At 37.5% G+C, this 72089-nt stretch overlaps 6 protein-coding genes and 3 long non-coding RNA genes across 12 annotated transcripts; 7 read left to right on the forward strand and 2 right to left on the reverse strand.

Moving 5' to 3' along the window:
* The first annotated feature begins 4955 nt into the window (after positions 1 to 4955).
* Positions 4956 to 5666, forward strand: LOC112177424. Its single transcript, XM_024315712.1, has one exon. The coding sequence runs from the start codon at positions 4956 to 4958 to the stop codon at positions 5664 to 5666; it is 711 nt and encodes a 236-aa protein (XP_024171480.1).
* Positions 5667 to 9446: 3780 nt separating this feature from the next.
* On the forward strand, positions 9447 to 10257 carry LOC112180258. The gene has a single exon (XM_024318786.2). The coding sequence runs from the start codon at positions 9462 to 9464 to the stop codon at positions 9876 to 9878; it is 417 nt and encodes a 138-aa protein (XP_024174554.1). The 5' UTR covers positions 9447 to 9461; the 3' UTR covers positions 9879 to 10257.
* A 20654-nt stretch (positions 10258 to 30911) lies between these two features.
* Positions 30912 to 31247, reverse strand: LOC112177425. The gene has a single exon (XM_024315714.1). The coding sequence runs from the start codon at positions 31245 to 31247 to the stop codon at positions 30912 to 30914; it is 336 nt and encodes a 111-aa protein (XP_024171482.1).
* A 3166-nt stretch (positions 31248 to 34413) lies between these two features.
* On the reverse strand, positions 34414 to 38940 carry LOC112180305 (putative E3 ubiquitin-protein ligase UBR7). 2 transcript variants are annotated; one of them, XM_024318836.2, is made up of 6 exons: positions 38799 to 38940; positions 38530 to 38653; positions 37250 to 37408; positions 36083 to 36343; positions 34870 to 35514; positions 34414 to 34745 (listed from the first exon to the last, which is right to left on the reverse strand). In XM_024318836.2, the coding sequence occupies exons 2-6, from the start codon at positions 38614 to 38616 to the stop codon at positions 34659 to 34661; spliced, it is 1239 nt and encodes a 412-aa protein (XP_024174604.1). In that variant the 5' UTR covers positions 38617 to 38653; positions 38799 to 38940; the 3' UTR covers positions 34414 to 34658. The 2 variants fall into 2 exon arrangements, with proteins under 2 accessions (XP_024174604.1, XP_040367684.1); XM_040511750.1 differs by lacking the exon at positions 36083 to 36343.
* Positions 38941 to 50217: 11277 nt separating this feature from the next.
* Positions 50218 to 52976, forward strand: LOC112175323 (RING-H2 finger protein ATL20). The gene is given in 3 exon segments (XM_024312997.2): positions 50218 to 50731; positions 50734 to 51046; positions 52417 to 52976. Coding segments are annotated over 3 exon segments (1212 nt in total). The 5' UTR covers positions 50218 to 50305; the 3' UTR covers positions 52890 to 52976.
* A 908-nt stretch (positions 52977 to 53884) lies between these two features.
* On the forward strand, positions 53885 to 55239 carry LOC112175079 (putative RING-H2 finger protein ATL21A). Its single transcript, XM_024312744.2, has 2 exons — positions 53885 to 54626; positions 54815 to 55239. Exons 1-2 carry the CDS (start codon positions 53885 to 53887, stop codon positions 55237 to 55239), a joined length of 1167 nt encoding a protein of 388 aa, XP_024168512.1.
* Positions 55240 to 60520: 5281 nt separating this feature from the next.
* On the forward strand, positions 60521 to 62594 carry LOC112180523. 2 transcript variants are annotated; one of them, XR_002928345.2, is made up of 6 exons: positions 60521 to 60898; positions 60992 to 61063; positions 61478 to 61559; positions 61674 to 61831; positions 61951 to 61989; positions 62508 to 62594. It is a non-coding gene; the product is annotated as an uncharacterized LOC112180523 (long non-coding RNA). The 2 variants fall into 2 exon arrangements; XR_002928344.2 differs by having other exon boundaries at positions 62511 to 62591.
* A 678-nt stretch (positions 62595 to 63272) lies between these two features.
* LOC112175682 lies at positions 63273 to 63832 on the forward strand. The gene is made up of 3 exons (XR_002926583.2): positions 63273 to 63319; positions 63417 to 63501; positions 63799 to 63832. It is a non-coding gene; the product is annotated as an uncharacterized LOC112175682 (long non-coding RNA).
* A 134-nt stretch (positions 63833 to 63966) lies between these two features.
* LOC112175089 lies at positions 63967 to 65258 on the forward strand. 2 transcript variants are annotated; one of them, XR_002926300.2, is made up of 3 exons: positions 63967 to 64096; positions 64444 to 64507; positions 64924 to 65258. It is a non-coding gene; the product is annotated as an uncharacterized LOC112175089 (long non-coding RNA). The 2 variants fall into 2 exon arrangements; XR_005802665.1 differs by lacking the exon at positions 63967 to 64096 and adding an exon at positions 64252 to 64282.
* Positions 65259 to 72089: the final 6831 nt, after the last annotated feature.

The raw sequence follows: 72089 nt of genomic DNA on the forward strand, positions 1-72089 counted from the left end.
CTTGAATTAAAAATAATTAGTTCATTTGATTATCAAAAATTGAGGCTACACTAATCTATAACAAGATTCGCAAAATCAAGATACATATGCATAAATAAAGACACCAGACCAGAAATTAGCAAATGCAAATCACTGAAGCCTGAGATGATTGTATTCTGGTGTGGGAAAAGTCATCCCAACTCATCTGCGCCAGAGATCCCCTCAAAGAACTTTCTATTTGAGCCTTCAAGTGACCATTTCCTTGCTTCAATCTGAGAATATTGGAAGAAAGCCAAAATATGAACTTAAAAACAATCAATGTAAAAGTGCAGCAATGACAACCACAGATTGATGTAAAGTAGAGAACCAAGTTTATTTCAAACCCCACATGTGAGATAATTATAGACAATTATTATGGTTCATTCAAGTCATGAAGTTGTGGTCCAAGTTAGACAAATTCCATCTTAAGTAAGCAATTAACTGACCATGTTGAGCTTTGGCATTGTCCACGTAAGCTATGATACGAACCCAAAATCATCTACGTAGAAGCAACTCACTTGAGTAGAGACGATGGTTCTAACTTCTAACCATCATTCTCAACCATTATTTTCCATAGTTTTCCAGTATGTCTTGTGACATTCTCCAAGGATGGGAACTACATAAGAAATATAAACAGATCTGGTTATCTTCTTACCAAATATATACAACCAACCTATGTAACAGATGTTCAATAGCTCAATATACTACATGACCCTGAACTACTGAGCACAAAAGAAAATGTAGTTTAACTGAAGCCAGAGGTTGCAGAATATTTAAGTTCCTATGTTCAAATTTTGGTCTGTTTCAGAAAGATCTTGATCAGATCCATGACCTCTAGGAAAATAGGATCAAGCCTGTTCCACCCCGCGGAAGTAAACATCTTATTATTGATCCCATTAGTCTTTCGTAGTTTCAACTGATGAATATACAAGCTAGAATTCAAAATCTAATTAAAGACCGAGTTACTAATGAAAGCAAGTATTTTCACTGTTTGTTAATATATAGCCACATTATTATACCTGCATAGCTGTTGTTGAAGCCAGCAATGCTTCACATTCGTCAAGCATGGCTTTCTCTTACACTGCTACAACAAGTTCTCGAAACCAAACCATTCAGCCCATCCACCTGCTCATATAAATATAAAGTTTCAAACCATTAGGTACAGTCTTTTGTGAAACTTAAAGCTCACACAAACTTTACCCTGCACACAATGAATTAGTCGCTTGTAGATAGGGAAGCAGGGGTCATTACCCACAGAAGATTGAATAACAACTAAACTAATAAACACAAAACAAATTAACTACAACGACCAGAAACCAAAACGAAAATAAAAACCTAACCTAAACTACTCAGATATCAATGAAATTTTATAGACACTAAGCTAACATACTAAACTGGATACTGGTAAATTTTTAGGGATTTTGGAGATCATTTTCTATGCTAATTAATTAAAAGAAAACAGAGGACAGAAACCTGCGAAAAAAGAAACTAAAGAAATAAACAACAAAACGATTTTAGGGTTTTGGTTTGAGAAAACAATCAAAATAAACAAGTTAGAGACAACCTTTCCACTCCAAAACGATCAAGCAACAAAGTTTTACAAGTTGGTGAACTTACAGTCCTATAGAAAGTTTGAGGCAGAGACAGCAGAGTGCAGAGGTACAGAGCAGTAGAGTAGATATGAGTAGTAGTAGAACACTGTCATCAGAAAGAAGAACAAAGAAATCATAAAATTAAAAAATATCAGATTCATACATCATAGAGATCACAGATTTATAAAGAAAAGCACCAAAGAAGAACTCCAATTGCAAGATAACACTGGACCCTATCATATTCTACTGAAGCGGGCTAGGGGCTATAATTCTTTTAATTAAATTTGGTTTTGAGCAACATTAACTAACTTCTAAGAGATCTAAATCTAAGAGTGTACGTTACTATGCCTCTAGAAAATACATGGTACTTCCAATCGACACTGCTTGAACAACTCTACCTGCAATGCATATATCTCAAGCATATAGTTCAATCAATTACAACAGTGCATTGCATAGGAGTGTTTATATAAGAAGTCAGGCTTATCCCAACAATAACTTTAACACAAAGTTTCTGTGACCCAAAAAAATAAATACATAAATAAGTAAAAAATTAAAAGTGATGACAACAATAATCAATGAGTAGATAACACGTAACATCATCTTACCATATACATTATATATTATTCCGAAATGCAAGCTTATATGAAAAGTTTATCTAACGCTACTGTAAACAGCTCCAAATAAACCAAAGGATACCTAAACAATTAAAAAGAAATAACAAAAATAGTATCTTTAGATGTAAAGCCTTTTCTATTTGCTTTTATTGTACTTTTCTTTTCTCAAATTATCAGCCGAATACAATAACATCAAACAAACAAAAAAAACTCACCCCTAGAATACAACTGATCTGAGAGATAAATCACTTGAAAGACCAACAATAACAATATGCAAAACCTGCAACCAAAATCAATGACAACCCAATTAGATGCACATATTAGCAGCCTTGTAATTCAAGCATTTCAGTAGAATTAAATCAATCACTTCATAGAATTTCATAGAAAGACTGAAGTAATTCCAAGTTTCTATCTTTATTCTCTATTGTTAATCAATAGATCACAGATAGTGACCAAGTACAAATTCTCTAAGTCCCTCTTTTTTTTTTTTTTTTTTCCGTCTCCTCTCCTTTTCTCTTCGTCCGTAGAACCCAAATGGTTTTGCCCTATGAAAACCCAAAAGTTACTATTATGCAAACTATAATAGGAAATCAATTATACACAATCGCTCACTGAATCAAATATGCTTAAACTTGTTGTGCCAGATAACCCAATTGTATAAAATTAGCAGAAATCAAAGAGTAAAAGTACCTAATTGAAATCAAGACTGAAGCTTTAGCGTAGAATCCAATCCAAATTACAAACCCATAAACTAAATGAGAAGAATCAACGAAATCTACTTACAGGAGACTTGTCCTTTGGACCTCAACAGTGATTGCAAGCCTGAAAACTCTTCTCTGCAAATGCCTTAACCTTAATCAGTTTTCCCTTGTAGTTAATTGAAATGAGAAAGGGATCAATTGGGTAATTGGGTTAAGCAGTGATGGATGAAAATCAAAGACGATTGAAGATCGAAGACCTGTTCGCGCTCTCTCTCTCACTCTTTGATCCCTGTCGCTCCCACTCTCCCTTTCTTTGGAGCAAACACATATAGAGACATGATAGCAAACCCAGAAGATTGAAGCTTTTATAATCAATAAGAACAATTTCAAACAGATGTTATCAGAATGAAACACCAGCTTGGCACCCAAAAGATTGTAGCTTTTATAATGAAGCTTGAGAGGCTGAGAAAGCGAGGGTAGTGTGGTACTGCATTAAAGAAAAATCAAAATCTTGAAATTCAAATGCAATCTGACCCTAAGCAATTCCATTCACAACAAAACAAAATTAAACCAAATGATACCCAGAATTCAACTAAAGTCAAACCTAAACCATTAATTAAAGGCCATTGAAATTAAACCCATGGGAGATAGAGAGAAAGAGAGATACATTCAAATTTCATCGGCGCGAGACAATAGAGATCGGTGGAGATGACGACGCCTGTTGGGGTTTCTCGCTAAAGTTTGAGGGAGTGGTGGCAAGGCATCGATTTAAGGCTAGAGCTACTGCCAATCATAAATACAAATCTGTACTCAGAACCTGAGAAGATAGAAGGCATAGCTAGCTAGATCTGGGTGTTTGGTATTATAGGGTTTGGTTCTTCATCTCGGGGGGAACTGAGTTTTTTTTTTCATTTTTTTTTTCTCATCCAGTTAGAAGTGTGATAGATGCGGTGGAAAGAAACCCGAGATTCCAAGAAAGCGATCAGGCAAGGAGTTAACTGAAGTCCTTGCATTTTTAATTGAGGTCCCTACAGAGCTGACAATATAATGCAAGGATTCTAAGGGAATATGCAAGGAGTTTGCCCATTTTTACATCTCATACAACTAAATACAAGGACGTGTCATATTCCTTGCAATGTCTAAGGGTCAAATGCAAGGATATACAAAATTCTTTGCACAACCTCATCAAATGCAAGGATTTTTAAGTCCTTGTATATAAACCCGTTGCAAAAAGGGAAATTTTTTGTAGTGTTCGAAGAGTAGTCCAAGTTCTAATATGTATTATATTGGGACAATATCCTTGAGTTTCATATTTGAAATATAGACATTTATTAATGTGATATATATTGGTGGCTCATTTTTTAGTTTTGGGGGCTCATTTTTAAGTTTTGGAGTCTTGTAATAATATTAGGGCAACTCCAACAAGGAGGTTCTATTTGGGGGTGCTATTCTCATTTTAGCACCCCCTTATTGTACTATTCATATAAGACTCATTCTCATCTCCAACAATGAGGTGTTATATGGGGGTGCTATTTTCACTATACTTGATTAAAATAGTATATGATTATAATGTTTATGAATATTATATTAAAAATATGTTAATTTAATTAAATAAGGGAAAAATCTTAATTTTAATTTTTATCATATAATGTAATAATTATTATTATCATTTAATTGTTAATTTTTTTAAATTCATAATAAATATTTTTGTCGTTTTGTGTCGGCATGTATGACAAAGGAGCGAACTATTTAGAAGATATTTTGATGTGTTGTGTCGGCATATATGACAAACAACCGAATTTGGATGTGATTTCATGAGCCACGTGTCAAGCTCTAATTGGCCGTCCAAGTTCGGTCGAGTCTTTGAACGCCACGTGTCATATTTTATGAAAATAGTTATCATTTCAAACCGTCCATAAATATGAGGTCATTGTCATCCTCATCTCTCACAAATTCACAAACCTCCTCATATCCGAAGCCTACAAATCTCCATATTCTTTTCGTTTTGATTTTGTCAAACCATTTCTGCAATGAATCGTTTGTCGAAATGGTTGCAGAAAGATCAAGAAGAGGCCGTCACGAGAAATCGTCGAAGAGCCATGATGATGTCTGCCGCTGCCTTGCAAATCCAAGAGCTGGAAGATGAGGATTCACAATGGGGTGGTTCCTCAGAAGGTCGTACTTATAAGGCCAGGGATCGAGAGATTATGGATCTTCGACTCAAAGCTCAATACTTCACGGATCCGTGCAGGTATGAACCAAACATATTTCGTAGGCGATATAGAATGCAACCTTGGGTCTTTGACAGGATGATGCGCGATGTGACCAACTACGACCCATATTTTGTTCAGACAAGAGATGCTACTGGGAGAGTCAGCTTGTCCACTGAACAAAAGCTTACATGCGCCATGAGGATGCTCGCGTATGGAATCACAGCTGACTTCTGCGATGATTACCTAGATATTGCGAAGTCCACTGCTATTGAGATTTTTGAGCACTTCATGAAAGCAATCTGGAATGTTTACCATGAGACTTACCTCCGCCAACCAACACCGGCAGATTTGCGACGGCTACTCGACAAAGCTGCAGAAAGGGGATTCCTGGGGATGATCGGGAGCCTTGATTGTATGCATTGGCAGTGGAAAAATTGCCCCAGCGGATGGGCAGGGCAGTATACTGGCTACAAGGGGAAGCCGACAATCATCTTGGAAGCTGTGACCTCCTACGATACTTGGATTTAGCACGCCTTCTTCGGACTTCCAGGTTCCCTGAATGATATTAACGTCCTTGGATGTTCACCGTTGTTCAATGAGGCCTGCCTTGGTGAGACCCCTGAAGTGAGGTACCAGGTAAGTAATAGGCACTATGGCCAAACTTATTACCTAGTTGATGACATATATCCTAAATGGGGGTCATTCGTACAAGCAATTAGAAACCCAAGGAGTCCGCAGACACAACATTTCACAAGGATGCAGGAAGCATACAGAAAAGATGTGGAGAGAGCATTTGGTATTCTCCAAGCTCGTTGGGCAATCATAAGAGGACCGCATCCTGTTGGGAGCCTTTTTTGTTAGCTAGCTTCTGAGCTTTCTGTCCTTTAGGACGTGCCTTCCTTGATGAAGTGGCACCCTCCTCATTTGTCGGTGTTCCACTGTCGTCCAAGTCGATAGGAGTACGAACATTGTGGTTGGTATTTTCCATTATTGGCATATGACCAAATTTTTCTGTATTTTTCAAGTAAACCCAACAATGCTCAAACATGAAATCTTTACCTTCCATGTCGTAGTATGTCGACTTAACATTCATGAGCTACATACAATATTAAGTAAATAAAATATTAGAACAAAAAAGATAGATTAATATAAATCGAGTAATAAACTATATAACAATATTTATTTTTAACAACTACATGACAAATAAATAAATTACCTTGTCCTCCATATTTTCACCGCTTCGTCGTTGAAAAGTCTCGACCTTGATAAGAGCTTGCCGCCACTTCATACATGCTGGATTGATTTTTTGCCAACGAGCCTTACAACTAGAAGGTGTTCTAGTTACACAATCCGTCGGTTTGCATTGTACTCCTCCGCAATACGATTCCATAATAAATCCGACGTTTGATCGGTTCCGACAGCACTATCACCACCAACGGTGATCCAAGCTTGGCAAAGAATAACTTCTTCATTGTGCCTCCAAGAATCCTTTCTAGGAGCCATTTTTTTCCAAGAGAAACAAAATTTAAGAACAACAATATGGCAAAATAAATGAATAATTTTGAAGGAAATGGAGGATGTTTGGTGTGAGGAATTAGGAAAGAATGAATTGGTATTTATAGAATTTCCTAATATTTACTATTCCAACGGGTATATTTTTTTTCACTATTTTCTGATAATTTTTTATTTTATTTTTCGGTTAAAAATTGAATTAATCATCCTCAATTTAACAAGAACCATTGATCATTTTTTCTCCTCCAATCTGAGCCCTTGGATTAAATATATAGCCGTTATAGTAAAAAAAAAAAAATTATTGGGACGACATCAGAGCGGTCCATATTCAAAATGGACAGATCTGAGCCGTCGTTTTCTTTACCGTTGCACAGTAAAAAACTGTCGGCAGGGGACAGCTTCGTCAGGCGGGGCCCACAGCAGCAGCTGCTTTGCAGCCTTCTTCTTCCTCCAGCGCACCACGCGCGCGTTCAGCCTTTCTCTTCCCTCCAGCCCAGCGCGTCACCATCTTCTTCTTCTCTGGCGCGTTTCGTTCGGCATTGGGCTGCCACAACCCAACTTGTGGTCCCAACTTACTGTACACGGGTCTTGGTTCTGAAAAAGTCTCATATATGAGACTTGGTTTAGGGCCAAGTTCTATAATTCCAGAACCAGATCCCCCTAAATTGACCCGTTGGAGATGAGAAGTCTCATTTTTAGCCCAGTTCTGGTATGGCACCCAATGATTGGAGTTGCCCTTAGAGCTTCGGTTGTTGAAGGTTCTAGGTTTCAAACCTCTAATCCCTACATGCCTTGTTCGTGGTTTAGTAAGGTGCACGGTGATACTATATATGTTGGTTTTGTTCTGATACTGCTGTATGGTAGCTTTCCTTTATGTTAACTCGGATCTGTAAACCTCCCATGTTTTCCAAGAGAATATTTGGCTGAAGGTGGGAGGAAGCGGATTTTGGGTGAAGACAGTACTGCAATAGGGCCGGGCCTTGTGGCCTACAGAAATATCAATCACATGACAACGAATATCATGCACTTGATTACGATACCAACCTTTATATATAAACTTATCATTATGCTAGTTATATATAGTTGTATCAAAGTGCATGTAATTAGGGTATTGTACGTTGGACTGAAACTCACATTGGAATGAGGGGTTTAGGAAAATTTTCAAATAAAAGTGATAAGTAAACTATATGCTTATGATTGCTAAAATAAATTATAAATATACATCAATTAGATGAAGAATATATAATAATGAATTAATATGTTTGGGACAAAAGCCCCATGTATCATCGATCTGGCGAGGTGGTTCAACACGTTACAATTCAATTAATTGTTGTTTATGTTTCTTTTGTAAATTAATTACATTAGCAGTCACATTTATTGCATTCGAATTACTACCAAAAAAAAAACAAAACACATGTTACATAATTAGTAATATAACAGTCAAAACAACAATGTTTCCCATTTGGTAAAACAAAAATGTGTACAACAGTTCATAATGTAAAGATAGAGTGAGTTTCCTGTTATTGGTATTTAGGCACTTGACTAGGTCATATGGAATCATTGTTAATCAAATACGTGTATTCAGGGTAAAGGTGCTCCAATCCATTTAATTATGATTGGAAGTTTCCAAAATCACTTATCACAAGTTACAGTCTTCCTCTTATCTACTAGTCTTGCCGTAAAACCTACATCAACTCAAATATCACTAATATGTTATCACTAACTATGCTATTATATCTGTTGTCTGACTAGACTCTAATGATTTAATAATTGACATGAGCTTATGAGATTTCAAAACCTCAATTGTACGTAAGAAGTTTTGGTGCCAAAATACATTGACACAGTCAATACATCTAAGTCACCTTCAAATGCAAGACTAAACCAATGCGCGTGTAGAAAAACTGAAAAACTAACAAAAGAGTCAAGATCGGTTTTGAATTAAGATGTTTAAAAAATTACAGTGACTCATCTACCAATTTAAGTTGTCTAAGTTGTTTCCTAGCATTTAGTATCTAATTCTATGACCTAAAACTCCATCAGTTTATAAAAGTTAGAGGGAGACGGCTTAAACAACTTTTTTTTATCACTGCACATACACGGCAGCAACACTTCACATTAAGGCCTCGTTTGGTTCGCAGAAAGTAAGCATCAGGAAAGAAAAGTTGTTCATTTCCTGTGTTTGGGATGCAAAAGGAAAGGAAATACTTTCCTGAAGCAAAGGAAAATAGGGGGGAAATGGTTCCTTCCATACTCCAAAGGAATCACTTTCCCCCCTTCTTTCCTTGCATTTATTACTCACAACATATTATTTTATTCCATTAATTAAATACTTTTTAACAACTTTCCGGATAATTTTCCTTACATTACCAAACATCGGAATTGAAAGTTCTTCGGAAAGTTCATTTCCCTTCCCATGGGAAACACAAATGAACTACTTTCCTTTCCGTGAACCTCGAGTGGAACATTCTTCTAAGTTACACCAGTGTTTTTTTAAGATGAAAGACCTAAACCAAAATTTAGTCAGGTGGTGAAGTTGATGACAGCATCGGTGCAACTCGGGACCGAAAACAAACCCTTCTTAAAACCCAGATTTACAAACTGAAAAAGGCATTGACGTCAAGACGGAATTGGTACGCGGTTTCTGTGTTCTACTCAAGACAATTGTTTTCACATCAATCACTTTAGCTCTTGGACTTCTACACATGAAGAAACAGTCCATGCTATGGCTCTATCACTATCTACTTCTCTATATATATGCACCCTCAACTTTGATATGGAATTCATATATCTATCTCTCACTCTTTTACAACAATGTTGAACTCTTTACTCTCTTTCTTCAATAGCAAGTCATTAGACGACACAATGGAACTCAGGAAGCCTGGCGTCAAAAATGCTATATATAGAGATGAGTTGAGTAAGAAGCCAATTTCAAATTACAGGCAAAAGATTAACTGCAGTTACTTGGAAAGTTCGGAACCACTGCTCAGCAAGAGGGAAGAAAAAGAAGATCGAAAAGGAGTAGTGGTGATGAGAGTAAAAGTTAAGATGACAAAGCAAGAAGCAGCTCGAATGCTTTCCAGGTGCAAAAATGGAGGGGTTCTTGAATTCAAGGATGTGGCAAATGAGCTCACAAAGATTCCAATCAATCGTGTTACCCTTGATCAGTCCCCTGCTTGTACTAGCAGTGCTGCAGGTCCCGTTTTGAAGAGCATCCCTGAAGAATATTGAGATCGGAGTTCCGTTGCAGCTTCCGTTATTAGGAAGAATACTATTAGCTAGCACTAATTCTTTTCCCTCCATCATAAAGTAGCAAATATATTAGCAGGGGAGTTTACTTGAGATGTTTTGTAATAGACATTTTCTTAAAATTTGAATTCGGATATTCATTGTTGGTTGACATTTAAATTAATCTCATACTGATTAAAGGAGCATTGACCAACCCCAATTCTAAACTTTGCTTGTTTGGGAGGTCCCCTGGGAGTCTTGGCTTGGACATCAATTAGTACTGTAGCAAGCAAAGACTTCAACTAGGTAGACATATGGTAAAGCTGGTTTTGAATTTGGTGAAGACTCCAATATGAAGTACATGACCCAGAGAAATATGAAGTCTTCTACGTACGCGCTCACAACATTGCCCAAATGGCACTGCATTCTCTCACTATTCACATATGAGTAAAATCGTAAAACACCTATTTTTCATATTTCTTTAACAAATTTTTTATTACACTAAATTAAAATAAATTAGACTAGGTTAAAAGAAAGACCTAGAATTGAATTTAGTGAATATCTAGACTTACCTACCAACCTATTAATTGTTCGAGACAAAAGTTATCTCTAAATTAGTATATATTAAATTTTCATAAAATAAAAAAAATTAAACAAAAATAAAAGTACTTAAATTAATTGACCCAGGTGTCTCGATAACAGTGAGAATAAATTGGGTATTATTTATCTTTTTTTTATATGTCAAAATATTTTTTAATTATAGATATTCAATATATTAAATTTTATAATTCTAATTATGAATTAATAGACTATTTTACCCTTACTATTTTACTCACATGACCGCTACATAGGCATTTTTAAAGGAATAATGGACGGAGGTACTATAAGGGCTAACGGAAGGATAGTACAGGTACCACTGGACTCCCTGAAAATTTATAGGTACCAAAAAGTACATTTCGTGATAGTTCCGGTACTATATGAGGATTTTACCTAAAGAATATTGAGAGGAGTCTAATCGCAACTTCCATTATTAGGAAGACTGGAAGAGTACTAGTACGTAGATTTATTTTTGTCGCAGCCAAAATACATAACTAGAAAATTAATTAGCAGTGGAAGTTCGATTACGTAAAAATTGTATGTGTAATATATATAGATAATAGCTTCGGTAGCTTGAATCTTGATATACATTTGTTGTCTTCTGCCCCACCACCTTAAGCTTTATCACTCTAGTGATAGTTTAACATGTATCAAATGCGGGTAGAAGTACCGACTAATCCAAATTCCAAATTCTGCTTGTTGGGTGCCCCTAGGACACTAGGAGTCTTGTTCTTGGACATCAGTCGGTACTTTAGGTAAGCGAGACATGTGGCAAGCTGATTTTGAATCTGGAATTCTGGATGACATGTGAAGGATAAATTGTTGTGATGATGGGAGCAATGTTTGGGTGAAGATCGAGTACATCCTGCAGCACTTGACCCAGACAAATATCAATTACATGAGAAGGATTATCATGCAATTTATAGCAATATCAAATATATAATTATATATAACTAACTTTCAGTAGCTAGGCCAATTTAATCTTCTTTAAAATACCAGTAACAATACTAAGCAATGACGTAATCATTGCCATTTTTTTTTCTTGAGCACTCATAACCAGTAACAATAGTAACAGTGCCAGAGTAGTATCTTGGGCCGTTTCAAACTTCCAAGTGCGTGCATGTATTGAGTAAAGACTGTAAATCTTTACTATGTTGGAATGAGGGGTTTAGCCGTTTAGGAAATTATTTAAACAAAATTGGGGAGAATATTCCGTTCTTAGAACATAAAAACTAACATAATAAACAGCTGCTAATGTTTTCTTAGCAACATGATAGACGATATATTGGGACATTGGCATTTACAAGATTTTTTGTTGAACGTTTTTCTAAACAAGTTGTTTTCAAATATGAGGAGTTCAGCACAACATTGTGTGTGCAAACAAGAAACGACCAACTTTGATATTGATTATACTTGTAATTTAGTTTTTTTGTCATATGTATCTATGTCTCATTTCGTCGTTACTCCGCTTTGTAAGAGTGTAAGAGAAAATATGAATTAATAAAAGATCTACTGTAACACCTAATTATGACCACGAGTAAGTGATTTTTCATTCATCTCTTAATCTAACATATAGAGAAGTGATGCAAGGGTCATGAAACTCATGACTATTCAATCATATTAGACTAAGTTGGTGCTTAGTCTAATATTGTATTGATATCGGAATATTTTTGTCGACCAATTTAATGAATCTAAACAATGACAAGCGTGGCCTATAGCCCGCTATTGTATAGATATCAGAATATTTCTGATGACTAATTTAATAAACTCAAATTGAGTCTATAACAATTAGAGATGGACCCACTTTTTATCACTTTTTTAATGTGAGATCAACAAGGATAAATAATAAAATTTTAAGGAATAAAATCCACAAGATTAATAACAAATGTATCATATATATTTATATTGTTCAATAGGATTGAAGTTGAACTTTTACCAATTAAAAAGTCTCTCTCACCTAGAGAAACCCTAAAGTCGGCGTTCTCAGTTTGCTGCAAATTGTTCTTGTCCGGCGGCGCCCCAACATCTGGGTGGCCTCTGGCCTCCTCACTGTCATGGGGTGGCTGCCAGACGGGTGATCGATATCTACCACCTATAGGGCTTTGTCGGAAAGGTTGTGTTCCCGGTTTTGACAGTTTCGGTTCGGCTGGGCTCGTGGCGGAGGATGAGTTTGTGTTGTTATGAGTTGGTTATCGGTCCCTGCGATGGGTCTCTTAGAGCGTTGATGCCGCCTGGAGTTTCGATCGACGGTGATATGGGGCTATGAGAACCCAGATCGAGGATGGTGATCCAGATTGACGTGACTTGGGACAACACGAGACGTGGCTCTAGAGGCATGGATCGCGTCTACGGCGAGCGGCGGACTGGATCGGATGGAACTCTGCCGGAAAGTGACGTAAGATGAGGGACTGGGAGAAGATGGTGGACTGGGCCCGAATCAGGCTGTTAGGCCTGGAGTGCTCCCCCTGGTGACTATCCTATTGGGCTGAGATCTTATTCTTGTCCATTAACTTCTATATGGGCTAGGGTTTAGGCTCTTGGCCCAAACCTATGTTTTTAGACTTTTTGTCTAATTACAATAAGTTCCTTGTATTAGGAACCTAGAACTTTAGCGCTTCCGGCGTAGTACTAAAGGAGGATATCCGCTATCTCTACGATCTGAAATTTGTAATGAGTGGGTCTACTTCTACGTACCACTTTGGGTACTACCACTGCCTTCTTGTCTATCTATGTCCTTAAATGATACTGAAAGGATATGTAATGGCCTATTCTGGCTTGTGATGAATATACTATTTCGCCCCGAGGTTTGATTAAAAAAAAAAATGTATAATAGCATCAAAAGAAGTCTGTCTATGGATTAGATCGTCTTATAGAAAAAATAAAAATAAAAAACCAAAATTCCCACTTCTACAAAAAAATTCTAAGCGCCACCAAACCCTAGTGCCGCACCCAACCGGCCGATGTCCACTGTATTCGGCCATGCTAACACACGACAACATCCTTGTATGGAACTGTCGTGGGATTGTGTGTAATGAAACCCAAAGGGCTCTTATTGATCTTGTCCTGTTGAAGAAACCTAGTTTGATTTTCCTAGCAGAAACCCTAGCCAAGCCAGATCACGTTGATGCCATCACTAAAAGACTTGGCTTTGCAGGAAACTTTTGCTATTCTCATGAAGATGAATCATAGGGGCTCGCTATGATTTGGAATGCTAGTTTGAGCATCGACTTGCGCTCCTCATCTCCACATCATATTGATGTCAATATTGGGGAACAGGGAAACCCTGGGCAATATCGCTTCATGGGGATTTATGGTTTTGCAGCGAGGTCTGATCGAGATAAAACATGGAATTTGATGCGGGATTTGGATGCAGAACATTGTGTCTTACCTTGGATTATTGCTGGCGACTTCAATGAAATTCTGTGTCAGACAGATAAGTCTGGCGGGCCTCCTTGTGCTGCAGCGCCAATGGCAAGGTTCAGGCAAACACTCATAGACTGTGGTCGTATGGACATGGGATTCTTTGTTAGCTGTTTGACATGGTCGAATAAATTCACAAAGGAGCGTCTTGATAGAGGCCTTCAATCACAAGGGTGACGCACTTTGTACCCATGCAGTAGATTTCTCACACTACCTTCTAGTGTGTCGGACCATTGTCTCATTCTAATTGAAGTGAGAGCTACAAGAACTTCTAAACGCGAGCAAAGTAGGTGTTTTAGATTTGAGGAAATGTGGCATGGTGATGAGAGATGCACTGCTCTCATTCAAAGACATTGGTCCCAACCTACTACTGGGAATGTTTTGCATCAAATAGGACAAAAAATTGCTATCACAGGTCAGTAACTTATGGCATGGCATGTTACTGAGTTTCAACAACAAACTAATGAGCTACATAGTCTCGAGGCTAAAATGAATGATCTCATGAAGAGGCCATTCTTACCTGAACAGTATGAGGAGAAACGCCTTCTGCATGTGCTACATAGTCAAATCCTTGCGCAACAAGAGAAATATTGGAGGCAGAGATCAAGAGCTATTTGGTTAAAAGAAGGGGACATGAACTCTGCCTTCTTCCATCGTAAAGCCTCCAATAGAAGCAACATAAATACAATCAAGGGTTTGCAAAATGAGCGTGGGGAATGCACAATTGACCCTAATGAAATCAGTCAAATTCTGGTTGATTATTACAAGAATATTTTTCCCATTGATGGTTGTGATGATGCAGCTATTTCAGAGATTTTTAGAGCCACCCCAATGAGAGTCACACCACTCATGAACTCGGCACTGTTACAACCCTATACTGATGAGGAAATCAAAACAGCTTTGTTTCAAATGCACCTATCCAAAAGTCCCCGACCTGATGGCATGTCTCCCTTCTTCAGAAATATTGGAGCACTGTAGGTATGGATGTCTGTGTAGCTATTCAAAACTTCCTTGATCATGGTGATATTTGGACTGAGTCCAACTTTACTCACTTGTGGCTTATCCCAAAGATCCCAAACCATACTGATGCTTCTCACTTTCTCCCTATAGCTTTCTGTAATGTTGTTTACAGAATCAGTTCCAAAGTTGTTGCAAACAGATTGAAGAAATGGCTTCCGAAAATTATTTCTCCATTGCAGAGTGCATATGTTCTAGGCCATTTAATTTCAGACAACACTCTGATAGCTACAGAAGCTGCCCACTTCATGCATAAATTGAAACATCAGGAAGAAGGTTTTTTCTCTCTTAAACTGGATATTAGTAAAGCATATGATCGCCTTGAATGGCGCTTTGTGCATGCTATGTTGACTAAACTTGGTTTTGATTCCAAATGGATTGCCATTGTTATGAGTTGTGTCCAATCTGTCTCTTATGCTATTCTTGTCAATGGGGAACAGACCAAGGAGATTACTCCAACTCATGGTATCAGGCAGGGTGATCTATTATCACCGTTTCTATTTATTCTATGTCTAGAGAATCTGTCAGCACTGTTATCTCAGGCGGTAGAGTCTGGTTTTATCACAGGTTTGAAGATGCTCAAGCCTCTATTCTACATCATTTATTTTTTGCTGATGACAGCTTCTTATTTGGTGAGGCAACTGTGCAAGAATGCCTTCATGTGCGGGCAATCCTTGATATTAATGCAAAAGCTTCTGGATAAAGGGTCAACTTTCAAAAAAGTAGTGTGGTATTTAGTAGAAATGTCCCTATAGATTTGCAGAATGATTTGGCTACTATTCTTGAGGTGCAGTGTGTAGAGGAGCATGATCGCTATTGGGGTTTACCCTTGACAGTAGGTAAATCAAAAACAGCTAAATTCTTGTACATTAAGGAGAAGCTGACCAAAAGGCTGGTGAATTGGAAGGCTAAAATTCTAAGCAGTGCGGGTAAAGTGATCCTCATAAAAGCCGTGGCTCAGACCATGCTGTTGTATGCTATGAATTTCTACTTGCTACCATAAGGGTTGTGTGATGATATTCATCAACTCTGTGCGTCTTTCTTTTGGGGAGACACTTATGCTAAAAAGAAGATACATTGGCGTAGCTGGGAAAAATTGTGTCTCACCAAGCAAGAAGGAGGTATACGCTTTAAAAATATTTATGCATATAATCTGGACATGCTAGTTAAGCAGGGATGGAGATTTTTATCGAACCCAGACTCTTTAGTTGCTCGATTGTTTAAAGCTCGATATTTCCCTAACTACACTTTTTGGTAGCCTCAACTATGAGATGCTCCATCCTTCTCTTGGAGAAGTATCCTTGAGGGTAGACCTATCTTGAAGGCAGGGATTAAATGGAGAATTGGAGATGGATCAAATTAATGTGCATATTTGGAATGATCAATGGATTCCAAACTGTTCCAGTTTTCTACTTCAACAATCAAGACATTCTTCTTCCTTCAATATTGTCTCTGATCTTATTAATCCACATGATCGTACATAGATCCATGCTACTATTAATACCATCTTCCCAGCTGTTACTGCAGAGCAGATCTTGACTATTCCCTTGAGTAGGAGAACAGTGGCAGATAAAATTATGTGGGCACCGGAAAATAGGGGTTTCTTTACTGTCAAATCAGCTTATTCGCTAGCACGTCAACATGTTTGGGACATGTTCTCCCTACTTCTTCTAGCGGTGATCCTTTTAGAGAATTATGGCGTAGACTATGGAAAGCAAGGGTGCCTGGCAAGGTACATATTTGTGTATGGCGAGCATGTCAGAATCTTTTGCCTACTAGAGACCGTCTACTACCTAAGGGTTACGATGGTGATACAAGATGCTTATTGTGCTCCGCCACAGTGGAGGACACAACACATATTTTATGTAAGTGTCCGCTGGCCAATGAGCTTCTCTTTGCCTCTCCATTTTATCTAGCTTCTTCTTTGATTCCTAACATGCCTTTTAAGGAATGGATGTTGGAAGTTGCCCTCAAGCTTAAACACAAGGTGTTTGAGCAATTATTGATGATCATTTGGTTGTTATGGAAGAACCGAAATGCTGTGCTATGGGAGAATAGTTTAAAGCCTGCTTCTGTGCTCATGTGTAGTGTCATGACATGGTTAGAGGATTTTCACAAAGTTAGAGCACCTGCAGTCAGTTCCACAAGGCCCAACAAACAATGTTGGAAGCCTCTAAAGGTAATCACATTAAAATTAATGTTGATGGAGCTTACTTATCACCACTAATGCATGGGGGGGATAGGTGGTGTGGCTCGTGATTCAAGTGGCCACTTCATTGCAGCTTTTGTACATTCCATTTCACATGTGGGCTCTGTGAAGCAAGTGCAATTGGTAGCTCTTAGAGAAGGCCTTGATCTTGCAAGGCAACTACAGCTATCCTAAGTGATTCTTGAAACAGACTACCTTGTTGCAATGCAGGACATTGCTCAAAATGCTAGCTATGATTTGCCTAGTATTGTTGATGACATTCTGGAGGTTCAGATCACTTTTGTGCCTAGAACGTGCAACCGGCTTGCACATAGGTTGGCTAGTATAGGTTTTGAATCTAGTCTTAAGGAGGCTTGGTTTACACAAGCTCCAGATTGTATCACGGATCTGATACTTTCAGACTTAACTGATCTAAGCTGAACTCTCTCTTAATAAAACTTCGTATTATTTCAAAAATAAAAAACCAAAGTGAAATTCTTAATTACTGGCAAAAAAAAATTTGGGATCTTGACCATTTACCCAATTTTGGCTCAACAAATGCCTACTTACTCTACTAAAAAATTTGTGTGCCCACTTATCCAATTGAAATGTAAAAAGACAAGTTTGTCCTTCAAATAATTAAAAAGTTATTGAAGACTTTGCCAAACTCCAGTCACCTGTCAGAGGTTGCCAGAGGTTCCCAAAGAGGTCGTCAGAGATTTTTACTACCCCCAATAAATTTTTATTGGGGGATAATAAAATATTTATTGAGTATTATTGGGGGTCATAAAAATTTTATTGGATATTATTGTGAGGCAATAAAAATTTTATTAGGTATCATTGGTGGGCAATAAAACCGGACTCTGGATTCCCACGACCAGTCACTAGATTGGGCAACAAAGTCTCTCTCTCTAAGTGACAAAGGAAGATAGGGCAAAATGGTCCCACAAATAAATAAATAAATAACGTAATTGGGTTTTAGTGGAAAAAATATGTAATTTTTTGAGTAAGTTGGCAATCTTATAAGATGTTTGGATAAATGGGATGTAGTTTAAATTTGGATAAATAGATATTTTCTCAAAAAATTAAGAACAATTAATGTCTTTTAGTTCAAAATCCAAGTTACTAGACATAAATTGGTTAACCAATCTCACTCTTAGATTCTTTATTTCCTTCTATTTCCTTTTAGATTAAGGTTAAAGCCTGTCCATCTCTAATATCAAGGGAAGCAGCAATATTGCCACACAAATTTGTCTAATTGAGTGCTCTGAATTCCAAATGGAGCCAGAGTTTCCTGATGTATCAATCAATATACAACGGGGTGCAATTGGGTTTTGCTTTTGGGCCTCTTTTTTTTTTTTTTTTTTTTCAATCTACCACCCGATCTTTGCTTACTCGGGCGACCCAAAATCCCCTTCTATTATAAACCCACTCTCTCAGCACTTTCCTCTTTTCTAACCCTTCACCATTTAGAAAAAGCAACGAAATCCTCAGACCAGTCAGATATGAGTGGGAAACTGGATCAAGCCTCTGCCTAGGGGTCATCATTGGCCAAATTTTAGGGCTTAGGGTCGGGCAGGGCCGAGCCTAGTCAAAGTAAACAAAATTTAGGGCTGGGTAGGGTAGGACCAATGCTTAAATATGCTAACCTTTACCCGCCCGAAAAGCCCGATCCGCTAGGGCCGAAAGGGCCTGGTCAGGCCAGCCTTCCAAATAAGGCCAACTAGGGCCGAAATGGGCCTTATTTTGTTTAACAAAAAAAAATACATTATTTTTTCTTCTTCTCAATGATATATATAGGTAATAAAACAATCATTGTTTTTTATTGATCATATTTAGCTATATATATATATATATATATATATATATATATATATACATACATACATATCCTATCCAGAGCGAGACCTCGCTTTGAAATTTCAGAGCGAGGTTAGGGTTTAGGATCACTTTTTGGTCGCATATCCACATCTTAGCCGTTCAGTTTTTAGGTACTAATGTATAGATCACCTCTGCAAAATCTTAGCCAAATTGATGGTCGTTAAGGCATTGATAACTGTCATAAAGCTAGTACGATTCAGGTTTGACAGATTCAGTTCGTTCATTGGTTTAAGCGAATTAGATACCTTAAAGATCATCAATTTGACTGAAATTTTACAGAGATGATCTATACATTAGTACCTAAAAACTGAACGGTTGAGATATGGATATGAGACCGAAAGGTGACCCTAAACCCTAACCTTGCTCTGGATAGGATCTTTTTACACACACACACACACACATATAGGAATTAACTTATAACATTTATTAATATTAGTTAAGGGGGTTATATTCAATTAACTATCTATATAAATCTCCCAATATTAATTGTTGTGTAACAAAGAAAATAGAAATTAAAGAAAACAAAACTTATGAAATCAATTACAAAGAAAGAGATAAATTGCATATTATAGAAAAAAGAGAAACATAATTAAAAAATAGAAAAAATAAAAAATTATTAGGGCTTATTCGGGCGAGCTTAAAGGGTTGGGCCGGGTTTGGCCTTAATGGGCTCAAACGGGCCGGGCTTCATTTTCATGGCCCATACCCTACCCTATTTTAGAAAGGGTCGGGCCGGTCCACCCTAATACAAGGGCCGGGTTGGCTTCGGCCCTACGGGCGGGGCGAGTTTAGGGCGGGCTTAAGGCCAAAGGGCCAAATGATGACCCCTACTGCTCTGCCTCTGTGTCCCTTAATGCTTGTCAGTGGTCTAGATTGATGAACACACACATTAGGGGAAGGCACAGAAAAAAAAAATTTAAATAAAATAAAATAATAATAATAATAATAAGATGAAGTATAATACATACCATTCCATAAGGTATTTGTGATTTCTTTCCAATTCCTCCCATCCCTCTAATCTGAATCAAGCCCAAATTCACAGATATTTGCGCCGATGAATCTGAATCTAAATCGAATTTGCATGAATCTGAGCATTGGGAAAATCAATGTGCGAAAGGATGCGGGGGTTGAAGAATTCCGGAGCTATTATCTCTGCTCGGTCAGACATTCTGTAGATCTAGGGGAGAGTCGTAAATTTAGGGTCCGTTTGGATAGCAAGAAATTGTGATATGGAATGTGAATTAATTTCATTTTTTATGTAGATGTGCCGTTTGGTTGTAATTAGAGATTGGAAAGAAAATAAAAAATGAGATTTGACTGGAAATTGACTCCCTCATAAGCCTGAATTGAAAGACCTAGTAAGGGGTGATATTTTAATTCTATTTCCCACCATCAAAGACAAAACTACCTAAATTATTCCCTAAAAAATTTATATTCTCTCGCAAACATTCATTTTAAGTTAATGTCATCTTTGTACTTTAATTAGTAAAAGCGTGTTATTGAAAATTATAATTTTATATTTCATTCTTATGACTTACAAAACACTACAATAAGAGGCTTTTACTTATAAGAGGCGGATATTACAAGAGCAACCAGAATGAGAGCAGAGGCGCTCTCCCTTAACCCTAGGCTGGGCTATCTATTTTCGGCCATCTCTAGCCGACCTCTAAGCCAGTCTTGGATCTGGCCATCACACAATCTAGTAAACAAAAGATGGAGGGCGGGGCGAGTTCCGACTCACCACCAAGCTTTATTTGATCTGGAAATCTCTGCTTTCTCCAGCGAAGAATGGAAGGAAATCGATCGGACACTCCTTGTCAATCTAATCTCATTCATAAATTCCTTGTGGTTTGATCTGTTCGGACCGAAAACCTGTGTGGCAGTTGGGGGCGCACCATTCCACTCCTAGGACGATGAGATGCTGATGATTTCGGCGACGATGGTTGCTGGTGCAGAATCAGTGGGGCAGGCGTTGTACAGCTTTTGGGCTCCTTTTCGCACCCAGCTCTCGGTGGAGTTGATGGCGGAGACATCTGCGACTCTGGTGGCGGAGGAAGCATGCTGGTGGATCCTTGGGCCACTAGGTGCGACTACAGCACTGAAATCTAGTTTTGGGCCTGTCTCTTGGGTCCAGAATGAGCAGTGGGTCTTTGGACCTTTTTTTTTAATTAGTTTGGTTATAACTAGCCTATTACTATGCGATTAGTTCATATTTGTAGGCTCACTTTTAAATAAGTGAGCGATAAGTTCAAATATAGTTGGTCTATCCTATGTACCATTGTGGCTCCTCCACGAAGTCTTGTCTGACCATTGTTATGTGTCAGCGGATGGGTATGTAATGGCCTTCTTGGCATGCGCTATTATCAATGAAATTTCATTAATTCAAAAAAAAAAAACGCTACAATAAGAATTGAAAATAAATTCCATAATTTAATTTTTAGTAATGTTCCAAACACCCACATGGAAATACCGAAACCTATTCCATTTCATATTGGTATGGAAAGGAAAATAAATCATTTTCTTATTTTGACATTCCTGCCGACAAAACGGGGCCTTAGGGTTAAACATTTGGCTTTTGATTTGGGTATGGAGAGTCTAAGCTTGAAAATAAAGGTTAAGAACTTAAGTATAAAGAGTGAGAAATGAGATTTTTTTTTGTCAACTAGTGAGAAATTAGCTGTAAATACTTGTTTGTTTAGGTTTAGGTTGGGCTTAGCAAATTAGTACCACTCACGTAAAAAGAGTGATGAATGTCTCCCACCCTCTTTCTTCCTTCTTCAACACAGACACAATTGCCTTGAATTAGTGTGACTGGTGTTATTTGATCAGGCCCAACTAGAAGCCCATTAACGTAGAACAGTAAAAACTCAAATTCTTGTTATTTTCTAATAATATTTATTACCTTGATGGCTTGATGTGAACATGTTTCGACAATATTCTTGTTAGATAGGATTACATTTTCAGATTCAAGTACACTTTAAGTCTTTAACTAAATTGACCCAAACAAAAAAACTAACTACTTCTCTTGGCTTTGAGCATTTGAGCACTAGAGAAGCAAGGAGTTACTTATCCAATGTTCTAATAGTAGCTACCAATCTAGAAATCTACCATATGCCACTTCCCATTTACAAATATTCAAGTGTTTCCATCATTTCTCAAGCTATATCATTCATCCAAAAAAAAAATTCAATTACAACTTACAACTTTCCTTGGTAATAAATCAAGGGGGTGAAATTTGCACTCCCCATTTTGTAAACCACACTCCCATTATCTCTTTTGTTCATTAAATTTTCTAAATTACCCTTACCATCTTTCTATATTTTCCTTGCCCCTCATTGCCTTCTGCAGCTCCTCTCTCTATAATCTTCTCTCTCTTACTCCCATATCAACTCATAGACCAAAAAGATCGTCTAACCACCAGTGCCCATCACATTTGGCTCGCCTGTTCGTGTGAAGCGACCCTGAGCTGCTATACTCCGAGAGCGAGAAGCTTGAACCAATTTGCTCCATGAGGGCCTTTGAGGCTATTGCATCCATGCAGCAGGTAACTACTGTGAGCTCATCATTTAGAGGAAGTAGAGTCTCAATACGTTTGTTATAATCACACTTTGCACCCTCTAAGTAGCTTGGCAGATCCATGAACGCTGGTTTCGATTCGATCAAAACCGGGGTTGATTGAAGTAGGGCTGGGATCGGCTCGGTACGGTTCGGTAAATAAGGTATACTGAAACCGAGACCGATTATTTGACTCGGTTCGGTACGGCTCGGTACTCATCAAAATGCCTATCAAAACCGAACCGACCCGAAACCGATCGGTTCGTAACTAGTTCGACACCATTCGGTACACCAGTTCTACTTTCAAAAATCCTGTGAAGTTTCAACTTACAACTTTCAAAGCAATGCAGTCCTTCATCATGATAGAAACTAGAAAGTAAAGACAGTAAGCAACTAAGCATTGGAGGCATGACTAAGTAAGACAGTAAGCAATCAAGTGAATCAACGCATTAGGCATGACAAACTGATCCAGTGATCCCTTAAGACTGTAGGACAGTAAGCAATGAACTCATAAACAAACTGGTAAACTGAAAGCAATCAACTGATCAAGGCATGACTAAGTAATTCAGTAAGCAACTAAGCATTACAGTAAAGGCTTACTAATACTATTACAAGTTTACAACCCAAATAAACTCATAGAAGTATTGCACAAAGGCTGAAACCATAAAAAATTAAAAAGTTTAAAACTGAAACTGAGATTGAGAAATGAGGATAGTTCATGAAATTATAGAAATGACTCAATGAGGACAGTCAACTTGTTTCTGAGTCTTCAGAACCAGAATTCTCAGATTCATCTTCAATCACCTCCACAACTTCATCACTTGCATCCTTTCCCTTTGGTTTTGAAGGAGGACATGAGTTAACACTTGAAGATGCTGAGTTTATATGATCTACACCAAACACAATGATTTGCACAATATCAGAAATTGAAAAACATAAAAATGTAATGATAAAAAAAACTGAGTAGTTGAGTAGAAATCAGAAAACTTTACCTTTCTCACATTTCTCATAGAATTCTGTTTCCTTGATGCCTGGAGCATCCTCTATGCAGCTAATATCATTCCCTCTCAACCAACTTTGCAAACATATCAAAGCTTCCACAGATTTAGGAGTTAATGAACTTCTAAAGTTGTCGATTACTCTCCCTCCAGTGCTAAAAGCAGCCTCAGATGCAACTGTGGACACTTGAACAACCATTACATCTTTGGCTATTGCTGCAAGAACAGGGTACTTAGCTCCATTCAGCTTCCACCATAACAAAATAGGGAAATCTGATTCTCCTAAATTTGTGTACTCAAGAGGGTCCAACAGATACTTGTCCACTTCATGTGCAACCACTTGCTCATCAAGTTCTGAATCAACTTTTCTCCAATCACTCAAGATTGATGCTCTTCCTCTGTTGTCACTGCTTGTTACTGTACTTTGTGAACTTGAGGTTAAAACCTCATTTTTCTTTACAGGGGCATCCTTTGGTGCATAAGCTTCACGATGACATCAACACATCCCTTAACTCCTTGGCTTTTGCTTCCACAATGTCATTATCATACCCTTCTTTTTTCAACAAATGGGTGATATTAAGTAGCTTGAATCTGGGATCAAGAACAAGCCCCATAAACACCAAAGGATTTAGATCCTTGAAGCAGCCATAATACTTGAGAAATTTAGAACTCATGTGTCCTGCCATATCAATCAACACTTTCTCAGTTTCACTCCCTGTTTGCAATTCACGAGCAATAAACAGCTTGTTGATCTCAGTTTCCATGGACAACACATCATGGAAAGTAGTATGAATTGTAGAATGATTACTTGCACTGACCCTCAAAGTAACTTCATAAAAAAACCCGCAGAAACTGAACAAACACCTCTGCCTTATCCCATTCTTCATCTGTCGGTGGCCCAACTCTATTTCTATTGCCTTTGACTGGAACCACATTCCCTTCCTCATTATACTTTTCCTCAGGCTCCTTGAAAGATGCAGCAAAGCCACTGTTAGCATTCTCTAGCACCCTTCCAAAGGCTTTTTTGAACTTCAAGGCAGCTTCCAACATTAAGAATGTTGAATTCCACCTTGTGGGAACATCCATAACCACCAAGCCTTTGCAAGGGACTTGTTCCTTTGCTACACATGCCTTAAAACTATCCAGCCTAGATGCCGAAGACCTAACAAACTTTACAGCATTTCTAATGGCTAGCACTGCCCTATTCAACCTTTTTAACCCACTTCCAACAATCAAGTTACAAATATGAGCAGTACACCTAACATGCATGAACTTTCCCCCTAAGATTGATTCCGAGTTTTCCCTTTTGTTAAGTTTGGACGTAACAAACTCAAGAGCACACTTATTAGCAGCCGCATTATCTACTGTAATGGTTAACACCTTGGTTATTCCCCACTGAATCAAACAAGACTCAATCAACATCCCTATCGAATTTCCACTATGGTTATGGATAGTGTAGAAATTGATAATCCTCTTATGCATAACCCACTCATCATCTATAAAGTGTGCTGTTAGCACCATGTAATTGAAATTCTGAACACTTGTCCAAGTGTCAGTAGTTAGGCAAACTCTATAATGTGTCAAATCAGATTTCAATTTCTTCTTTGTCCTATCATACAACTTCAGAAAGTCTTTCACCAAAGTTTTCCTACAGGGGACCCTAAACAAAGGCTGCATAACATAACAAAACTTCCTAAACCCTTGCTTCTCAACAAAGCTAAAAGGAAGCTCATCAACTACAACCATTTCAACACAAGCTTGCATCACTTCGTCAGGATTATAAGCTACAGCCTTCAATGAATTACCCTTACTTTTGTCACCAACAAGCAGTTTCTGATTCTTATTGACAACCCTCCTTCCTGGATAATACTTGCATGAGTTTTTTATGTGCCTAATCATACCCTGAGTCCCATTTTTGTAAGAATCACAAGCATAGTCTCCTACAGCACCCTTAGGACAATATATACACTTAGCCCTCCTAAACTCTTGCATAATATCTTCTTTACCCTTAACTTTAATCACTTTCGTATCAGTGTATTCCTCAAAGTGATCCCAAACCCAACTACGTTTCCTATCAACTCGAGGATTGTCATGTACCTTTTCACACAAATCTGGAGTTGCTGCCCCTGCTGCTGATGAGTGGCATCTTCGATTGAGGGAGAGGTCCCACTGCTCGAAACAGCCAAGCTGGACTGAGGGAGGGGTAACACTGCTCGGTCTACTCCTTCTTTGCCTACTTCACCTCTCTTCTTACTTCTTCTAAACTGGAATAAAAATAATTAAAGATAATTAGTGAGTAGTGAGCACATAAGTCATAAATTGATAAACTGATAAACAAGTAAAAGTGTAAAACAACAATTCAGTACATCATACATTACATCTTATACATTATAATCTGATAAGCTGACAATCATAGATTATAATCTGAAAAACAAGTAAAGTAGTAAACTAATATCATAAAGTCATAAACTGATAAACAAGTAAACTGTAAACTAATCCCAAATTGATTATAATCTGACAATCATAGATTCATAATTAAACTAATTCCTCCCGGCATGTCCTCTAAAACTCCAGGTCTCCAGCTATTAGAGATTTAGAGTATTAGGCTGTTAGCCTTTAAAAAAATTTCAATGTTCAAAAGCCTCTTCAACTTTTTAACGATACCAACAGATCTCAAACAAGCTTAAGTTTGCAAGTAAGCCATTAGCCATGCATGATAAATTCATTAAAGGTACATGATAAATGGCATTTAGTTAATCTGTGGATGCTTCTCAACGACTCAACGAGTCAACCATCATCCATGATAATCACATACTAACAAGCATCTCATAATCTGATAATCATTTGAAATTCAAAAGAATCAAACCCAATACTTAGACTTACTCCTAGCTTTCCCATATATTGATAATCAAATGATTCAAATCAGAGCCTTCTTCAGTTCGTGAAAGCTGCAGAAGTATTGCCGGTATTGGAATCGGAGCTTTAACTTCTTGAGTTCTTGTCTTCAATTTGTATGAAATCAAATCAATCAATGGAATCGTGGTGCTGAATCGAACAAAGGAGGTTTGGCTGTTTGACTATTTGAGAGTGAAGGACTGAAAGTGAATGCGGCTTCTTTAGGACTTTAGCATTTTAGGTCACCTACCCGAGCTGCATCCCTACATCGATTTGGACCAAGTTAATGGGCCGGGTTGGTAACATCCCGGTATTAAAAAGGCCCAATCTGATCCCGACCCGAGCCCAATGCACTCGGTACGGTTTCGGTTCGGTACTACAGAAACCATAAACGAAACCGAGCCGATCGGTATCGGTACAATTCGGTCGGTATCGGTATCGGTTTCTCGGTCTCCGATTCCCAGCCCTAGATTGAAGTTCATCGAGTTGGAGATGAGGTGATTTCCAGCTTAAATTTAGGCTCATTAGTGATCTAACCATAAATTAGAAATTTCAATTGTTAAGCAATGGCAGCAAAGCCTTCATGATTGAAAAGTACGAGAAGAAAATGTTTTCCCATAGAACTCGATCAGAATGTGAGAACTCAAAGAAATGAAAAGAAGAAAAAAGAAAAGAAGAGAAGCGATGAAGAAAAAATGTTCACCTGGTCAGTTATTGATCAAGAAAATAATGCTCAACCACCCTTAGATGTAAATCCAATGGCAGAGAGAATTATTATTAAGTTTAGGTGTTTTGTTTTCCACCCTTGGATGTAAATCTAAGGGTTATTGAGTATAAATTCTTTGGTCAGCAACTGACCAGGTGAACACTGCGATGAAGAACTAGGGATATTTTTGAAATAAACAATAAAGGGAGTGTGGTTTACAAAAAATAGAGTGCAAATTTCACTCCTCTAAATGAAATTTTTATTAAAATTGTGAGGTACAACGTATATCTAATCCAAAAGCATTTTTACTTGCTCGATGTCTACGCCTGAAATAAGAGATGTCCTGTATGTAATTTCTCACGAGCTCCTCCCACTCCTAAGGGTTAAAGAAGGAGAGAAGAATAGGGTGAGTCTCTCAGTATTATAACAGGAGGGAGTGAGGGAAGCGGCATATATGTAAACGCGTTGAGGGTTAAGGCGAGCCTCGCCTCGCTCTCAGAGTGTGTGTGTATTAATTTAAATTCTTGGGGCTCATAAAAATACAATTACACAATTACCCCATGCTTCAAAAGAGAAAATAGAATTTTTTTTTTCTATGAATATGATACTTATTACTTTGTCACAATCGTATTGTGGACATCACAACATTATTTTTCTCACCTCGTTATATGTCTTAAGTATTGTATAAACTTTGTAGGAGCTGACGATCTTTGTGATTGTAGAGTCATATAAACTTGACTGATTATCGGCAGTCCCACAGGCTTGTATGGAACTTCCAACTCTTCGTCTTTATTGCGTAGTGTTTGTTATTGGGTGATCATTGTGTTTATGACCTTACAACATTGAAGGATCACTGTGGTTTGTGTAACATGGACCGTCTTTTGAGCTTGCAGTGAGAATATGAGGTTTGTTGCGACGGCTTTCGTGGCGGTTCTGTTTGGCTTCTTTCTAGGAGTAAAATTTCCAACGATCCGTTAACTAAGGTGCAAGGCTTTTGTTTGTTTGAATAAGTTTCTAGAATACAACCAACCAAAATCTCTCAATTTATGAAGACCACTTCCCATACGAAATTGAACCTATAATTACTAATGCCAATATGCTTGAATTCACTATCATTCATACATATTCGAATTTGCTATCCATATTCGTATTGTGGACATCACAACATTATTTTTCTCACCTCGTTATATGTCTTAAGTATTGTATAAACTTTGTAGGAGCTGACGATCTTTGTGATTGTAGAGTCATATAAACTTGACTGATTATCGGCAGTCCCACAGGCTTGTATGGAACTTCCAACTCTTCGTCTTTATTGCGTAGTGTTTGTTATTGGGTGATCATTGTGTTTATGACCTTACAACATTGAAGGATCACTGTGGTTTGTGTAACATGGACCGTCTTTTGAGCTTGCAGTGAGAATATGAGGTTTGTTGCGACGGCTTTCGTGGCGGTTCTGTTTGGCTTCTTTCTAGGAGTAAAATTTCCAACGATCCGTTAACTAAGGTGCAAGGCTTTTGTTTGTTTGAATAAGTTTCTAGAATACAACCAACCAAAATCTCTCAATTTATGAAGACCACTTCCCATACGAAATTGAACCTATAATTACTAATGCCAATATGCTTGAATTCACTATCATTCATACATATTCGAATTTGCTATCCATGTTTAGCCTGAAGTTCACTTCACCTTCACCTTCAAACGCACCTGTCCTTGTGGTTATAACCTTCCCAGTGCATGGAGAAGTCTCCGGTGCCACAACGGATACATTCTAGTTTCCATGCCACCACAATGCTAGCAATTCCAAGAGAATATGTGCTGCCAACAGTCATGGAGTACAAGGTAAGTTTCGATGACTTAATTTCATTTAACAAAACTGTTGTTATTACAGGCACTAAGGTCATCGAAACTGTAACGTTATTACCAAAATGAAATTGGGCTGCTAAGATGGTTAAATGTTGTGTCAATCCAAAATGTGTCGTTCTCAGCATTGATGTCCAGAATTCAGATATATTAGTGGTAATCTTTCACGGCTTCAGCATGCTAAATGGTTGTGACGGTAGGAGGGAGCAAACTTTTGGTGAAGACTCCAACAGTACGTACTTGAACCAGAAAAGTACTAATAATATGATAAGGAAGATCATGCAATTCTTAAATCGATGAACCTAAAATTTGAAACCTTATTTACCAGTGAAAACAGTACTGAGAAATATTAGAGATCTTGTGGCAAATCAGAGCAATTTTCTAGTTTTTACAACAAAATATTCAGTTATTACTGCTGGTCGCAAAATGCCACCCTGTAGATTGCCTAGCTAACTCATCATTAACTACACAAATAAATGAAATAATAACCTAACTTGAGAAATAATGAGTAAGAAAATTAAATTGAAGATCATGTGCCAAGATTAGTGTGATCTTTATAATTGCAGAGAGTTATTGCTCTGCTAATCTTGGTTGTGCAAGTGTAATCTATAGGGTTTTAAGTCATTGCTATGAACCACTTAATCGTTGGTATGAGAGGTTTAGGGAATTACTCAAATGAAAAGTTAAAATAAACCTATATTATACCCAATAACTTTATGATTTTTGATTATGCAGAACGGAAGTCAAAATGTTTTTGAAGATTCCTGCTGGTAATAACTTTCTGTTGTTATCAGATTCAAGATTCAAGACTGTGTCAGTGAGCCGTGATCTGTTGGTTAACCAACCTAACTAACACTGTAGAGGTCACAGATTCAAATCTCACTGACATCAGGAATGTGGTGGGGTGAGGAGTTACATCGTCGTTCAGAGTAAAAAAAAAATTAAAAAATTTAAAACTGTACAACCATTATTAGTTCATAATGGCAAGACCTATAATTCTATAATTTTGTATGTAAATATAATATAACAGATGGTTGGTTCTGCATTAATTCATAATGAAATGCATATTGTGAATCGGTAAATCCACTCGTGAACCATTCCACACATCACATGCATCAGTAGTCCAAGTCCGGTTAGAGTAATAACAAATAGATTCAACAACCACATGGGTTTTTGATGCTTGCTTCAACATTGGGGCCCAAATGTATTAAAATTGATTAGATTAATTACTAAATTAGATCGAGTATCTAAATGTCTTTAATTTGTATAATTGTTTAAGCTTTCACTTTGTTACTGATCATTCTCCAAGTATGTTATAAATTTGAGAAAATTTCACAAATTGTCACTCAACTATAACTCACACTTTGGTCACTGAAGTTTTAAATATATCATTTTGGTCACTCAACTGTTACACTGTCAATCACTTAAGTCACCCAAATAGTATTTTTTATAATTTTTTTTAATGAAAAAAATTAACAAAGTGACTTAAGTGATTGACAGTGTAATAGTTGAGTGACCAAAATGATATATTTGAAACTTCAGTGACCAAAGTGTCGAATGAGTCATAGTTGAGTGACCATTTGTGAAATTCTCTCTATAAACTTATAACATAAAGTTTTTGAGTTGAGTCCTTGTGATAGCTGATTATAGAGATGGAAGTGCTGAATTAGTACAGAGATTATGTGAAGCAGTTTCATTAACCATAATGAACATGAAAAGTTTAGGTGCTGAAATTGCTTGAAAACATCATATATATAGTTCATGTTCCATCTCAACCACTTGAGGGCTCCCCACTCATTGAAATTTTAATTAACTAATTACAGAACCGGGTCATCACCCACATCAGAACTCTCACAAAACAGAGTTAAAGAATGAACAGAATAAAGAAAGAAGAGGGTCTGGATTTAAAGAGTACTGATCTATCTATCCATATCTTCAAATAGTTCAGGGCATTCCATGATACTGTCCAAAGAAGGCTTCCAAGCTTCTTCAACTAGTACTAACTTACCTCTGCCTTTCTGGATCTCCTCCAGAACTTCTTCTAAGCTCTTCTTCCCTCCTTTGTCTTGCAGCTGAAGCATCAACATCTGTAGCTCTTCTTTTGTCAGCACAATCTTTACCCTCAATTTTCCATCTTCCCCCGAATTGATGCCTTCCTTCCCAAACCTAATCTCATCTCCTTTCTGCTTCTGCATCTGCTGCATTTGATCCTCTTCTTGCTGATTCTGTGCGCATGTCTCCATGCAGTTTCCCATGATCTTGGGGTTCCTGTATGCTCAAAAATTGCTTTCAAATCCGCGAACCAAACGAACCCTAAACAACTGTGTTGGGGTTTTGTTGTGAAGAAAAACACCTAGTTGTAGAAGTAGTTTTAGCTTAGACAGAGCTATTGTCTATGTAAGGTTGGGATGAGAGAAGGGAGAGCATGTACTTATAGGGGAGCAAGTCCAATTATTTGGTTACAATAAAAACAAAGACAAAAAGATTACGTAGATATGTATGATTTGTAATTTGTAGGATTTAAATTCTTTACTTCAAGAGTGAAAACCTTCTTTACTCACCGTTTATGTCATATTCTGACATTTTATGAAGGGATTGGTGGACTATGACATACAGCTAACTCATTGTTTGTCCCATTTAAAAACAAAATTCAAAATGATTTTTGTCACGATATTGTTAAATAGAATAGAAAACCATTTCTATATTGCTTGGTTAGAAAGCCATGAGAGAACAGACCATTATTTGTCGGTACCAATTTTCTGGCTGATATCAATGTATAGAAATTAGTACTGTTTTTTGTACAAACTGTGGAATCACAAACCAAACAAAAATCAGTTCTTATCTATAATACATACTGTGGAATCACAAACCAAACAAAAATGAGTTCTTATCTATAACACAAATTGTGGAATCACAGACCAAAGAATCATTTTAGCCAAATTTTGGAAGTATTTTGATAGAAAAGTATTTGAAAATTTAAGATGCTCAAACACGAGAGAAAACAAAACCCCCTTTGTCACTTGTTTCCAATTTGCTTTTATTTTATACTAATGCCAATAAGTTTTGCAGCCTTTATCTATGCGCTAATGACCAATAGTTGTCGGAAGGATCATAAAAGATAATAAACACCTCATCAATAGTGCTTCGTTTTAATTACTACAAGTTATAAAAGTGAAACATATGTGGTTAGGGTTGAAGATTCATTCATGATTAGAATAAATATTTGATGACACTGTTCAACACCGTAACCAAAAATTTCACGGTACATGATCATCCACAGCAGCTATATTTAAAGATAATCTTCTACTAATGCAACCATAACTTTTTTGTTCTTTTTCGAGCCAAATAGAGAGAGAGAGTTGGCAATCTGGACATTTCTTGGAATCTAGAGACCAAATCAATGGAAGTTTCACGATCATAATAGATCGACCGCAGTTCCCGGATATGTCACGGGCATACAGGAAACCAAACCTCATATGCCCAGTTGCCCACCATGACATGATCATATAATAGAGAAATTTATAGCCCAAGCGTTTTTGTTTAATGATAAAAAGAAATGAACTTATAAAAGCCTGTGGAAAATTAGTCACCGTCAACCATTCAAACCATTCTATAATTTTGCTTAACGCAGAAATATTTTCTCTTCATTGAATCAAAATATAAAAGCAATAAATCAACTTTTTCTTAATGTGCATGTGAATGTGGCATAATTTACGTAAGAAAAGTCGATCGATTTCACCTACTTTAGATTTTATTAGAAGTGAAATACTACTTGGATAGTGATATGCAACTTTGCGAAAATAACAACACTGCCTTTCTCATTTCACGACCAAAAGTGAGGAAAAACAAGCAAATTTCTCATTCCTTTTCATCAATGAGTCAACTTTAAAAGCAGAACAGACTATGACCCATAGTGACCTACAAACTAGCTCAGAGTGACCTAAGTCAGTTTTTAGTGACCCAGTGACCTAACAGATAAAAACAAAAATACAAAAGCATTGGATAGAGTCTGACCCCGTGACCTACCAACGGGTGAACTTGCTCTAATGCATGAATCCAATCAGATGCCAAGATTTTGGGGTGGAATCAGTATGTGAAAGACAACTTGAACGGTGCAAGGCAACCATCCCGAAAGACAAATGACCCGAAATTCTCTAAAGGCCTAAAGGGAGATTAGGGTGTCACAGGCGAAGAGTCTGTCACATTATCTGGTAGTGACATCATTCTGTTTTGCTTCATACATCAGCTTAAGAGTGACTAAAGTTCATACTTCTACATTGTATGTTCCTTAAAGCGGTGTGAACACTAATATGTCTTAATCCATCTTCATTGTAAAGCAACCACTAGGGGCCATTTATAATAAGTAGGCTTATGACAGAAACTTCAAATGAAATTTAACAGTAATGCAAGTGTGATTGGACCTTTATTAAAGCCGAACCACTGTCATCTTTGCAGGGTTAAGGTTTTCTTCCCTTACAATGGCAATCCAACATGTGATATTCCATTCAAAGTAGGGACATTCCTGTCGAAACCCCAACTACCAAAACTAATTTAGCTCAATCTCGACGTAATCATGACAATAAATGACATTTTACATAAATAAAGCATAATCGGAGAAAATCAAGCGATTTTTCTAACATGCGACAGATGAGAAACGTAATAGAGACTCGGCTTGGACTACATGAATTATAGTTTATTTCTACGAGGATAAATAGAAAATATTTCAAACTTCAAAACACTTATTTTCAAAATAGGAAATTTTCTCCTTGTCTAAAGCAGATCAAGATCAGTTCACCTTCGTCGACCAGGTACACTAGTACAGTAATCCTTATTACTCGACAGTCTCCAGAGTTTAGGTAGACGAATGACGAACTTTTAAAATTTGAAAGACTCAATCAACTGTAAAACAGATGAATACAACTATTCCCCTTTCCCAAGGGAGCAAAAACAAACCTACTTTTGTCCCCTCTTTTAAAGTGTGTTGACAAAACTAGCAAATTGATAATGACGGGAATAGTTAACAGTTAAGTGTCAATCACAAAATCAGGGGCCCTAGATTTACTAAACCAACCACATTATTTAATTGCCAAGCTTTAGACCAGAAGAACGATGCAACAAATCAACGTCCGGTCGCACATGAAGTTTTGAGCTTATTAAACAGATAATTTCACTAACAGACAATGCAGAATGAAACCTATCAGAATATAGATGATGTAGAACCGGCAGATGATGCATAAACTCTCTCTTGCCATAGTTCCTACTATTTTGCACAATAGGTTGAATTAATTTCCTTGTCAGCTCACAACTAGAAATGTCTTCTTTAGCATTTTAGTTTCACATGTTCTACAGCAACACATGTTCTTCCTAAACAGTAATGGTCTTAACCAAAGTAACCCTGAAAAATATACACAATCATAGCGATTTAGAGAATTCACCTGATTTCATGTCAAAGTTATTTAGAGGAAGTTCAAATTAAAATCATAAGGTGCTTGATAAGTCAGCAAAGAAATAACCATGGATACTAGTAAGAGCATTCTAACTTTAAAAAGCCTAAGATAAGCAAAGGCCTTTTATAATGTTACTGAAACCTGGATCAACTCCAAATGCAGAAACAGAAGATTAATATTATTACATGCATGTAACTGCAGCAAAGATCCAGGAATAACTCACTCTACACGCCTGCGTTTCTTTAGATTCTCAAAAATCTGGTGGACATCAGCAGATGTGATTGCTTTCGATGGATCAAATGATCCCTGCAAAAATAAAAAAATTGATAATTTAGAAAATCTCACGTTCTGAACCAGCTTCTTTGCATGATTTTAATATATAAAAGCAATGCATGGAACAAAACTATATTTTTAATCATGGATAACATACCAGGAAAGAACAAAGCTCATCTTTGATATCTGCAATACCATTCAGAATCTCAATTTTCTCTACATGGCCAAGGTTATCCAGCATACTTAACTCTGCCCCCTCACGTTGCTGCAACTTTTCTTCTCTCTTCTGCTTTGCCATTTTCTCATACTCAATGATTGAGTCCTCCTTGTCAATTAGAAAATTAATATGCTTCTGTTTATAAAATTCACTGCACTTTTCACACCTGCAAAGAGCATTCCGCCAGTTTTTTGAAAGAAACATTGGCTTACTCTCTGAAACAGGGGAAGCAACTGCCAGATCAACTCCAATAGCGCAAGTAGGACGTGTATCAGCATCTGTAGCACATTGCTCTGAACATATATTCTTCCCAGAATTTTCTCCAAGTGAAACTTCCCCTCCAGATACAGATTCAGAGTTGGTAGTAGAACTCTGAGGAATATTTTCTAGCTTTCCAGATCCACAAGCTAAAGGTACTTCATCTGCTATAACTTCTTTATCTTTTCCAGTCTTAACAGAAGAATTGTTTTGGCTCCTTGCTTCCAAGATGATTCGAGTATATAGTCTTAGAAAGGAGCAAACTTTTGAGCATGCTGCGCATATAAAATCCTCATATAGAGGTTCACCTTCTCCATCTCTTGGAATCTGTAATAAAGGACGAGTACAATGTTACCATGATAGTTGGACAGAATATCAACCATTGGATAATTAAACACTTTTGGATGTAAACATGTCAATTGAGCATGATTTTTTTTTTTTTTTTACAAGTAGACTCCAACCCAACGAAATTTGTAAGATAAGCATTTATGAAATTTTAAATTTCATGAATGTAGAAATACAAAGTAAACATCAGGAAGACCTCAAGTTTTCAAGCGCCAAAAGTATTCCAGAGTAGGACTTGGTACTGTAATGATACAACTATACTAGATTTTATCAATGTGGCCAACGCTGATGATGAGGCAAATACGAACTGATCAAGAGCAGTTTCAGAGTAAAACAGATGAACTGAGATCATTTCTAAAGTACATGCAGCCATCCCAACATGAGTTTAGGTTTATGTCATGTCTACAACTTGGCTGCTGAGCTTGACAGCAAGACACAGTAACCCAGTAATATTTTACTAATTTCATCACTGCTGAAACATGCAGTTAACACAATGCCCAAGAATATGATACCACAAGTGAAAAACATATCAGTAGCCCATGCTACTAACCTCATCAGAGGAATCAAGACCAATATGTTCCTCATGGAACCAGTCCTCACAGAAGCAGCACTGTATCATCTCTACTTGTTCTTCCACGTCTGGATCAGGATAGGGGCGGCCACAGGTACAGTAGGAACCTTTGAAGTTATGATTGTAGGAGTTCTCAACATTTTCGATATCTTTACTTGGGAAAATCTTGCAGTAGAACTCACCAAATTTTGAATTTCCACAATCACATCTGAAGTTTCTCTTGGTCCATAGTTCCACAATCTTGTCCAAGTAACAATAATTACCACCATTAGTAATAGGATACATCAAGATATATCCATTTAAGTAGTTTAGAAACACTAAATCAGTACGTATAAATATAATGAACCAGAAATAGCAGTTCCCAAAAGGAAACAGATACCAGTATTCTCCTTCCCGCAACAGAGCTAGAAAAAGGAAATCAGGTTCTAAAAAGGGTGAAGCAAAAGCAAGCACTGCTAGTTATGGTTTGAAACTTTGAAAGAATATAAGGTGGTTCAAACTTCATAACATATCTCTTCAGACTCAGCTTGATTTCCACCCTAATCCTAGAAATTGAAATCAAATCCATATTGAAATCAAATCCATATTTCACCCATATAATCTTTTTGTTATTTCTTACCTCAAAATCAAATCATATTATTTTGGTTAGGCGCTAAACAATCATTTTTCTAAAGTGAGAAATCTTTCAAGCTATGATTGGGACACGAAAGACACAAAATTTAAAGTCACTTCTTAGGTCAACAATGTCAATATGACTCTCTCGAGTGAATAGATTGGAATGGTGCAACTAGCTTAGATATGCATACAAAAGAAAAGACCCACTAATCAAGTAACTAAAACCAAATCATTTCCAAAATTGGCCAAAATTTCAGCAACTTTCAGGATATTTCTACTGTTCTGATAGAATCTAAAAAGTTCAGTCCAAAATTTCAGCAATATTTTTGGGAAGGGAGAAATTTGGGCTGTTTAGCTCCTAAAAACAACACTTCGCTGCAAATTTTAACTTCTAAGACATTGGTCAACATAATAATACTTGTCATCACAAAATCATGGCTTTTGATAGCTGTCTCTGTATATTTCCTTCTTTGGGCCATAGGCTCCTTTCCTTTATTCAGTTCAGATAAGAATATCAACTAATCAAAGTACCTCATGGCCATCATGACAAGACAAGCTGCAAGCTGTGCAAACTCCAGCATTACCATCTGGTGTGCAAGTCAAGCATGAGAAAATTGCTTGCCTCTTCATGTACCCATTATTATAGGTACACTCCTTGCCTTCATCGCCACCCAAAACCAAATCAGCTTCCTACATATAATCAAACACCAAACGGTTACAAAATGTATAGTCAACATTATAAACTTTTTTCAATGTTGACTAATACACTTTTTAGATTAAGACTATGAAGGGAAAACAAGGCAGTCCCACAAGATTTTTGCTCTAGCTCCTTGAAACATTTGTCTTGGTCAATTGATTAAACAAATATACCAAACTGCACATCAATATGAAGATGAAAGGGTGGTTTCATCCACCAAAACAATCTGACAAGTAGAAGAGCTACGGATTGTGGAATTAAGAACAGAGTTCAAAAGAACATGTTACTCATTATGTTCATTCTCCTAATTCTTTTCCATTTGTTCAAATACTTCCTCAGTTTGCTGACCAAATATTAGTATAGCTACCAATACAAAATATTTGTCACCAACCCTTCTCCAGTTGTGTATGTTACCCTTTTGAATGAGTTGAGCTCAATATTCTCCACTCTAGAGTATGAAACCTAACTTCGTTCATTTACTCGACACTCAGAACTTGTGGGTCAAACCAAGCTGTTGCATGATCAAATTAAGCTCTAGACAAGCACTGGCACTATACCTTTACCAGATGTGCTTCAAAGAGTTAGTTTTGTTGGTTAAAAACTTAAAACACAAACGTAGCACATCTACTTATCCCCAGTCACAAAATGTATTTTCTTTTCATCATCACACTTTCAACATGTACTAATTTTCCTTCACAACAAAAATCAACTTACGCATCTTTGAACAATCACACAGTACCTCAATCAATTCATACACAACACACTCTAAAATTAAGGAGAGGACTGAGGACTCAAATAAAGATTAAAAAGCCACACAACTTTGGTGCAGATCAGCCTAGGACGGTTAGGTTTCGTTTTTCCATTTGAAACATGCTTAGCAACAGATCAACGAGAAGTATTGTTCAAGACTAATATAATTTGAATGCCAAAAAACTAATAAAGCCTAAAACTTTTCAGAGTCCCCAAACAATTATCAGTTAGAAAAAAGAGCGCCAGCACCATAAGCACACAAATGCAGCATTTGTAACCAATTCAATTTTCCAAATCTCTTATATCGAAAACCCGAATAAACTCGAAAAACCAGTAACCAGTATAGCGATAGAAAGAGCCTAACCAGTTCCTGGTCCTCAACATCCTTCAGATACTCTTCGATTGTCACGGTCTCACCGTCGTGGCCCTCATCCGCGAACGCAGGGTCCATCTTCACCAACACAATCAACAGCTTCGGCGCAAAACCCCTGTCACCAAAAAACCCAATCAAAATTAAATGGTTAGTCACGAAATTAATCGAGAAATTACAATGAAGAAATGGGCAATCGGCCCCGGAACAGAAAACCCTAGATTTTGAGGGAAAGGGAAAGTGGGTGTTTTGGAGAAAAGTACCGATCTTTGAGGGTGAGGCGTCTCTAGGGCGCTGGAATTGGAGAGAATGCGGAAAGCAGGTGTGGGATTGAAGCAGAAGAGAGGGGTTTGGAAGAGAGAGAGAGAGAGAGAGAGAGAGAGAAGCAGAGAGTGGGGTGATGTGGGGTGAGAAGGATAGAGATTTATATTTGTGGTGAAGGACTATAAGGACATTTTCCCGCCATCTGTGATCAAATAAATGACGAATCCCGTTCCCTCCAAATGTGAATATCTGTTGGATTTCTTTGCTCATGTAACTTTTTTGTTTTCTTGTAATGTCTAGTTCATGTTTTTTCTATTTTCCTTCGTCTGCCAATAAAACCCTTTTTCTTTGCTTTACCAAAAAAAAAAAAAAAAACCCTTTTTCTTTTTTAAATTAGATGGAAAAAATATTATGAGATAGGAGGATGGTAGATGAGAAGTGTGAAGACAAAATGAAAAATAGGTGAAGTTAAGTTCAATCCGTTCCCATTGTTTTTTTTTTGTAAAAGAAATAGAAGTATATGATTAACACACCTCACACACTTGCCCAGCTTCTTGTGAAAATAGAAAATCTTCGATTTAGAATGACAAAGAGTTAGAGGATGCAATAAAACTGTTTAGTCTCAATGAACTGACCAATATGTATATATTATTTGCACCTGTTTTAAAAGAAAATGGTGATAACTAGCAAAGTACCTAGTCTTATATTGTTATTACAATCCATTCCGATTCCCACTTCTAGGCAATCGGAATTGAAAATGGTGATCTTTTTTTCTTTTTTCAATTTTTCTCAAAAGAAAACATATCATTGATGGGCACAACATAGGCAAGAAAGATCTTATTACTAGTTGGGCCTAAACAGGTAGCTGGGAAAGTGGGCCTGGGAGGAACAACTAGAAAGTAAAGCATGCACCCTAGCTAAAGGCTTCCAAACAAGGCAACAAGAGTCGAGAGCTACTGATGATGATCATATCTGCCAAGACAGGCACTGCAGCGGGATTCCGATGTTACTATTAGATTTCCTTTCCTCCTAAATAATGATATTGAGGATTCAAGGTGTGGCTATCCCAAGTTTGATCTCTCCTGTGATTCCAATCAATTAAAGCTTGATTCTATCTCTCCCAAATTCTCCAGGAGAGTCTGTCTTCATCAAGCACATCAATTACCATAAACAAACCCTAACGGTAGTCGACAGTTGCATGCCAGAACGGTTCTTGCACTACTTCAGCCACTCGTCTTTCTCGAAAACACATTTTCAAGCCGAATCATATCAAGATATATATCAGCTTCTTTAGTTGTATATATCAATACCCATACTGGGACAGGCAGCAGATAATTCACTGCCTTAGTACTCAAAACTACACTATCATGACTATGCCGGCAGTGGATCATTCAACGCCGAAGTCGTGTCAGATGATCTCCACGGTTAGACGTTAGTGTTCCAGGCCCTTGATACATCTTTTTTGCAGGATGATATTCAGTTGAAATGGGTTAACCCGAGTTGTGGACTGTGTGAAGAGAGTGGTGGGCGTTGTGGTTTTGAAAATGATACGGGGATGCCGGATGCAAACTGGATGTTTCTTTCATTCATATGATCAAATGAATAGTTATGGTAATTAAATTTGGTTTTATTCGAACGAAATTGTCATATAGGGTTGTCCTTCTTAGATATTATGTTGCAAGCTAGCTAGTACTTGGTTAATAACAACAGAAATTGATCAAATTTGAACTTTCAGGTACCCTGAGGCGATCAGGCGAGTAATAATATTTATCGGTATTTATCGGTATGCTCGTTGCGTTTGCAAGCAGTTCTGTAGTAGTCGTACGTACTTTGGGGTCTTATATATTTTCTGCGTCGTAGAAACTCACATAATGACGCCTTATAATATGTTTTGTAGCTTCCTTATGTACGCGCTGTTGCTATTTGCTAATCATGCAGTACCACACCACCACCACCATCATACCAGATTACCAGTTATTATTAACCAATTTTATCAGCATGCATGTATGCAGTATTGGTTCGAATATAGCAGAGTATTAATAGATCAAAAATACCTGTTTGAACTTTGATGTAACAAATTCTTTTTTGTAAACGGAGGATTAAGAGAGATGATATTTGCTAGTAATTAGTAGTTCCTATAATAAACAAATAGGTAAGAAAACTAGGTGTTGTTTGTGTATGGCCAATGAGTATATTGGTCCTTGAATTTTTTAGGGGTAACGGGACTGGCGATTTTGATTTTTAAAAAAATATAAATTTATTAGAAAGATGATCTTATTTGGTAATTAATTTCATCCAATGTCTCTTAATTGATAAATTCTCTCAATTTCTGCATGTGGGGCATATGTTAAACAACTTTATTTAAGCTCAAGTTGGTGTCTTATATTGAAGCTTAAATAAGTTCAAAATAATGAAGCTAGGACCATTGAAAAATGTTTGAGTTTTGATTAATTAATCATCGTTCTATCGCTTCTATGGTCTATTTAATTCCATGCATACTATATTTCTTATTTATTAATTAAGAACAAGTCAATAATAGAAATCGGATTTGAAAAATGAGAAAATTAACGAGCTAGTTCTTGTCATGACTCATAAGTATAAGTTGCATTGATCAGGCATGAACTTAATTACCACATATGCATGCAGCTTAAAATTAAGGCAGAATTGTCGTTTACCATGCATGTAATTGATTTTAAAAATTGTTGAGAGATTTTCCTTTTTTGAAGGGAGTGGACTTGTTCATAAACTATGAAAAATGTGACCACAAGCTACCTTTCAATAAGACATATACGTACAGAAAAAATAGCTTGTCAAAATACGATTTTATTACTGGACGACAGTAATCATATCAGGTGGCCAAACCATACTAGACACACACACACATATATGTATGTATATGTTTCGTTTAGCTTAATTATTTGCAATATTGTTGGAGCTGATTAATTTTTTCATACAAAGAGAAGAGAAGACTGATTCATGCGTTTGGAACTTTGGATACTATCACAAACTAATTATTTAATTATCTCATCCGTGAAATCTATATCATATAATAATATTCCTGTTTCTGTATAAGGTGGTTCTGTCAATGGTATAAATCTCTTTTGGTTTATTTGTAAACTCTGCATTCCCACTTTTTCTTTCTTTTAGTTTTTTAATTAGTGATGTCTTTTTCTCTATAAACAAGATTATAAAAAGATAATCTAAGTATGGACCAGATCTAAATAATAATGAGGAAATTTTCAGTAGTGGCGAGCCAATAAGTTTAATTGAGTTTTTGTATTATGGTTATGCCCATCATAGTTGAATAAAGTCGCATATAGCGCGCGGTTGGGGTTGCGTTGATACTACTGGTTAAATAAAACTTAATTGACCTAGTCTTCTTGGCCTACCTCACTTTTTTTTTTTTTTTTGTGAGAAAAGAGCGGTGCGGCAGCCCTCAAGCCTTGATAGCCTTAATTAAAGAAACTGTCGAATACAAGGGGGGAACATTGAGCCTAAACCCCTGATTACAATAAGTAGAACCTCCTGAAATACTATCCTGATTTTCTACTAAATGCTTGTACTCAACAAAGCACCAACTAGCAAAGAGCGCACAACTGGCGACTCTATTTGCTTTAACTGCAGTAACGCAGCGGTGCACAACGGAAAGATAACTTGGTCTGCAACCCGACTGCAGCAAAGCATAACTACCATATGCACAGCTTTCCCATTATGATGCCACCGGACACTACATCCAGTGACACTTAAATTCCCTCTGTTACTAAGAGGCAGCGACCATTTGCAAGTGCAAGGAACTCGCCGCCTACCTAGAGCAGAGGCCTACCTCACTTCTTAATGACGCATCTAGTTGATTATTTCTCAGTAAGGCACTCATTGTCCCTTGCTTGGTTGGGCAGGATTCTTGATGATCATTTTTTAACCCTTGCTTTTTGTACCATCACTGTTAATGAAAATATTTTCTCTTTCAATATTAAAAAAGATATGGGTTGAATGTTTATGGAATAGTAGAGTACATAATGACATGTCATTAGTCTTAAAAGCTAAATTTCGAGCATAATGGTGCATGACAATGACCCGTACACACAAATTTATCTTGCGTCATTTATCACGATGATCTAATGTTACACTGCGTATCTAGAATTAACCGTTTACTAGTCATTTAGACGGTAAACGATTAAAATATTTACTTTTTACCTTCGTTTCGATCATTCAGGGGACTAAATGTTGACTTTTTCTTTGGCGCAGTTTTTTAGGAAACTTCCTTCACGAAAGTTGTAGAGAATGTCAAACCAAATTCGTGGACAAATGTACATTAAAATCAAAAGTTTGTAAGCAAAAAATTATGATCTAGAAACCTCGAGTTACTATTTTGGGGAAACCACTATGAATAGCAATTACACATTTCTATATTGGAAAAATGTCCATTTTTAGCCGAAACCCTAATCCCAAATTCTCTCTGTACGACCCTCCTGTTTCTCCGCCATATGGCCGACCCAAGTTGCCAAACCGGCCCCATCTATAGTACCTTTTCACGTCAATGATGTTCCCGGCCTCACGTACCCTCCACATAGGATCACCAACGACGGCAAATCGAAGCGAAAAAGAGTTTCGGACCAGCAACGGCTGAGCCGGCAAGAACTTCTAATTTCGGCCACATCCTGTGACAATATCACCCGCATTTTGAAGCTCATCCACTACTAAGCAAACCCTCCAAGCAACGCTAATCGATTTACAGTGTGGTGTGAGATTTGGAGGCTTGAAGAATTAAGATTTTCGATTTGTTTCAGGGTAAATTCTAGTTTTAGTGTTTGTTTTTTGGACTTGTCGTAGTTTAGAAAATTGTTTGGTTGGTTGAGGGGAAGATTTTGGCATAGGTATTGTTGTGTAATTCGGGTTTTGGAATGGCAATGCTTGTGGCCCACGTGCAGTCGCTTTTGGAGGCGCGTGGGGGCTCATTGGGCCACTTCAGGTCTTCTATTTTGGTATGTTATGGAGAGTTCAACATTACGAGCATGTGGATATAGTTTGGTAGTCATGCGATGAACTTTGGAATCGATATGAATTTCTGAAGTTTTGAAAATTCGGGTTTCGCTTCGGGAAGATCTTACCGTTGGGAAATTTGGGTTTTGATAGATTATTTAAATTATCAAGTTAACGTAATCTATGAAATTTGAGCTCATTTGGATATGATTTTGAGCTTTCGACGAATTATCGATTTTAGGGTTTTGATTTTTATTATCATAAATTAATTTTTGATTCTCGAAAACAGTTATTCATAATATCAATTTGTTCAAGACATACGACATATAGATCGAGCTCGAGAATGAATTCGTCGAATGATAGTCATAGCTGTAATTCAGTGAGTGGACATTTTCTTTTCAAACTAAATATGCATGCGGTATTATATTTTCGATTATTAAATTTTCGCATTGATTGGCTTGGTATTGAGTTTGCAATTACTTATGAATTATCGGAATACTTTAATATTTTGTTTAAGGAAAACTGAATTGGGAGAGAATTGAGTCATCATTTCATTGATAATAGGGGCCTCTTTATATAGAGGATTACAAACATAGAGATAGAGTTGTACATGGAAACATAATCGTACATTGATTGGATATCTCCTAAGATTCTCCGAGAATATCTCTAGTATAAACCCTATTTCAACTAGAGCAAGTAACCTCGAGTTTGGGCCAGACACATATTCTGGATTTACTTGAACACTCCCCCTTGTGTCACCCAAACGTGGTGCTCCTCTCGTTGCCTCATTAAAAACCTTGCCGAGTAACAAAAATCCAGTGGGACCAAAATAACCTCAGTCGAGGGAAAAAAGAGCACAACACACCCTTCACGTTTCGAGACCATACATGTAGACACCTCCCCCTAATGTCTGCATCTCCCCTTGATGACTACGGTCTTTGGAGTTCTGATAACTTCCGCAAACGATGCTACCAACATGTTTCTCGAAAGTGGAATTTAGGCAATGACTTAGTGAGCAAGCCTGCCGCATTATCCTCAGATTGAACCTAGTTCACTTTGATCTTAAGGAGAGTTTGTTGTTGCTGATTATACTTAGTGTGGTCGCTTTTGATATAGCCTTGCTTCAAAACAAGCAGCATTATCCTATATGCTCATAGGCTCATATGCGGTAGACTAAAAACCACAATTGTTTCAAACATGCGTAATTATGGATCTAATTCATATACATTCACGAACCACTTTGTGAAAAGAAATAATCTCGGCATTGTTCGATGATATAGCGACAAGGGTCTGTTCTATAGACCTCCAAGATATCACGGTTTTTACCCATGGTGAACACTTAACCAGTTTGGGAATGACCTATGTATGGGTCAGAGAGATACCCAACATCAGCAAAACCTTCTAAAACACATGTCGTTTTGGGATGGGGATAGTGGACGCAGGCCAGTGTTGGCGGCGTTCCTGGTGTGTGATGGGTCCGAATCCATCATCTCTTTGTAGGGATAGAACAAAACCATATCAATCATACATCTCAAGTATCGAAAAATATCTTTTACACCAATCCAATGGCGTCGCGTTGGCGCAGAGCTATATCTAGCTAACAAGTTTATGGCAAATGAGATGTCCGGTCTTATGCATTGAGCTAAGTACAATAATGCGCCTATTGTACTCAAGTAATTAAGGCACTTCTGCCTCTAGCATATCTTCATTATCATCCTTTCAATGAAGATGATCATTTTCAGGATCAAGACTACCGACGATCATGGGGATGCTTGAAGGCTTGACCTTGTCAAAATGCCTAAGCATCTATCGACAGGATGCTCAAGTTCCAAACCGAGGCATAATCATGTTTTCCCATAATCCTTCATCTCAAAATCGGATTTCAAGTGTTCAGTGGTTTCCCTTAACTCTTTAAGGGCTTCTAATGTAGATCATGCCCAACATGAACCGCGATAGAATTAGAAACTTGTTATGGAAACGCGTGGGCATATCCCTTTCCAATCAAGTAGTCACTTTAGTAAGCGTTCCAACCTTATTGTAAACGCGCTCCGTGGTCAAGAGCCACTTGACTTGGGTAAATGAAGTTCACCATGAACCTTCATATATATTCCATATCTAGATCCCGATTGAGATATGTAATAACCACATTTGTAAGCTGCATGATCAATTATTTGGAAACTACCAAACTAACAAGGTAGTGGAGTGCAATGACATCCATTATGAGAGAATATGTCTCATCGTAGTAGATTCCATAGCGTTTTGTGAGAAGCCTTGCGCCATAAGGCGAGATTGCCATCTCTTTTTCTTATTAAGCTTTCTAATGAAGATCCATTAGTCAATAGGTTTTATGTTAGGAGGTGTTGGCATCACTGGCTCAAAAACCTTCCTCTTCATTAGAGAATTCAACTTAACCTGAATCGCATCTTTCCATTTATGCCAAATCTCTCTACGTTGGCATCCATTCATCAATGGAGTGTGGTTTGATATCATCGGACTCAACAAACTCATGTGCAACGAAGTGCGTGACTACATCATCAATTATGATGGAGTTTCTATCCCACGTCTCATGTACACTAGTATAATTTTCATAGAGCTCTATATTCTCAGGAATAGGTTATGACGTTGAGGCGTCCCCCAATGATAACCATAACCTGAAAGATTCTCATGAGACGGATTTTGAGTGTCAATGATCCAAGGATAAGGTTGTGCCAAAGCATCATTCGAACCCACGGGCCTCTCATGCATCCTAGCTGGGGCCATGACCTGTAATGCCAGAATATCACTCTCATTGGCGTTGGCGCTATGCCTACCTCTGTGTAGGGTGGCGCTACATCCTCTCGTAGGGACGTCCTTCCTTACAGGCATGTTTGTAGCATATTTGTGTGATCTCGTCACTTTAATAAGGATCAAGATGAGACATAGTGGGGACAGGCCACGACAATTCCTGTCGTTTCTGCTGAACATCCGTGTTCTTATCTCCCCCTAACGACTGGAAGATTGTCTCATCAAAGTGACAACCCACAAATCTAGCGGTAAGGAGATCACCTTGCATGGGCATTAAGTGTCGGACGATTGTTGGAGTCTCAAATCCAACGTAGTTTCCCATTAGTCTGTACAGACCCATCATAGAACACTGTGGCGGCGCAATTGGCACATAAATGACACACTCAAAGATGCGTAAGTACGATACTTGTACCCGGTCACTAGCTGTAATGCAGAGGTAGATTGAGTGACAGTAGGTCGTAGACGAATTAGCATAGCTGCATAAGATATTGCATCACCCCAAGCGGATATAAGGAGATTGGTGCGCATTACCAATGTCCGGACTACCATCGTAGACATTTTCGTGAGACCATTTGGGTGTGTTCATGGGAATGTGATGTCCAACATCAGTCCCAATGCAATAACCATAGAAAGTCTTCGATGTAAACTCGCTAGCATCGTCAAGTCCAATTGACGGAATATGATGATCCGGGGAGTGAGCCCGTTGTCATATGATATTTGCCAGGAGTGTAGCATAAGCAGCATTACAAGTGGACAATGGCAAAACACGTGACCAGCATGTTTGAGTATCAACCAATATCATGAGATATTTAAACGTCCGCAAGTTGGTTGAATCAGTCCATAGAATCTGACATGACCCACCCTTGGATTTCACCCTGAAATTCGAAGTGGCCCTGCGGGGTCCACCTTAGAAGAAATTTTTCCAAAAATTTGGCAGAACTTCCCCTAAAATGGACTACCCAAAACCTGTAGAAATGAAATTTACACTTCTAAATCACCCATCCTTATTCTCCTGGAGCCACCTTGCCCCCCAAATCACAGCGTCGTCCAATTCACATAACACAAAACGCAACTTGAATAACATTAATCCCACAGGTAATCAAAGCAATTCTAATAGAAAGGTAAACAAGGAAAACCTAATTCAAAGGAAAACGCGGAAGCCATGCTGTTGACTATGCCTCAACTCCATGTACGCCCGACCTCAACTAATTTCACCTGTAAACTGGGCATTTGAAACCGAAGGGCCCAGGGGAAAAGTATTGAAAACACGTCAGCGTGAGTGGACAAAAATAAACAACTAAATAAATAATTTAAAAGAAATGAAGTTGTATTACTTTCCCAGGGATTTAAATTCATAAAACTTCGATGCATGCAACATTTATAAAATGTATGTCGTTAAAACTCGGAGTCTCATGAAAACATACCAGTCCCCGCTGGTTAAGAGAATCGTACTAGCCCCGCTAGTCAAGTAGCAAATAAAAGGAAACGGGGAAGAAATGTCACCATACGGGTAGGGTAAAGGAACCCCTAACCTCGACTGCCACCCACACATAGATTGTGTGAGGAGGAGACTAATAACCTCAACTACCACTCGCGTGAGGAGGAGAATAAATCATCTCGACTGCCACTCACAAACACAAAGTAAGTGAGGAGAAGACACAATCCGAACGACCCAAGTATGGTGAGGAAAACAATCGAAAACCAATAAATCCATAAAGCTTCCTCAATATCTCAAGAGAAAAAGGTATATTCCAATGACGTGGCCCCGCATGCCTAAATATTCTCGAAATCATAACAATTAGGCGAGATCAAATTATAAATCGCAGTTCATAAACAAAACCGAATCAAGAATCATCAATAAGGCATTCCCAATGCCAAAACTGAAAGTCGATAAATAAACAAGAAATATAATTCCATCGAAATCTCATTTCAAAAACTCTTTCAGAAATCTCAAATCGACGAATGAAAATAAATATGAAATTCCGGAAATCACCTCGGAAAAATAATTCGTCGAAAATCAACATAAATTATAAATTCGAATCCGAGCATAGCAAATTAATATCCGCAAGTCATAACCAAGATAAATCTTAATCAAATTCCAAAATCAATTCATATGCTTGAAAAGTAATATGTTAATTAAATAAAGCAGTAATTCAAGAAAATAAACGCATGCATCATTATTTAAAATAAAAATCCACTCACAGTACTATACAGGCGACCACGCATAAAGTTTTTCCCTAATTGCTATGGCACATTTGTTCTTCTGCTCTTCCTTTTTCGTTTTTCTCTTTCTTTTGCCGTTTGTTCTTCTGCTATTCTTGTTCTTTTTTTGTTTTGATTGTTTACGGTTCTAATACAAACAATATTCAATTCTTTTTTTATTTCATAAAGCAAAGTGTAATCCAATTATAATTTTATATTAGAAATATATAATGCTACTTCATTATCCACATCATTTGGTGTTGTATTGACATCATTCAAGCAACGAATCCAGACTATTGAATATTTAAAAATTTAATTACTTACAGGGTCTTGATCCAGACCCTGTAAATTGTTATCTATTATTGTAAGATGAAATTGCCTAATTTTTCATTTACTTCTAAAAAAAAAATATTGTGAACGTTGACGTAGAACTGTTAACGATAAACTGTTGTAGAACTGAAACCCAAAAAGTCATGCGTAATAGCCTCGACACCCAATTAATGATATGAGTGGACTCATTGTTATCACGTTAACATCTTTCAATTCACGCATTGAATGTTCAACAAAAGCTTATTTGGAATGTTAAATTTCAGATTAATATTGGTCCAACATTGTGATGTGAACATGTCAAAGCCATCCCAGAATACCAACTAGATCGGATTTGATCTTGTCAAATGGTTCGTTCTTGTTTTTATTAACTTAGTTAAATTTGGAACATTCTTCACGGTTGTAGTTTCGATGAAATGGAGGAGCCGAGGAGGAATTGAAAAGATTGGGATTGGTAAACTGTGAACCGAACACGAAGTAAACGAAGAGAATCCATCACACTCCATGTCCATTCGAAATAAATTCAATGCCTTCACATTTTGATGATGCATGCAAACGTTTTTGCTTATCTGAAACTTGACTTCTTCAATGCCACCCCAATAAATTAAACTAGTATATAATTATATGAAGCCGATGACATTCGCCAAGATTCCACCGTCCCATGCCGTGAGGTCCACCATTCGATCAAAGAAATCTTTAGGCATGTGTAGGGTACAATAACTCGACAATTATGAATCACTTGATTTTATATCACAAAGTTAACTACACCATGTGTAGTAATTACAAAAGCTAACTACATAATCGGGTTACCGCATGTTTGCAAAATGTTAGTACGTTATGCAGATTGAGAATTTAGAGTTGGTATACTATTTGAATTAAAGGAATAACATTATATAGCGTGAGCAATTTAAAACAATATCATTAGTTCATTACTAATTTCAAAAATCATTTAACTATTATACTATTTCCGATCATTAAATTACATTTCATTACGGTGCAACAGAGAAATTAGGGTGCGCGAAGATTATCTAATGAAGACATGTTGTGAGCCTAGCTAATGGATCACATGGTCAACACTTGTCACCATAGGTCACTGTTGTATGCAAGAATATAAGGCCAATTATAAACCTCCATGCCTCTCTCACTAGCTAGACAGTCTTCACAGACAGGTAGCTTAGCTCTTCAACTCCACCGTACCCTCTCCTTATTCCATATGCCTCCATTACACATCTTCTTCTCCTTCTCACTCTTCTTCCTCTTTCCTCAAATAGCGAGGGCAGCTTCGGCCGACTGCTCCATATCAAGCTGCCCTAACGGCCCACCGGTCCGATTCCCTTTCCGGCTCAGACGCAAGCAGCGCCTTTTTTGTGGCTATCGAGGGTTCGACCTCTCATGCAACAACCAGACCCTACTCACCACGCTCACCCTCCCCGGCTCCGGAGCCTTCCTCGTCCAGCGCATCGATTACAAGTCTCAAAAGCTGTGGATCAACGACCCCAACTCCTGCCTCCCCAAAAGGCTCCTATCCCACCCCTTCAGCTTCTACGACACTCCTTTCAGTGTCGTTGGCGGTTCCAAGAACTACACCTTCCTCAACTGCTCGTCGTCTCAGACGACGTCAACGTTACCGGCCACCGCCACGAGTATTTCTTGCCTCAGCGGTGGGGGTACATGGTCTATGCTGTTCCCTCGAGTGCATACTATGCTTCTGCACCGGCAGCGGCACCGTCATCTTCGGCGTCACCGGAACTATGTTCGGTGATTTCGACTGCTTTGGTTCCGAGAGAAGTGACGTATGAGTGGGAAGTAAATATGGCTGGGGAGGTTACCCGCGGCGGTGTTGCCGTGACGTGGTCGCAACCGGATTGTAGTGATTGTGAAGCCAGGGGTAAAAATTGTGGGTTCGACACAGATACAGGGCAGATCATGTGCTATGACCGCAAGAAAAGCCATGGTAGGTTATTTTCTAACTCTGATTTTACGATGTTGGCTACTCCCACTTTCAATTACCTAAACTTCAATCTATTGCCTAGGATTCATATATTACTTTTGTCAAAAATTAGCCAAACCAAACATTTCACACAGCTTATGACTGTGATTTTGCATGCTATTTTTCATAATCAAATAAAAAATCAAACAATATTAGTTTAATCGAGGTAGATGTTCGGGCCGTCTCCCTAGTGTACATAAATAGTTACGTATGATTTTCTTAAAAGCTAAACTTTTTGAGTATTTATTTGATCTTAGTTGTATTAATAGTTGGGGGAGAATTCAAATAATTTCCATTAGTAGTTATGTAACTGTTTTCTTTTTATGTCCTTTTAAGACGTATTATGGCCACGTATTATGCTAGAAGGAAACTTTTCTTTTTTGAGAATATGCTAGAAGGAAACTTAATTGATGCAACGTTGGCACCGTTTTCGATCCGCACAGTGTTTCACAGTTTTACACACTGGTCTAGAAGTCCAAATTCCACCTGAGTTGAATGACCCTCGAGAGAAAGATCAACATTGATTGTTGATTTAAGTAACTCATTAGACAAATTATTATTGTTCAATACATTAATTGTTAAGTCAATAATGCTCGCCAGAGGATTCATGTTGCATGTCTGTCCCTCCTTCATACCAAGAGTTCAATTTGGTGAGATCTCTTTCGAATTCCTCGATCCCTCGTCACCAAGGCTACTGTGTGGCACTGAAATCAAGCTAATGGACACGGCATGGCGGTTTCAATTGATCTGGTCCATGTCCTCATCTTCATAGTCAACCCAGAAAATTAATGAGGGGTTGCTCAAACGCGGAGCTTTGACTGAAAGTTCCATGCTTACCACTATAGTAATTAAATAAGTCCCCCTAAACATATCACGTTACTTGACGTTGACGTTGACATCACTTTTTCCATTAGAAATTATTTTATACATCGACGGTGTAAATAACTCAACACTTATAAGATGATCTCAACTCTTGATATTTATAATTAATATTTTTATTAATAACCTAAGAGTGTATTTAATATAATTTAACTATCTATTTATGTCGGTGCACTGAATCCTCCCCCTTTTTCGATTCAATATCCTAGCTAGCATCATGTAATTAGATACCATATTTACGGATCACATTCTCTTCTAACTTACTGGTATATATAAAGAATACGATTGATATTCATGCTTTCGGAAAGTTATTTTACCTTAAATTCTAATATTTCCTTAAGCTTTTATACGTATAAAGGGTATAAAATAACCCTTTACTTTAAAACTAATGGAAGTTTTTATTCGATTTTGATGTCAATTACATTTTGACATTTTCAATATTCTTCAACTCTCAGTTCTCCCAAGAGGTGCAAAATACGGCATAATCATAGGTGTGGGAATACCAGGGCTCTTATTCATCATTGCTATCGCAAATTACATCTACAGCAGGTTTTTTGGTCGCCGCCACCAGCCAAGCACAGATGACCTCTCCACCTCCACTGCTCTGCAATCCACCAACATCGTGGTGGGCCTTGACGCCCCAACCATTGAGTCATACCCCAAGACTTTGCTGGGGGAGAGTCGGAGATTGCCCAGGGCCAACGACAACACATGCTCAATTTGTCTGGGCGAGTACCAACCCAAAGAAGCACTGAGGACCATACCGGAATGCAACCACTACTTCCATGCTAATTGCATAGACGAATGGCTCAAACTGAATGCCACGTGCCCAGTATGCCGGAAGTCACCGGAGGGGTCATCTCATATCACCCCTTCTTCTTCAGTGTCCTCATCAACATCGTCTTCTTTAGCCTCAGTAGTGCAATAGACTTTCTATGTCTTTTGGTTTCTTATTTGTTTGTATGCCTTATTTTTTGGCCATTGTTTATAATCAAGGTATGCTTGTTTTTTTTTTCTTTGAACAAGAAGGTATGCTTGTTATTAGATTGATGCATGTTTATAATACATATATATATGGGATTGACGGATATAGATTGATTTACGTATATATCTGGTATATGGTGCACGTATAATCAAGCTCTGATTTTTACCTAAAAATTAATTTACGCATCACACCAACAATTTAAAGTTTTCTAGCAGTAATTAATTATATATTGAAGGGTTTTCACCTTGGCCTGAGCCTAAGCCCTCGAATATTGAAGGTCTTGCACACTGGCCTTCTGATATTAAAGGTTGGCACTGTAGGACAATTGACATTGAATATTGGCACACCGGACAGAACTCATCTGCAACTTGTATCCAAGTTAGTGGATGCCAAATGTGTTTATGCTAGCAAGTATTCCAATTTTTAAAGCAGGATCCAAGTTAATTTCTTTCAAACACAACTTCCACAATGGATGAGTTCTAAAAGGGATCCACTATATCATGATGATTTGCTTAGAATGAGCCATACATATGTATACGCAGCGCAGGATTCAATATAAGTTCTCCCTAGGTTGGACTAAAATTAAGAGACGGCGCATTAGTTCTTGCTCAATAAGGATTCTTAATTTCTTATATAGCTCTCCGATAAATTCAATATATAAGGTTATGCCCGTTACTTGGTTCCAAAAATTCGGAGAAAGTGATGGCGATTACTTGTTGTTTTATCAGGTCTAGCGTTTATGCCTTTTAATTAATTAAACCGGTGAAGCACCACCGGTTGCGGTAAATCAACCTCAACCCTAATCCGGATCCCACCAGCATCGAATTCAGCGGAGAAAGTGATGGCGTTTAATTTCTTGTTTTATTGGCTTGGTCTTAGTAGGCTGTCATTAGTACGTTGGCCGAGTAATTTATTTTCCATCCCCCCAATAGCTCCTTATGGCTTGCTTGGAAATCTTCACCTTCTTATTCTTCTTCTCCTTCCTTCCTCATCTAGCATCCACCACCTGCCGCGGTAAATGCAGTTCCGACGGCCCAACTGTTCGATTCCCATTCTGGCTAAGAGATCACCACTCCTCGCATTGCGGGTGGTTAGGGTTTAATCTCTCATGCAACAACCAAAAGCAAACCATTCTTACTTTCCCATCTTCCGGGGATTTCATCGTCGACAACATTAATTACTTGGACCAAATCCTAACGATCAAAGACCCCAATAACTGCCTCATCAAGCGGTTCCTTGATGATGAAATGGATCTCTTGCCTTTACCTTTCTCCTACCTTCATGACTTTGCAAACTACACATTCTTCAATTGCTCGCCCAAAGCAAAACAACTAGATTGGTATCCAACCCTCTCTTGCCTCAGCAGTGACAACTACAAGGTCACTGCTGTGCCAACGACTCATTTACTTCATGCTGTCCCTGTTACTACTCCTCCATCGACGTCATCGCCGCAGGCTCCATCACCGTCTGATCCTTGCTCTGTGATTTCAACAGATATGATTCCAATAGAACAGAAGAATTATCATCCAGAACCATCAAATCCATCTGAGTGGGAGGACATTAACTTTCGTGTTCAGCTGCGGTGGGACGAGCCTGATTGTCGTTTTTGTGAGTCAGCTAATAAAGCTTGTGGGATTGTTCAGATGGGTATACAGGGCCCGGAAGTCGGGTGCCAAAATGGTATGTCAACTTCATAATGGCATTAATGAGTTATATATATAGCGTCTTGTTCCTTACAAGATCATGAGACAATCCTTTCAAGTATCCCACCGTATTCCTTTATTGATATGAAAATAATGTTTGTAATATATAGATTTCAATGTTTTTATGCAAAGCCATGATCTAGGAAATTAATGTTGCAATTTCAGGCTCTTCAAGAGCTGCAAAGATTGCCACAGTGATAGGGGTGGTAATGTCAGGGATATTGTGGTTGGTTGGGCTTGCATTGAGACTGACAAGGAATGATAGTCGTGAACAATCTACCGCAGAGTTGTCGATTTTACCTATTGATGAACAACTTCCGGTGGGCGTAATGGGGGGCCTTGATCATGCAACGATCGATTCATATCCAAAGACTCAACTCGGTGAGAGTCGGGAATTGCCCTACTCCGGTGACAACACCTGCCCAATATGTTTAGGAGAGTATCAGGCCAAGGAAACAATAAGGACTATACCCGAATGCAACCATTATTTCCATGCTAATTGTGTAGACAAGTGGCTTACAAGGAACCCAACTTGCCCACTTTGTCGAAATCCACCGGAGGGAGGACGAGATAAGCCATTGATAAATTGAGAACATCATTTTTCTGCATCCTTCAATAATGCACTTCAACATTCAACAGTGTTTTGTCTTAAACTTTGAAGGTATAGACTGTATCGTAGATAAGTATAGTCCTTGTACAAAAAGGAAAAGAATTAAAACATTTTTATCGCAGTACTAGTAGTGGAAAATCCATTAACTTTTCTCAAATAATGTTTCTAAACTATTTAAGACTAGAGGTGGGTTCTTCGTTCTTACACCACCATATTTAGCCTCTAATTCTAGCTTGTTTAAGGCCTTGTATATAGTCTGGATGAGGCATTTTTCCGAGCAGTTTAAGGCCTTGTATAACAAGACTTAATATATAGCCTAGAGGTGACTCTAGTTCTGCAACATCATCTGTGAATATATACACGAATAATCCCACAAATAAGTTGGAGATTATAGAGTTGTTTTCTAAAGTATATTATCCAATCAAAATTTGCAATCGTGTTTGTTTGTTTTTGTTTTGCTTCATTTAAATTCACTTATTTCTATAAGCTTTGGAGCATGAGGAAATAGTGTGAATGAATGGACACCGACCACACCATGTGCTCCATGAATCCAATAACCAATTTCTTATGAATTTTGAGTTGAAAGTTTTATATTACATTATGTTGGTGAAATTACAATAATAATTATAATTTCTATATGAGAAACTCGTTGACAATAGGCCGAGGCGCGGGTATCTCGCTCTCTTTAAGGAGATTCAAGCCCTCTGCGGAATAATGCCGGTGCACCAGAAATCTCTTGACTTGTCCCCTCCTGGATACAACAGCCCAACAACAAGTTGTGTGGCTCACACCAATCTACACAAATTGGAGGAACCCAAAACTCCACCAAAAGAACACCTTTTTTTGGCCAAAAAACATACAAGACACTTTGGGGGATTTTGGAAAGAAAGTTGATGGGTGAATAGTAGTGTCTCGTAATAGTATTACGTAAAAGCAATGATCTCTTTGAGCATGCAACAAATGGTGCTATTTATAGGCTCTTAGGACACTCCCTACCATTAATATTTAATAGGGTAGTAACCAAAAACCATATGTTACAAGAATTAAAACCCAAAATAAATCAAAATAAAACACCATGAGTTACAAAATAAAATTCAAAATAAATTCTGAATTTAAACACACAAATAAATTCATATTTTAAACACAAAATAAATTCACCCAAATTTAATTTCAATAATAAATAAAATATTAAAATGTAACAACACATTATCATGTCTGAATAAGCCCATACACAAACAATTTCCCGACTTATGTGTGTACAAATAATCCTATATACTGATATACATAGGGTCAGTTGTATGGCTGTGCTTATAAGATAAATGGACTTATGCTATAAGGGAAGTTCTATTCATACGTCTAAAATTGGTATTTGGACCTCCCTACTTAATAGACCTCCAACTTACTTTTACAAATAATCAATTTGGTATCTATACCTCCCTAATTTTCCCATAATGCCTACCGTCCAATAAAATAATGAATTTTTTTTTTTAAGGTTTTATTCATACCTCTAAAATCGGTAGTTTGACATTTTTCAATTTTTGAAGATTTCACAATCTGCAGCTTGTACTCTCTCTCTCTCTCTCTCTCTCTCTCTCTCTCTCGATAGAGTTCTGTTATGATTAATTATAGTGGAAGCCATCATTAATCAAATTTACTCGTTTTCTTATTCTTATGATATATGATCACCATAAATATGGAATTTGTAAAGAGACCAACAGAAAACTAAATGAAACAGGGTTCAAGGGGCCTAATTCTAATAGTCAAATCGGTTTGATAGGAATTTGAGTATCGATATTTGCTTCTAAAATGTCATCACTAGTATAAGTTTATAAATCGCAAGACTTGATGCATTCTAATTGCAATTATGGATGGATTTTATAAAGCAAATTAGTAAAAAGTAAAGTAAAACACAAAATTTTGGTGCCTTTTTGTTTGGTAAGATATTTGGAAAATCAGTCAACCCAAAGAGGAAATCCAAGGCTAGAAACGCATAACTGCACCATTAGTCCTCGCACTACTACAAAAAGGTCATCAGATGGCGGTGGATTTGTATTGTGTGATGACCAAGCTCACCGTGGTCTAAGTGAGTGTTGTGTGATTGAAACATCAGACAACGGTGATTTCACCGTTGTGTGATAGTACTTTGCTCAACAGAATACTAGTTTCCGTTGTGTGAATTCTGCGCAGGCATGTGCCTAGCATGACATGCGCGGGGATGTGTCGGTACATTCAGACAACAGAAGAAGGAATTAGCCGTTGTCTGAGATTCATAACACACAACAGATATAACTCATTCTTTGTTGTCTGAGGTTCATAACACACAACAGATATTACTCATTCTTTGTTGTCTGAGATATGTAACACACAACATATATTACTCATTTTTGGTTGTCTAAGATGAATAACACACAACTAAAGTGAAATTGTCTCCCTTGTCTGTTGATTACTCAGACAACAGAGATGATTTCATTTCTGTTGTGTGTTATAAATCTCACACAACATAACTTTGTTTTCTTTTGTTGTTGGTTGTTAGTTCACACAACAAATTCTTTGTATCAACCATTGTGTGAGCAATATAAGTTTTGTTGTTTGAGCTTGGTTCTTACAACATTATTTTGAGCTGTTGTTTGTTCATTATGTAATTCATACTTGGAATCTCTTTCCAAAAATAATGCTCCATGTTACCATATAAAACCACACACTAATCCATATCATTCAAGTAGCATTTTTCAAACATCCAAACATTCAAGTTACTAGATAATATACCAAACAAGAAAGCATTGCTAGTTGCTACCTACACATGAATCAAAAACATCCCTAGATATTCCTAGCTGCTAGCTAGACCCATGAATCAAACTTGGTAGCTCAGATGCTGAAAGGAGGTAATCCATAGTACTTGCTTTTCGAGCTCTAAGATCCCACTCCAACTCATTTATGTTGCTTCTTGAGCTTTGGATTATTACAGCAGAAGAGGCATCCTTCCCAGTCCTCACTCTCATATACCGGCATAGTCTTTGTGTCATATGAAAAAGGACTAGGAATAACCCTGCAAGTTGGACAAATCAAATGGGTTAGCAAATCAGTATGTGCTATAAAAAAAAAAAACAAATCAGAGAGAACAAATCAGTATCTTTTTGGATCGTATATTACACATTAATTCATATATATATATATAAAAGAACTAACTTGAATCCTAACTAACTTAAATGAGAAAGAACATACACGAGTCCAATAGGTTATCAAACTCTAACATAGTAAATGCATAGCAAGAACTATAGCTGAACCCTCCCAATTTTCATTGATAACTTACGAGGCAACCAGCAACATTGAAGAAACACCAAGTAACTTAAGTATTTTATGATTGAGAGCATTTTCCAATTGTTTTATACTCTCTATAGATTTAGGATCATGAGGAATGAGATCAAATTCCTTCATTGTACACAAGGCCCTAGTTTTTCGGCAATATATTTAGAAGAAGTAATCAGCAGAAGAAAATAACAACAAAACTGCAAGCAACAAAATCAAAACTGAGAACTGGCTTAATTACTAACCAAAAACTTAGAACTTGTTTTGGATACTATGCAAGTAAATTAACCCCATTACATATTAAGAAAAAAAAGAAATTACCCGAATCTGAGCTTGAGATCGAGGATTCAAGAACTGAGAGGATCGAGAGGCAAGTACTATAGAGATCTAATCACATAGCTCGTATGCTGAAAGCAGAGCCTCAAGGAAACCTGAAGCGAAACCAAGGCAGAGAAGTTCATGAAAACAATGATAAAAAATATGAGACACCAAAGTAAAGAAATTTACTCTGGACACCCAATTAATGAGAAGTAACTGTGAATTCAGCATACTGCAAACATTAAATTTCTCCTAGACAACTATAAAGTTCAGAAGTACATGTAAGCACTAGCATACTAGATAACAGCACCAATAAGATGAAACAGGGGAAGCTAGTGCCTACCAAAAATGAATCCAAAACTAGGTTTCTAGGAATATAGCGCACAACATCCGTGAAAATTACAGATGGCTGTCTGGATATAGCAGCAATGAAAAGTGTCCAAACAAGCTTTTCAGCCTCTCCCCCTAATTTCAAAGAAAGCAGAACTTATTAGAATTGCGCGCTATAAGAAAAAAGTAAAATTTATTTGAAACAAGAGCATTTTTCTAAGGCATTCTCAATATGATTTAGTGGCATATTGACACAGAATGATATATGTTTAGAGAGAGTCCATATATATGTCATCACAATACCTTTACTAATTATAGTGGTAATGCACAGAATGCAAAAAGCATTACCTCCATGTCTCTTGGTTCTCAAAGTTGTTCATGTGCTTCAAGACTACTTTTCCCCTGCCGAAAAGCAGACAACAATTGTCTATGAACATAGAATTATCGTATTAAAGCATAACATTGTAACAGGCCTTGATCGAATAAATGAAATATGACCATTTTCTCCAAAATCTGAGCATACTCCAGGATATACTTTGCCAATTCAATTCCTTTTACTACAATAAGCAAGTTCTACGTCATGAGAAGTAAATAATTGTTTATGAGGTGTAATAACAATATCTATCCACCCAGTACTTCTATTTACTCTTCTAATTAGACATAATTAAACAACCCAGTTGGCTTCCCAACTTGAGCTGACAAAGACTGACCTTCAGTAAACATTTGTTTACTCAATCGTAGTCTTATTGTGTGTTAGTTCTTTCTTTAAAATGAAAGGAAAGATAAATCAGCCAGAGCAAGTAAAGAAACTACTTCAGTAACTTCATATTAATACCACGAGAATGGGTCTTAACATCTTGAAAAAAGAAGAAGCAGCCAAAAGTTATGTGATTACTATTATCCAAACAAAAATTAGGTAACATAAAGATACAGATTAACCTATAAAATTATTAGTTGAAGCTTTTTATATTCACTACTAGAAATCTGTTCATAGATATTGCACGTTTTAAATCGGTCATACTTGCACACGATGTAAAAAAGTAATCTAACATCGTTTTACGAAAATACTGATTTAAATGTATGTCATTAACATCAGTTCTTAAAATGACCGGTGTTAAAAGTTTTGTTTGAAAATTTGCGGGAACCTATTTTTGCAAAAAGCGCTAAGTGTTTAAGTGAATTGAAGGAAGCGGGTTCTAAAACTCAAAATTCTCACACTTAGAAAAAAAAGCGCCCAACCCCAAAACTGAAACAAAAACCCTAACTCGAACTGTATCTTGACTCTCGACCTCATTTCTAAACCATACTCGAGCTCCTCCTCCTCAGTCGCCACCATTGTTACCCTCATCGCCTCCTTCATCTACCTCCTCGGCTTCGTCTAGTCCTTCATCTCACGCACCTCCCACTACGACGACGAGGTGCTCATCAACTGCCGCTGCTGCCCTCCCCCAGCCAAACCCAAATTCGTCCACACTGACCCCAAGCCGTTCTAAATGGCGGCGTTCCTTCTTAGTCTCTCAAATCGAAGCTCGGTGACTGCAATATCATAGCGGCGATTAGGTGCGAGTGGCTTCAGAGAACGACTGGGAGGTCACTGTAGGGTTTACCTCTCGAAGGTTTCGATTACGACTCCATTCTTGGACAGTGCTGCGAGTCGCCGGTCGAAGACGAAGTAATCTTTATAGGTATGATTGTTTTTATGGGCTATTGTTTTCATTTGGGAGAAATTATTGTATGGATTTATGGGCTATTGTTGAAGTATGATTGTTTTTGTTTAGAGTTTAAGAAGCTTGAGTTTGTGGGTGGGTTGAAGAACTGTGAATTTTTGGAGAAAGTCAAGTCCAGCTTGGGTATGTGCTCTCGCTTGCTTCCAATCTTTGTACCAATTGAAATTGTGAGCTATGCAATTTTGGTTTTAATTGCTTTATTCTATGATTTGTATGGTCACCTTGAGTTTGAACCGTTGATTTTGTTATGCTTTAGAGATTGGGTGGTCTGGAGTTGACTGGAGAGGAAAAGAGTTTGGAGTTAATTGCTCCAAAAGTTCAGAACTTAGGATACATGTTCTTTGGTTTACTAAGAGTCCAAGTAGTTTAGATTGAAAGGATTTGGTTTTGCCACTCTGGGTAGTAATGGGTTCCTAGTATTTGATCGAAAATCTTGTTAGGTCCAACAAGTTTGTGCTGAGTTTGTTCTGATGACCAGTTTGTTTTGTGTTTTATGACTATCTAATGTTGGTTCTTATTGCAATATGACTCGTGCAGTTCTCAATTTGCACTCAATTTATACATTCTTTTCCATGAGTTGGTGGGTCGACCGGCTTCCTTGTTATACGGAGAGGAAAAAGTAAGAACTTTGTCCCTGCCTTTTGAACTGTTTTCTTCTCATGTTTGTTGAGATTTTGTTTTATCGTATTGATTTTTATGCAATTGTTCTGAGCCAAATTGTTGTTGATTACAGGTGAGGGTATTTTATGCTGTTAGGATCTTTCTTGGTCTCATCTCTGTTATTACTGAAACCATTCTGGTTTATGCTCTGTCAAGAAAGTATGGAAAATGTCTTGCCTCGTATGCTTGCCATGCTATGCTTAACCAGCGGTTGTTTCTTTGCCAGTACAAGTCCGTGGCTCTTTTTCTTCTTGCCCAACTTTTTGTTTTTGTTTTTTTTTCCGAGTGTTATTTCACTTGCTTGTCTTGACGTAGTTGTTCAATGAAATAATGATTCTTTCTATTGCTAGGTTTCTTGCCAATTTCGTTCTCTATGTATGCTGTGACTGGTAAGTGAACTCTGCTCATAACTAGTTACAGTTTCTTATCGAATCTTTGTTAAAGTAACAAAGATTAAATCCAGAAACCTTTTTTTTTTTTTTTTGAGGTACTTACAAGTTACACTTGGGTAATGGGTTCTGAAATCTTTTTGTGATAATAGGTTTCTGGTCTCAATTTAGTCCTTCTTTTTAATTTCTTTACTCTTCATTAAAGTATACAGAATATTGATGTTAGTCGTGTTACTCATAATTAGTAAAAGATGCAGATCTACAAATTCACAGAAGTAATTTTAGTGTAAATACTTAAGTTCTGGATGCTCAAGAGGTGGGATACCTACATTACTACTTCATATTAGGTCACAAGATTGTTCAGCTGCAGTCAGTAGTTTGGCTGTCATTTTTATTACTAAAATGTAGTTGCATTTAGCTCGGTCAAGTTTATTGAGTTGTCAAAACACGGTAAATGCTTCGTAAGTAGTAGCTTAATTGGCTACCATATCTTATGTTAGTTATGTCTTTATTTTTAGCAGTAGCCTGAAAAGTCCCACTGTTTCATTTGTCAAACTTCTGAGAATCTCTTGATGTGTATTCTCCGTGTGGCTTTGTTGGTTGTGGGAGGTAAGAAATTTTTTCTTGAAAAATTTGTGTTATCATTATCATCATGCAAAAACTGATCTCTCTCTCTCTCTCCCTTCCCCCATGTATCTAGCTTTGTTATGTTGTTCCATACTCCTGACAATTTTGGTGCAGGTATAAAGAAGGCCATGCAGCGCAATATATATATATATATATATATATATATATATATATGACAGTGGAAAGAAACACAAGATATTCCCTTGAAGTGGAAATGCAGTGTGTGGGGAATTATGCAGAAGGCAATTATGTGATGTCCTGAACCTCAACACATGTATAGTGATGTATAAACATCAAGAAAATACATGATCAAGTTCTCGCAGGTAAGAATAGATATGACCTTATGCATGGAGTGACTTATAGTTGAACCAGTTGAACAAACTTATAGATCGATCAGATTAGATGCTTTTATGGTTATCATGAACTTCAATATACTATTGGTTACATAAACTTATGGTCTTCATGACTGCTTTATGGTCATCATAAGATAACTCTTCATAACACATAGGAAAACTGAAATGGAAAACAAGAGCTCAATTTCATTTATATTCTTTTCAAATTTGTTATTGATCAGCAAGAAATGCATGCATAACTGAACAATAAGTTTTTCAGCTATTCAGTATAATGAATTTCCATTGTTGTTTTATTCAATGAATTTCCAAATGGACATATTCATGTACTTGATTAATTCTGTGGCACGCTTGTAAGTAGTTTTCTCCTTCTCTATATTTTTTTTTTTTGCTTTGGATTTATGGATAATGTAATATTTCTAATATGGTTTTGCCGTCATTGTTGTTTAGTTATCCATGTACAATGTAAAGCTTGTCTCAAGCAATGCTACATTAGAGGCTTCTTTTAGCCCAGATGGGATGTTTGTTATGTCAGGTATGCATGTCTCCTGTTACATATTTCGTTTGGGGGCACAAAGTATCTTGTTTGTTGTTGTCACTTGTTTGCTATTATGCTCAGTGGGCATAAAGTTCCTAAATATTTATGTCCTGTGATGAAATTATGGAAAGCATGCTTGTGATTGCTGTTAATGAACTGCATTTTTGAATATTATATGAAGACAAATTATCTATGTTGCCGTCTCTGGAAGTTGTGCGTTTTTTGTTGCATTCTTTTTCGTCTGGAGATAAACTATTAAACTACTCTCTGATCTATGCATTTGTTTTTATGCAGCTCAAAGAGAGAAAATAAGTGAAGCTAATCGAGGTATGCTTTGGATCTACATATGTGATTAATCTGGACGTTGCTTGGGCTCCTTTTTGTTTAAGGAAAAGAGACTTTGTGTGGGATACTAATTTTATACTTTTTGTTCTTTTGGAAAGTCTCTTTTGATATTGAAATGTTGACGTGTTGTTGTGGAGGAACCAAAAGATATCAGCTAGTGTTTTAACTGCTGCAACTTTTGTTTGGGTGCTCTTTAAATGGCTCAATTATCATTTCTTGACTCTTGTGGGTTTTGCTTTGGTTCTAGGTATGCTTGCTCAATTTCTCTGGTGTGAAATTTCTTGCAACAAAATTGGTTCAGAACTTGTTGCATCCTTGGAATAAATTTAAATTGGCTTTTCAATATATGCCTTGGATGATGCTGCACTTCAACACACCCTTTGTCAAATGGTGTGTCAAATTTCTTTATGCACTTGATTAAAGTTTCAAGATGGTGTGACTTTCAACTTCTTCTTTTTTGGTTCTGTATTTCATTTGCATTATGACACGTTGCACCCAAGAAATTTACTTGTCATTCTTTTAGACCGTCTGTTTATCTTGGAGTTGGTTACTACCCAGTTGTATTTAATCTTGACAAACTTGTTTGCTTTGCAGGCTCCAAACAAGGACAGCAGCTGCAGTGTCAGAAAATGCCATAGTTCTAAGTTTTAAATCGAGGGTGAGTCCCCTGTTTATTTCTTTTAGTTTCTTTGCACTGGGTGTGCTTTTCTTTTCTTTTTTCTTTTTTTGAATTGGTACTCTATCAACTCCCCCAGAAAAATTTAGTTCACAAAATGCTTTTGATTTGTTTGTGAACGTAACCATACAAAGTACCAAAAGCTGGGGCTAACTGAACTCTTTTGTGCAGGTCTTTTGCCATTCAGTATAGGTGGATCTATAATTTTCTTGTCATTAATTTATGTGTGTTTACATTTGGTAAAGTCCAGTTATATTAGTATTGAGATTCACTGCCTTTTTAGTACCTTTTAAGCTCAGTCATGTCAGTATTTCTTTTTGTTGAGTTTAGTACTACCATAAATCACTGTCATTAGGTTTATGTTGCACTGTGAAACTGACTTTGTCATTCTCTTGCAGGGCCTTGGATTACAAGTTGTGAAATATTTGGCTGCCAAATATGAAGAGCTAGGGTGTGAAGTGAAATGGATGGGCAAGCCTGATAAGGTGATCTAGTCACATTGGTCTGGTTACCGCTGTTAACTTCACTTCATGTGAACCTTTAGCCTAATACATATTTCTCTCGCACTTGACTACCAAGATGAATTTTGAGCAAGGCTACTTTTTGCTTTGAAGCAAAGTTTGGTGTAGAAATTTTGTAGATTGTTGCTCATATGTTTCTAGGCTATCCTTTGTAGGTTTTGGGGTTTTCTTTTGTGACATATGTTCAATCATGAATTTGGAAAGAAAATTAATGGAAAGCCCCAAATTTTGGTTGATTATGAAATGCATTTCTTTTTCCATGCAAACTTAGCTCATCATGCTTGTCAAAATGAAGTGAAGTATATAAAAGCATAACAAAACAGTAATGCCAAGGAAAACGAAGTCACTTGAGAGATTAGAAATCAGTATCAAAATGAAAATCGATGTCTTATGATTATTAATGTGTCGAGTTGTGTCCGCAGAACCGATGTACTCAAAGCTAGTGCACATCAATTTTACAAAACAAAAGCGATGTCTACAATGAAACAACACATCGGTTCTAGAAAAAGCAAGCGATGTACATAAAACCATTGAACATCGTTTTGCTTAAATGAAAACGATGTGCTATGTTAAATGAAACATCAGTCCTTAAAAAAAAAAATGATGACGACTAAAGTTACAGACATCGTTCCTAAGAAAATAATGTGCCAAGCTACATGTAAAAATGGCCACGAACAAACAATACTCAAGGGAACTGATGTCTACAAGTGTACTGGATATCACTTCTGGAATAGAAATCGATGCAAATGTTCACGTAGGTATTGTTCGACATATACTTTATTAAGCATAAAATGTGAAGATATGAAGAATTAGACATACCTAACATACAAAAATATGATGATTATAACGATTATACATTGATTTGTTTTTTAGAATCGATGTTGGTTATTGTCTGGGACATCGGTTAAAAATGCGCTTATACTGATGTCTATATCTTTCTCTACACCCACTAAGACATCAGTCAAAAATTAGTTTAACATCGGTTCTGGACTGATGTCTATGAACAAAATTCTAGTAGTGATTACACAGCAGAGAATTTACTCAGTTTTGATCAAGAAAAAAATAAAAGAAAAAGGAACCCTTAAAGTGGCTAAATTTGTCAAAGAGAAGCTCACACTTGACAGTAATACCACAAGCCTAAGGACAATCTTCCAAGCAGAAATTGGTGTTCAAGTTGTGCCACCATAGCTTGGTAATCCTAATAAAGAACAAAAGGAAGGAGGTATTCAATGAGGAGATCAGTTATTCTAAATCAAATATATAATAAGGAGATCAGTCATGCATGATATCATTAATACAATGTTTCCATGCCTATAGAACAAGTATATATGTTGCTTATTATTTTAGCATTTATTATAAAGGACTAAATACTGTTTAGTCCTTGAACTTTTGCCCTAAAAACACTTCAGTCCCTGGCCTTTTAATTTCACACGTTTAGTCCTTGTACTTCAAAATTTCAAACCAATAGGTCCTTGCCGTGACTTTCCGTCCAAAAATTCCGTTAAAACGCTGACGTGGCAGCTTCTCTGTGATAAAATGACTATTATACCCTCACATCATTTTTTTTAATTTAATTTTTGTTTCCTTTTGTTTATCTCTTCTTCTTTTTTTCTTCTTTTTTTCTGGGAAATTGGCAAATTTATCTCTCTTCTTCCTGATCTTTACCAAGGGCCTCTCTCTCTCTTCTCTCTCTCTCACACACTGTTCTCTACAACCAAAATTACCCCGAGTTGGGTTCCTTTTCTGCGGCGCCATCACCTTCGCTCAGCCCTCGGCGGTGCTCGCCCTCCCTTGGCCCAAGCCTCGTGGCCAGCTCTCTCTCTCTCTCTATCTCTCTCTCTCTCTCTCTTTCTCTCCAAATCCCCAAATTTGGAAAACTCAAAACCTCCTCTCCTTGCTTCTGCAAAATCAAGCCATCCCTCTCATCATCGACCACAACGCTGCCGCCGCCGCTCAAACCAGCACAACCCACGACGCCGCCCTCTCCCAATCCCTCAACTCCTGCTTCAACCTCACCAAACCCCAAATCACCTCCAAGCGCCCCAGCCTCTCCATCTCGATCTACAAATCGAAGTAGCTGACGACACCGTGGGAATCGGAGGCGGCATCTGAGAAGAAGTCGCAGTCGGAGGTGCGCGAATCGATGGGATCGACGAAGGGGTTGAAGTTGTGATGGGTGCACCAGTGGGTGAGTCAGGGCGGATCGGGTTGGTTTGGTGGCTCTGGGTCTCTAGGTAGGTGAGGGGACTGTGGTGATTGAGTAGAGGAGAGAAGGGTTTGATAAGAGATTCTGGCACGGCAGCATGGTGACGAGTGATAGAGGAAGAGAGAGAGGAAGAAGGTGCTATAATGTCAACCGTAAAAATAAAAAAAAGAAAGAAAGAATAAATTAAGAAAAAAACAAAAACAGGAAAAAGAGAGAAAAGAAAAAAAAATTAAATTTAAAAAATGATGTGAGGGTATAATAGTCATTTTATCGCAGAGAAGCTGCCACGTCAGCGCTTTAACGGAATTTTTGGACGGAAAATCACTGCAAGGACCTATTGGTTTGAAATTTTGAAGTACAAGGACTAAACGTGTGAAATTAAAAGGCCAGGGACTGAAGTGTTTTTAAGGCAAAAGTTCAAGGACTAAACAGTATTTAGTCCTATTATAAACAAAGCTCATAAGACAACCAGAAAATGAAGCAGGAATACATGACCCAAAAATTGGATTCCTATGCATATCAAAGCCCAGAATTTGACCAAAAAGTTTATTGTGCTTGTGTGAAAAAGTTGGAACAAAATCAATACGGGCTTCATTCTATCATATTACCATAATTTAACATCCAAATCAAATTTGGAGAGTAAGATAGTACTATAAGGTAAGCAACCTTTGCCACACCATAATACCAGATGCAATTTGGAACACAAAATAGAAGTGTAATTTTGCCTTACCCCTGTGAAGAGCTTCCTTCCATGTGCCGGCGAAGCTATAAGAAGACACGAAGAATATATTAATTGTATAAACTTTTGCTATGGGCAGTACTGCAATCTAGAAACATATTTCTAGCTCACCATATTTTTTCGACCAATCCAGCCTTCTTCATTCTCTTAGAAGCAGAAATGATAAAGCATTTACCAAGCAATACAATCCACCCACACAAGCAAGGCGGCCATTGATTGCTTTGCCTAGCATTCTGAAATTCACAACACACAATTCAATAGCAATCCAAACAATATATAACCATCTAAAAAAAATCAATCCAAACACTAAATGTAGAAACATTTGATAACCCCCAATTCCAAATAAAAGTTGGGACAAATCCTAAATCTTAAGTCGAGACAACCCTGGTAACCCCCAATCATAGAGATGCAGGTGCAGAACCCAATGATAAACCAAGAACCCTAAACCCAATGACAAACCCAGAACCTTTCAATTTCTGTAAACAAACCTTTTGTCTGCGAGAGAGAGGTCCAAATCGGCCACTTTAGGGTTTGTGAGAGAGAATTGAGAGAGGGAGGACTGAGAATGTCGAGAGAGGATTGAGAGGACAACTTTTCTTAGAAAATCACCATTTCTTAGTCTGCAATTTGAACAAAATTCATCGTTGACCTCAACTCTCCTAAAGTCGATACCGTCTCCATGGCCATCCTACATCCGTCGAATAAATCGGAGAATTAGGATGAAATGACGGGAGAGTTCGGGGATTTCTTGTGTGACGGCTGAAACGACGAAGGCCATGGTTTTATGCAATGGATTGAGACGAAGGTCATGGTTTCAGATCAAAAGACTGAGAGAGCTTTCACGAGAGAGAGGGATTTCGCGGAAGAGAGAAGGGGGGGTGGTTTCACGACTGAGAGAGCTTGACGACTTAGAGAATCGCAGAGAGCGAGGAGTGAAATGAGGGGGGGGGGGGGGGGGCACAGCGAGAGAGAGGGGCTAGGGTCTGATTTTAAGTATATGGGTTGTTGGTTGGAGGGAGTACACGGGGGTGTTTTGCAAGGAGTAAGAGCACTTATCGGGTTTGGTGGGAGTAAAGGTTTCAATTAAGATGTTTGGTGGGACACTTCAATTTGTCTCATGTTTCTCCAACAACAGATAAATAAAGTACCATTGTGTGAGTGTACGATGAAAAGCACGTTGGGAGGGAAAATATGTCGCCTGTGACTACATAGATTTCATCAAATTGAAACTTTGTCACGTTGTGTAAGTTGCTTTCATGCTCAGACAACATAACCATGACAATCTGTTGTACAAATTTGTGCATCTTGCACTAGGTGTACCTAGTAAGATTTCTCAAAGTTCATACAACACTGTGTTATTCAACAGATAACAAAAAGCTGTTGTGTGATGGTTCAAATTTCATTTTGGTGAGCTCGTTCTGGGAGGGAAAATCTGCCGCTAAATTTTGTAAGACTCAGACTACAGACATTACTTCATTTCCGTTGTCCAATGAAGTTCTGATAAAAAAGTTTTCACTTTGTTGGCATTCACACAACAAAATATAACAAGTACCGTTGTGCAATAAAGCTTACTTAAACACACAACGGATGATTTCTGCTCCGTTGTGTGATGAACTTTTTGTAGTAGTGTCGTGTCCCAATTCGAAAATTGGTCCATAGTCTTTAAACAAAAGGGATTGAATTTGAATACTGTACTCACTTTGTTTTTCTACTAGATTGTAATAAAGGATTCGGAGGATTGGAATCATCACTTTCTTCCATAGAGTTTGATCTATATTATAGGTAAATGTTGGAGGAAAAAGTTTTCTCCAAATTGAAAACTACATACTATTCTTGGAGGTAAAAAGATGCACTATTTTTTTCTCTATTTTTTTTATGTTCTTATTGATAATTTGACATGAGTTGACAAAGTCAACTATAGCTTGGAAAAAGAAATAGGTTCAAATAACAATTTTGGAGGTATGAATAGAACCTCACATACTATAATATGAGAATAATTGGCTTTTAAATTAGGAAACTGAGTGTTTGGTACACTACATTTTTAGAAATACTTATCGTATTAAAAATAGTGGCAAAATGTTTTACCTGAAACTAAAACGGAGGGATCCGGTGAGGCGCCGTTTTGACGGGTGGAGACGGAGTGGTGGAGTTGGGGCTCGCTGGCAGCAGGAGGGTTTGCCTGCCGCACTTGCCCTGTGCTGGGGGTGGTGGTCTTTGGGCTGGGCCTATGTTCTTGGGCCTCTCTAGTGTTGTTCTGTGTACTGTTTCATTATTAGTTGTTTGGTTTTGGTGGTTGTTTTGTTGAGAATAAGTCTCTCCTCTTATGAGCGAGGGTTTGGGTGTTTCTGGGTAGTGTCGATGTCATTGGTTGGTGTCTTGGTCGTTTTGGTGTTTCTGGTCTTTTGTCGGTGCTTTCTGGTTATCAGCGTGATGGTGAATCACCCTTACACGTGGTCTGGCTGTTTTGGGCCGCGGTGTCTGAACGGGTGAAAACAGTTCATCTTAATGTTGGTGGCGAGGTTGTATCGTTATACATAGGTTTGGTGGTTAAATTGAGGTGGGGTTGAGCTTTTTTAGCTCATGTAAGTCCCTCTCGTAGACAGTCCGGAACTTTGGATCGAATGATTTGTAACCTGTTTGGTTATTAATAGATTGTTTATTTTCTCTAAAAAAAAAAAAGAGTAAAAAATAAGCTGTTTTAAAGTTAGCTTAAGAGAGCTTCTGTTGTTGGGTCTAAAAGTGCCATTATAAAAATAAATAAAAACAGTTGTTTTTTTGTTTTACTAAACACATAACTGTCTATTACTTTTAATTTAAGTTGCTGATAAATTTTTTCAAATTCAGCCATATACAAGTTGATCCATACAACAAACAAGCAACCGACTTCAAAGTTGCACAACTTTAGTACTCATCTAACCAATTAAGATCATTGCCAATTTGCAATTGTGACGATCTTAAATACTGGTTAATACGATTAGCTAGGCTAGGCACTACTTGCTGTCATAATTTTAACTCATCTTAAATACATGATTAACTAGAACAATTGAACAAATTACGGATATCCACAAACTACTCATTCTTATTTCGTTTCCGTAAAACACAAACACATCACAAGAAGTTCTGATTGTTTTGTCGTGCTCTAATTACTATGTGGCACGTTTTATATATATATCATAGGCATAGAAAAAGATGTGCTCTATTTATTTGGTTCTATTAAGTTTAGTTTATTGTCAAATTCACGCTTGGCCGGTCATATTCCCCAAATACATTCATGACTTACTAGTGCCTATATATTCCTCATATGGCCGGCGAAGGCTGCTTTAGAAATCTTCACCACCTTCCTCTTCTTCTTCTTTTTCCTTCCTCACATCGCAGCTAATACGACCTGTAATATATATTGGTCCAGCGCAGACATGTACGTGCAGACCATCTTTATGTTTGTTTCCCGTTCAAGATAATTACAGACAACGTACCCAGACTGACATTATTGTGGGCATCGAGATTTTGATCTCCAATGCAACGTCAACCCGCTAAAAACCCTTCTCACTCTCCCGTCCTCCGGGGACTTCATTGTTCAAGACATAAACTACACGGACCAAACCATACAAATAATCGACCCCGAAAACTGCCTCCCAAAACGGTTCCTTGACCAAGACATGAGTCTTAGAGACTCAACCCTTTTCCTACGTGCATGGCTTTGAAAACTACACATTCTTCAACTGCTCGTACCATGAACATGTATGGTTCCCAACCATTTCTTGCCTTAGGAGTGACCACTACAATGCGGTCGTTCAGCCGTCGAGTTGGTCTATCGATCCTCCTCCTAGTACATCATTGCCAACATCTCGCTGTTCCGTGATTACATTGCTCTGGTTCCATCCCTACTTCCTTAGAGCATCTTTAGCAATGCTAGCCATTTTTTAGTCAAATTTTAGCTAAAGTAGCTAAAAAGTCATTTTAGCTTGTCACTTTAGAATTACATTTGCATCAATGTTCTCTATGTTAGCTAATTTTGAATTTATATTATTTTTAAATGAATATTAAATAGTTTAAATGTATTTATAAATTATATAAAATAACTTAAAATGAATGTTTTAA

This window comes from Rosa chinensis, chromosome 7 (genome assembly GCF_002994745.2).
Source record: "Rosa chinensis cultivar Old Blush chromosome 7, RchiOBHm-V2, whole genome shotgun sequence".
Classification (NCBI taxonomy): Eukaryota; Viridiplantae; Streptophyta; class Magnoliopsida; order Rosales; family Rosaceae; genus Rosa; species Rosa chinensis.

Excerpts from the sequence above, each read along its gene's own strand:
- LOC112177424 (XM_024315712.1), top strand. The coding sequence starts at position 4,956 with ATGAATCGTTTGTCGAAATGGTTGCAGAAAGATCAAGAAGAGGCCGTC.
- LOC112180258 (XM_024318786.2), top strand. The coding sequence starts at position 9,462 with ATGTTGAACTCTTTACTCTCTTTCTTCAATAGCAAGTCATTAGACGAC.
- LOC112177425 (XM_024315714.1), bottom strand. The coding sequence starts at position 31,247 with ATGGGAAACTGCATGGAGACATGCGCACAGAATCAGCAAGAAGAGGAT.
- LOC112180305 (XM_024318836.2), bottom strand. The coding sequence starts at position 38,616 with ATGGACCCTGCGTTCGCGGATGAGGGCCACGACGGTGAGACCGTGACA. Across the intron at positions 36,344-37,249 it reads CTTGTCATGATGGCCATGAG|ATTGTGGAACTATGGACCAA; the intron begins GTACTTTGATTA and ends TACTTGGACAAG. Across the intron at positions 35,515-36,082 it reads GTCTTGATTCCTCTGATGAG|ATTCCAAGAGATGGAGAAGG; the intron begins GTTAGTAGCATG and ends CCTTTATTACAG.
- LOC112175079 (XM_024312744.2), top strand. The coding sequence starts at position 53,885 with ATGGCTTGCTTGGAAATCTTCACCTTCTTATTCTTCTTCTCCTTCCTT. Across the intron at positions 54,627-54,814 it reads GGAAGTCGGGTGCCAAAATG|GCTCTTCAAGAGCTGCAAAG; the intron begins GTATGTCAACTT and ends TTGCAATTTCAG.